We start from the raw sequence: 72,089 nt of genomic DNA, 5'->3' as shown, positions 1-72,089 counted from the left end.
TCTCTGCGGCATCTAACAACTCAGCTGAACTCTTCAAAATCTGCAAGGAGCTGGCCAACCCTGCTGCAGTCTCTACCCCTCCTGTGCCTCCCAGGCTCTCTGCAATGCCCTTGCCTCTCACCTTATCTAAATAAACTGGGCCATCCTGTCTACCCTCTCCTCCCCACCCCCTCTCTCTCTCCTTCCATGCACACTGACCCTCCTTCAGCCACCCCCACCCTTTTTTTCGTTCTTTCCTCTTTTCTCCCCTGATGTGGTTGCTAGACAAGTCTGATCTATGAAGGCCTCATCAAAACATTTTCATCCCTGTTCCTCTAAAACCTTCAAGGACCACATAGATACCCTTGCTCCGGCACTTGCCGATTTCTGCAACATCTCATTTGCCTCTAGAGACTTCCTCTCCCCCTGAAGCACTCTCTTGTGCATCCCCTTCTCAAGAAACCCACAGATGATCCTTTTTGTCCGGCTAACTATCGCTCAATATCCATTACTCATTTTCTGTGCAAATTCCTGGAAAAGCTGGCCATCTCGCAGCTTAACCTTCATTCTGACTCTGTTGGCTGTCTCCACGACCACCAGTCTGGCATTAGAGCTGCCAGAAACATGGAAACTGCTCTCCTGAACATCTTGGAAGATCTGCTCTCCAACCTTGTCTCTAACATTCCCTCTGTCCTCAACCTATTTGATCTCTCTTCTGCCTTCAACACGGTCTACCATACCATCCTGCTCAACCGTCTCCGTGACGACCTGGGTATCATTGATCAGGCTCTGGCCTGGCTGACCTCTTTCCTCTCTGATTGACTCTCCCAGGTCCAAATTGGGTCCTTCCTATCATCTCCAAAGGAAAGGATCCTGTTCAAAGCGCTAAGCATCACCCACAAATGCGTCCATCTCGCCGTCCCAGTGTACCTATCCCAGAGGATCCACCCAGTCTCCTCCACAAGACCCACTAGGTCACCCTATGCCAACATGCTCTCAGTACCCAGGGTAAAAAGAGCCATAGCAGGGGGCTCCAGCTTCCCGTACCTCGCTGCCTTACACTGGAACACCCTTCCTACCTCCCTGCGCTCTGAACCCTCACTGACTGCTTTTCGTAAAGCCATGAAAACTACCCTATTCATCTAACCAACACCATATGTCCAAGCCCTCATAAATATCATGTATGATGTATTAGGTTGTATGATACCACCGATAGCTGATCAAAGGTCACCGCCTCACTATAACCCAAGGCACAACCTGTACCCATTGTAACTAAGTCTCCTTACCAGTAACAGTGCCACAATGCCCCTGGGCTGCTTGTGCGCTATATAAATGTAATAAATAAATAAATAAATAAATAAATCTCCCTTTCTACTTGTGATGTTCCCCAGTGATCTAACCTCTCGCCCTGGCTTTTCAACCAATATCTGGAAACTCTTGCCCATCGCATTGCCATTTTCTGCTCCAATTTCCAGTGTTATGCTGATGACACTCAACTCATTTTCAGGATTCTCTCTGCCACCTCCTCTCCTTTTCTCATCTCTGACTGCCTAACTGCCATCCAGAATTGGTGTGACGCCACCAATCTTTGCCTGAATGCCAGCAAGCTGGAGATCCTTCTCATCGGCACCCCTTCACCCTCCTTTCCCCTCACTCTCTGGTCGGCCTCCCCCGGCCCTCCTCCTACCCCCAACTGCAAGGCGAAGACTCTCTGGGTCCTCTTTGAATCCACACTTTCCTTCTCTGCCCACATTTCTGATGTCTCTAAAAAGTCAAACTTCCTACTGCACCTCCTCAGAGGTACTCTGCCTTTCTTCTCCTTCCCCCAGAAGCTCACTGTCTCCCAAGTCCTGTTTCTCTCTAGGTTGGACTATTGTAACAGCCTCTTTCTAAATGTACCTGCCTCTAATCTCCGCCCTTTGCAACTAATCCAGAAAAGAACTGCAAGACTTGTCCTTGGCCTCAAGCCCTGGGATCGTATCTCTCAGCCCTGAAATCTCTCCACTGGCTGCCAGTAACCATACAGTCCCCCTTCTTTTTTCCGGCACTTATCAGACATGCCCTGTCTGCTGCCTTAAACCCAGCACTTGCCACTTGCTGGCTGCACTACCACTGTTTATTACCTTTTATTATTTATTTAATTATATTATTTATCTGTTTTTCCTTTGCTCTGCACTTTCCATCCCTGCCCCCTTCCATGCACTGGCCTCTCCCATGCACGTGCACGTTCTCAATGTCACTGGGCCTAGTAAGATCGTTGTTTTGTTTACCTTTGTTCCCCTCCCTTGCATTGTCATGGCCTGAAACACTTGTGTACGAGTGCGATATAAATAAAATATCAATATCAATATCAATATCCCCTCTACCCAAAAAATGAACAAAGCCAAATATGCTGTTCTGTGGGATGGTTCCCACTCAGAAAATGTTACAATCCCCTTTTAACTCATTATACCTTTCACAGAGAAGAAACACCAATTTGCATATCAATTTGGTCCCACTCAGGATTCTAACTGTACTGGAGGACTTCTGGGTTACTGGGAGACCAATCCAATGTCTCCATGACAAAATGAGTCCTTCAGCTCTGAGCTTCAACTCTAAGAGCTTGGCTGGAACTTATAGGGGTTACTTCACATCTTGTGTAGGATCTGGATTCCAATGCCATGGGCAGCAGAGCAACATTTGCCCACATCAATTCATTCATTTATTTATGTATTAACATTTATGGAGTGTGCAGCAGCCCAAAGGCAAATCCATGCACAATGTTCCCTGGTGATGGTTAGGGGACAGAGCATGCCTCTGCCTTGGATGGCTTCTGTTTTCACCTTTCTGGCAGATGACTTTTGGATAGAATGTAACACCAACAGAGGTCCAGCGAATTATTCTTGTTCTTCTGAGTGTCCAGAGATGATTAAAAGAATGAAAGGGTACCTCCTCCTTACAATGGCAAAATGTCACTGGGGATTGATCTAAAGCAAGCTTGCTGTAAGGGATCCAATTCAGGCTGTTTTAACAAGGGCTCTTTACCATCTGACATTATAGTCAGAGTGTTGTGTCCTCTAGGGAATTAGGGCATAAGAAGCTGCAGAGAGCCCTAGCAGAAACCAAGATTGTTGGGCCCCTCTCTCAGCCTACCTCTATCCTCTGGCTTCCCTTATCTGCTGACTTAAAAGAGACCCCATTGGTCAACACCCTGGTGTGAGTGTGGATTTCTTACACCAGTGCTTCTTTTAATTAACTGGTTCCAAAGAGACTCCTGGGGGTTGGTGCCTTACCCTGAATTATGATTTTAGTCTTCCTCTGCAGGATCAACTAGGCAGATACCTGGACATGGTTCCACGTGGCTATAGTGAAGACAGCCAGACCAGATGCTGATACACAACACCCCTGCAATACCTGCAATCCTGCTCACAGAGCTGATACTTGTATGCTACCAAATTGCTGTGGCTGGATGATTGTGTGTTCTTAGCAGTCACCATGCCACAACCAGGCATAGGTTATTTTCAAATATCTGCATGCCACCAAACTGACTAAGGTACGCAATTATTTTGCCTCAGAGGTGCAAAAGATGAAAAAGCCACCTCTTTCTGCTGTCACTTTGCGTTCTGGCAGCCATCATGAAAGCGCATGTGACCTTTAAACCTGCCCTGTGCCACTGCAGAGCGGGTGCTGCGGGTGTCTGTAGACTCTATACAAAGGCATACATTTGCACTTCCATTTTGACTTGGAGCATTATGAATGGGGGTCCGATTAGCAGAACTCTCTTACAGCAACAGAATTACATGCATCATTTTATTTACTGAAAATAAAAAAGCTATGGTTGTGATACCCACACAGATGGCAATATTTCAAAAAGGTTTACAAATGAGGTGCTCAATGTTGCTCTTGCGAGAGTCCATCACCAACCACGTAACAATCTAAAACAAACATGTTTCTCAAAAAGGTAAAATGAATACTTAACCTGATCCATTTCACCATTCAGTTTACAGTCATGCAGCATATAAGATTCTCAACATGTACTTCTATCCTCAACTAACTTCGACCCCTAGGTCCTAATATAGACAAAGGTGTGACACCACATCCAATTATTGAATACTCAAATACCCCAAACCTTTGAAATCTGATAGGTCCAAGAAATCTGAAACCAATAATACAAACAACCTCTACATAGTGTCCACATTGCAATGTGTGCCTATGCTAAAAAAAGCAACACCAAATTGAATTTAACACTACTTGGTCCTGTAACCTTAACAGGTTCTTTAGCATTCTAGAAATATATGTTCACCATGTATTTTGACTCCAAGAATGCAGTGCTGCATCTGGTCTGCAATGTGACCATAGTTGTGAGGAAATACTCACTTTCCTCATACCTGGCATCTTTAAACAAGTCAAAGTAATGCTGATCGCAATCTCATAATGCAAACCGCCAATATGCATGCCTACTGCGTCCATATCCAAAAGCGTTCACAATTACTGCACCAACACATTAGAGATGCAGATTCTCACACAACTCTTTCAGAAGGACTCGGCTGATGGGCTGTCTGATAAGACAAAGAATGAAAAGAATACAGAGATCTTCAAGAGAGGTTTGCTTCCCAAAGTATCCCTTTCGATCTCATCTTTTTTTTTGATTTTCATAGATGTTATTGAAGAATATAGTATTCAATAATAAAGTCATTGTATCCGAAACATAATGTATAAGCTATAGTTAGACAATAGAGATTCTTGATAACAGATAATAGAATGGACTATAAACATATTATGCTTATACATATTTTGAACAGTGTAACCTTATAAATAAGAAATAACCAAAAAGAAAATATAACCATATACTTTGCACAATTTAGCATAGAAACATTTCTGCATTAATATAGATTAAATAGGGGGGAGACAAACACTGGACGCACATAAGACAAACAAGAGATAGAAGGGAGAGGGGGGAACCATGGGTGTCTAAATAAAGAAGTAAGGCACTTTAGCATATAATAAAAATATTCATTAAGTATCAGGAGTAATATTCAGATTTTAAAAAATGCAAGGAGCATCTAAGCAGTCTGAGAGATTAAATACGGTCACATTCCATGTGTAGTTACATTGAAGTGATCCAGATAGAGAATGAAAAAAATAGCATTAAGGTATTTCCATACTTACCAAAACTTGAAAGTATAAGGACACATAAAAAACATATGCACATATTAGGCAGAGGCAGCGCCACATGACCAACAGTTATCATTGTTACATATCTTAGATGAAAGTAGTTTAGTAGGTGTAATGAATGCTCTATGTATAAAGAAGAAGAAATGCTGGGAGATATTTGCTGATATAGAGATATGTTTAATTCTAGAGAAAAGCAAAGACCATGTATGATCATCTAAAATGTAGCCAAGGTCGTCTTCCCATTAATGACGGATCCTACATATCTTAAGGGATGCAATAAGAATGTTGTAGAATTTTGAAGCTTTACAGGCCGATTCATGTAATTCCTCACAAAAGTGTTGCACGCGGCTGGCGCACAGCGTGCCCGTGCGAATGTCTGCGCCAGCCGCGTGCAATAAAATCAATTTCCGCGCACAGCGTATTCATGGATTCTCGCCTCTAAAAGCAGACGTGGCGCAGAGTGGCGCAGCGACCCTGCAGCAGCGCCAGTTACGCCCCCAAGAACGCCCTCGCGCAAGGAAAAGCCATCAAGATCGCAAAACCATCGCAAAGGGCTGTGCCAACCATGCACCAGTTACCGCACTGGCCAACAGCAAACGCAAAGTGGGGAACGAGTATTACGGGTTTCGGGAACACGCATGCGCGAGAAGTTTCACACGCGATCTGGCCTGGGGGAGCGTGTGCATGTATTTCAGGGGTGCGTGAGAAGTATTACACGCGAATGGCCTGGGTGCGTGTATTTCAGGGGTGTGCGAGAAGTTCCACACGCCATTGCCCTGGGCGCGTGTATTCCAGAGGTGCGCGAGAAGTTCCATGCGCGATTGGCCTGGGCGCGTGTATTTCAGAGGTGCACGAGAAGTTCCACACGCGATTGGCCTGGGCGCGTGTATCTCAGGGGTGCGCGAGAAGTTCCACACGCGATTTGCCTGGGCGCGTGTATCTCAGGGGTGCGCGAGAAGTTCCACACGCGATTGGCCTGGGCGCGTGTATCTCAGGGGTGCACAAGAAGTTCCACACGCGATTGGCCTGGGCGCGTGTATCTCAGGGGTGCGCGAGAAGTTCCACACGCGATTGGCCTGGGCGCGTGTATTTCAGGGGTGCGCGAGAAGTTCCACACGCGATCGGGCCTGGGGCAGCATGTGCGTGTATTTCAGAGGTGTGCGAGAAGTTCCACACGCGATTGGCCTGGGCGTGTATTTCAGGGGCTCGCCGGTGTTTTCACACGCGATCGTGCCTGGGGGAGCGGGGTACGTGTATTTCAGGGGCTCGCGGGTGTTTTTACACGCGATCGGGCCTGGGGGAGCGGGGTACGTGTATTTCAGGGGCTCGCGGGTGGTTTTACACGCGATCGGGCCTGGGGGAGCAGGGTACCACTCACCGTCTGCCTTGCGTGTAGAAGAACGCATAGCCAACACCCACCCACTGTGAAGTAATAGCGTGTGAACCCCAACGCCTGCAAAACACACGCACCGCACCCCACGAAAAGCAACGCCCGTGCGCGATACGTCACAGACACGCATACGCGCTAAGGGCCTTTGGTCCAATGGAATCGCGTATGCGTGCTGACGTGCTTACGCGCTAAGGGCCTTTCCTCGATTCACACGCTGACGTGCAGAATTTTCACATGCCGAATCACTCCGTATCAAGCTGGCCACGCGTAAGCACACGGAAGACCACGCTCCTGCCCAAAAGGCTGAATTACTGCCCCCCAGAGCCCCGAGCAGCCTCCCACGAGCCATCTGCTGCTGCCTGCCTGCCTGCTGCCACCGTGCCCTGCCATTTGGTCTAGTTGCTGTGTCCACCCCTGCTGGAACAGAACACTCCCGACTGGGATACCATCGCTCCACAGCCCAGCCCCAGGACCCAGTTGCCCACCCACGCCTGCCTCGGGGGTCGCCATGTCGAGGCAAACACCATCCGAGACCACTGGCGACCCCCAGCCAGAGGGGCAGAGGGCCACCAGCTTCAGTCAGAAGGAAGTTGGTGTCCTGGTGGAGCTTGTCCTGGGGCATTATGATGCCCTCTTCGGATCACCACGCGCCGACAAGGAAGGACGGGACAGGATCTGGGACGACTTTGTGGTTGCCATCAACGCGGAGGGGGAGGCATCCCGCAACATCAAGCAAGTCAAGAAGCGCTGGGAGGACTTCAGGTCCAGGACCCTCATAAAGGCCCGGCGCCTCGAGGAGGGGGGCTGGGGCAGCATGAGTACCATCCAGCTGAGGGTCCTAGAACACGTACGCCCAGCACTCCATGCCCAGATCCTTGAGAGGCAGACCTGTCTGGAGTCGAGCGGTAAGTGGCCAAGCATTGCTGTGTGAGACAGGGCATGTTGCAGCGTGCTGGTTGTCTGATACTTGCCTGTATGTGTGACATAGGCCATGTACGCGTGTGTGTGTGCAGGGACATCATGGTCATGCATGTGAGACCAGTAATGTGTGAAGCACACGGTTGGTGTATGTGTTTAAATGCAACATGGGGAGCCCTATGCGGAATGGACACATGAGAGCATGCCAGTCTCTGTTCCTGGACATGGGTGTGTGTGAGGGATGGGTGCTGATGCCATGTACATGTATGGTGTCCATGTCTGTGTTTCTGACCTGCGTGTCTGTGACTTGTGGATGCCATGGATGCATGACACATGTCTGTGACAATGTTCAGATTCACTGATCAGCCTAGTTATCCTTGCATCCACTGTGTCTGGGCTGTACAAGTCCAGATGGATGAAAGTACGTTGAAGTGTGTGCATGTGATAGCCATGACCCATGATGCATGTGAGTCCAAAAACAACATTGTATGCTTCAAGAGTCCCTTGGACATGTTTGCTTATGTCCATAGCATGCGCCATGTCTGTTACTGCATGTGTTTTGCCTGCAATGACACATGTGTTGTGGAGGGACATGATGGAAGTGATTTTTGACAGTGCCACTCATCTGCTATTGCTTCCTGTCTAGGGGACCATTGTACAGTACCCTGATGCTTGTGTTCTATGTCTCCCTCTACACAGCACAAAGTGAAGAAGAGGGCGGAGACGGCGCTGTGGAGCTAAGCGGCGGGGATGCCCCCAGGGCTGCAGCAGAAAGGGTGGGTGAGCCCCCACAGGGGCTTGCAACGGCGGAAGACGGTGTGGAGCCATCCAGGTTGGTGGTTTCCACAGAGGAGGAGGAGGCCGCTACTGAGCCGCACATGGGGCCTGGTGGGGGCATCCCTGCTGGTGCAAGTGGTGCAGTCCAGGGGCAGGGGCAGGAGGCAGCACAGGTCGCCGTGGAGGTGCCTGTGCATGTCACTGTCCCTGACACTGTGACTGCACCACCATGCACCAGCAGGGATGCCCCATCCCAGGCCCGTCCGCAGGTAGGGGGGATGTCCATGTCATCTGACTCCCCTCCACCTGCGGACGAGGGGACCCCTGGCCGTATGAAGAAGGTCCTGATTGGTGTCGCGTTGCGCACGGCTGTCATTCGTGATGAGGTGCGTGCTTCCCGGGGGGAGCATGCACGTCATCACAAAGAGCACCGTGCCAACGTGGCCCAGTTGGGAGCGGTCATGGTCGGGGGTCTCGTACATGTGTCGGGCACTCTGGCGACCCTCTCCTCCTCTGTGGAGGCTATGCACCAGTCGTACTCCATGCCGTCTCCCGGCCCAGATGCCACCAGGGCCCCCTGTGGACCTGCCCCGACCGATGCAGCCACCTCAGTGGGGATCCCATCCCTGCCACAGTCGGGAGTCGGAGGTCCAGCAGGGGTGGACACACCAGCAACTGGACCCTAGCAGATGGAGGATGTGACGGCATCATCGGGCAGGGCACGTGCATGACGGCGTCGGTGGTTTCCATCAGCCTGGATGCCGTCGTGCTGGCACAGGCAGTTGCGTTGGAGGCAGCGGCAGGCTCGACATGGGAGGCATCATTGCTCGGGGCCATCAACATCAGGGGTGCAGGCATCGGCCGGAGGGCAGGAGAACCCTGGAATGGAAGTGGCTTCCGTGTGGGAGAGGTTGGGCCAGCAGATAGGTGCAGAGCGGCAGCGGGCAGAGGAGGAACGGCTCACAATGGTCAGGGCGGACAACTCCATGCAGAGGGCGCTGAGGCGGGCTGAGTGTCTCGAGGGTCTTCGCAGGGAGTTGGAGCTGGACACTGCATTATCCCTGCGGGACCTCGGGGCCAGGGAACATGCCTGCCTCCAAGCCATTGAACAGGAGTTCGATGATGCCCTGGCCCATGACAACAACCAGTGAGCCGTCGGACTAGCCCGCTGCCCTTGTAAATAGTTATGTAGTTAGTGTTAGGTTTCCTTTGCTTTTTTATTTATTTTGGACCTTTCGGACAATGGGCCACATTTTTGTATATAGTATTGTTTTATTAGGTAGTATTTTTATGTAGGTTTCATTTCTTCAGTTGGGATCATGGACCCTGGTTTGTTTATCTGTATATAGTTGACTGTTGGATTTTTTAATTTATTTTGGGATTTACCCATGGAGCAATGGTTTTCGGTTTTGTTTTTACCTTGGATTTACTTTCTTGAACTGTCACTTTGGACACATTTGTCGTTTTTCATTATTTTACAGACATGCTGCTTTTGGTTTTTGATTTCCATTGTCATTTGTTTATTTTTAATTCCATTTATGCTGTTTTTAATACATTTTTTTCATCAAACTTCAATGTGTAGTATCATCTCATTGGTATCATGCATATCATGATATGGGTTTTGAGATTCACTGACACCCATTGGGTGTATGTGAGGGCCATGTGTTCATTTCCAAACTTGCTATTGGGGTTCTATCATGTCATTGCCATTTCTAAGTGGGTGGATGCAATACTCGAGTGGGTGTTTTGCATTTGGAGGCTGACCATAAGGGCCAGGGATCTAGATTGTGATGACATGTTGGCTGGGGGACATGTGTGGGGGCCTGCTGGCAGGTGCCCCGCAATGCTGGGGGGTGAGGGTGCAGGGGGACATGAGTGGGACATGAGTGGGGGCCTGCTGGCAGGTGCCCTGCAATGCTGGGGGTGGGGGTCCAAGGGGACATGAGTTGGTGATCAGTAGTGCAAGGAGACATGTGCCTTTGCTGGGGGGCATGCCATGTTGGGTGGGCTGCCTGCGGGACATGACCAGGGATGCAGGGTAGTCCCCTGTGGTGTGGGCTGCCTGCAGGGGCCGTGGAGGGTGTACAGGGGACACCTGGGAGGACCCACACTGCCAAATCACATGTAGGACTCCCCGGCACCCCTGAAATACACGTACCCTGCTGAAATCGCGTGTGAAAATTCTCACGCACCCCTGAAATACACGCGCACAGGCCAATCGCGTGTGGAACTTCTCGCGCACCTCTGAAATACACGCACACGCTCCCCCAGGCCCGATCGCGTGTGGAACTTCTTGCGCACCCCTGAAATACACGCGCACAGGCCAATCGCGTGTGAAACTTCTCGCGCACCTCTGGAATACACGTGCCCAGGCCAATTGCGTGTGGAACTTCTTGCGCACCTCTGGAATACACGTGCCCAGGCCAATTGCGTGTGGAACTTCTCGCGCACCTCTGAAATACACGCGCCCAGGCCAATCGCGTGTGGAACTTCTCGCGCACCCCTGAAATACACGCGCCCAGGCCAATCGTGTGTGGAACTTCTCGCGCACCCCTGAAATACACGCGCCCAGGCCAATCGCGTGTGAGAAACTTCTCGCGCACCTCTGGAATAAACGCACACGCTCCCCCAGGCCCGATCGCGTGTGAGACTTCTCGCGCACCTCTGTAATACACGCACACGCTCCCCAAGGCCCGATCGCGTGTGGGCCTTCTCGCGCGTGTAGAACTTTGGCGCACATTTTTTTCCTGCGCAGGGATGCTACCGCCTGCTTTCGTGTGGCGGACATGTATGGGCCTGTGCGCGTCTTTGGCCATGCGCTCTTTTTCCCTATTCGATTCCATGAATACGTGTTGTAGGCGAGCGTGTGGGCGTTCTGCGCTCTTGCCTCCCGTACTTCCCCGTGACGCCCACATTTTCACGAGTTGTTCCCCATTCTGCGTGGGACGCCCCGTGTTACGCCTACTTTTGTTATGTTCGATGACCTGTGTGCCAGCGTGCGCCAGCGTGCGCCGCGCACTTTTTCAGCGCACATCCCACATTTTGCGCGTGCACGGACTTCAATGAATTGATGTGCGATGTTTTCTGTGCGATAATCGCACTTGCACTGCGATTTTCGCTATTTCACTGCGAATCGCACGTTTTCGCACGCGTGCGCTGTTTTTTTGGCGCACATTAATTCCATGAATCGGCCTGTTAGTGTCTATAAGCATTTTAAACTGTAGTAGTCTAGAGGCCCCCAGAGTTAAAATATCATTGGAGGAGCTATGTAGTGCATCAAAGCAGGAGTTGACTAATTTATTGTAGAAATTGTAATCTGTGTTGGGAATGGAGAATTGATTTTTGAGCTGTTGAAAAGAAAGAATAGAGGACCTATTTGTGATTTGTTGTATAAATCTAATACCTTTTTCAACCAGGATTTTCTGTTTAGGGTTCTATTATTGATCAGGATCTTACTGTTATGCCATAAGAAAGGGGAGAGGATTTTTTGGGGAAATTTTGTATGAGGAAATAAAAAGAATTGAAGGGCGGATATTGTGGCTCTAATTGGGTCTGATATGGCCGACGAGGAATGATTAAATACATAAATAAGTTCAGTTATTTCTACAGGAAACACCAACTGTTTCTCTATAGTACACCATGTGGGAATATCTGATGTTATGGGACATGCAAACCAGCATCTAGATTGTTTTAAGAGAAAAGCAGCGTGGTATACTTTAAACCTAACACCTCCCTTTTCATAGGTCACCTTCAATTTGATCAAAGCAATCCTTTTGCTTTTGCCCGCCCCCCAGAGGAAATTAAGTAGGATAGAATAAATAGATTTAAAAAAGGAAGGGGATATTGGAACACATAGGAGTTGTAGATAGTATAAAATTATAGGTGACAGCATCATCTTAATCGTATCAAGTCGTCCCCACCATGAAAGATATAGGCGGGACCATCTAGATATTAGTTCTTTTAATCTGTCTAATAAAGATTGGGTATTGAGTTTTAAAAGTATCCTGGATAGTAGGAGCAAAACGCACACCCAGATACTTAATAGAGGAACTGCACCATTTAAATCCAAAGAAATCAATGCCATGTTTAAGACAGTAGGGATTGAGGGGCATGATTTCAGATTTGTCTTTGTTAAGTTTGTAACCTGAAACTGAGCTAAATTGTGATAGAGCATTGAGTAAATAAGGGAGGTGTATTTTAGGGTTCTTAATTAGGATGAGGATGTCATCTGCATATGCAGCTATTTTAATATGAGATGTGCTACAAGGTATACCGGGGATGTTTTTGTTCGATCTAATAAGTTCTAATAACGGTTCTAGTGAGAGGGTTTATAAAATAGGTGAGAAGGGGCACCCTTGTCTTGAACCTCAGTAAAGGGAAAAGAATGGGGAGGTTAGACCATTAATAAATATCGAAGATTTAGGGGAAGAGTAAAGTAATCTGACAAGTGAGATGAACTTTTCACCACAGCCGTGCCAGCGAAGAGACTGAAACATGAAGTCCCAATTGACCTGATCAAAGGCTTTTTCTGCATCTAGTGCTAAAACAGCGGAACCCAGTTTATCTTTTTTATTTTTGGCTGAAAGGTGGAGAGCACATCCAGGAGTAGTCTAGCATTGAAAGAAATGTTGCGCCTTTAACTTAGCCAACTTGATCAGGTTTTATTAGGGAAGGAAGAGAGGACTTTATCCTAGAATTTTTGTAAAAATGTTGCTTTCAACGTTTAGTGAGAAATGGGCCGATAACTACCAGGGAGAGAAGTATCCTTGTCGGGGTTGGGTATGAGTATGAGTAGGGCTTTTGAAAAGGAACCAGAGGAGGCTTTTTGGGAAATAAAGTAGGAGAATAAGTTTTGGAGTTTGGGAATAAGGCATTGAGATAAACTATCAAAAAGTGTCTCCGAAATTTCTGAAAGAGTGATCTCATTGTCCAAATGGGATAAATCCAATTGAGGGTACGAGGATCTGTTAATATTATCAAAAAAGGATGTAATTTTGTTATGAGGAATTGAGTTCTCCGGAGTGTATAGGTTAGCGTAAAATTTTCTAAAGCAAATAAGTATATCATTAGGATAATGAGATACAGTGCCAGATGAGTCTTTGATATGGGAAATTAAATGTTTTTCTTTTTTTAGTTTTTAGATAAGAAGCAAGTGCTTTACCAGCCTTATTGGATGTTTGATACAATTGTGTTTTATATTTGAGAATGGTTCCTGCTGCAAGATCAATGATCTCCTTATTAATTAGGAAGCGTGTGGCCGATACTTGCCGAAGATTAATAGGGTTGGAGTCACTGTAATAGTGTTGTTCAGCTATGGTAAGTTGAGAGTACAGGTCATCTCGATGCTTTTTGCGTTGAGCTTTCTTTTTCCCTGAATAAGTCATAATGTGCCTTCTTAGAGCCGCCTTAAAAGCATCCCAATTATTCACTGTCGATGTTTCACAATCTAGATTATCAGCATAAAACTGTTGGATAAACGATTCAACGGAAAGGATAAATTGGGGATCTTGTAAAAGAAAATTATTAAGTTTCCAACGAGATGATGGTTTATGCACATCTGAAAGACTAAAGGAGGTACAAACTGGAGCATGAACAGATATTATGATAGTTTCTATTTTAGAGTCAATAATAGAACCTGTAAGGGTTTTAGCGGAGAAAAGGTAATCAAGCCGGGAGAGGGTGTTATGTGGAGAAGAGTGGAAGGTATAGTCAATTTTAGGTGGGATGAGATAATCTCCAAGTATCAACAAGGCCGGTTTCAGATAAACAACCCAAAAAAGATTTGCGTGATTTGTTGTTTTTGAATAGGCAACTAGATTTTCTATCAAGAAAAGGATTAAGGACCTGATTTGTATCCCCGCAAATAATTAAATTGGTAAAATTATTTTGAAGTATCAATTGTTTAATGGAAACCCAAAAGTTGGGGTCAGGATTGGTGGGACCGTAAATGTTCAAAATGGTAACAAGTGTATATTCTATCCGTAGTTTGACCCAAACCCATCTCCCATCCATATGGTCAAGAACTTTGGAGGGGAATTTCTTGCTGATTAAAATAGCTACACCATTTTTCTTAGCAACAGCAGGACTGGAAATGATTTCCCTAACCCAGCGGGATTTCAGTTTTGATGCCTCTTTGCTGGAGAGATGTGTTTCTTGTATGCATGCTATGGAAGGGTTACATTTGTTGATATGAGATACAACCTTACATCTCTTGATGGGTTTATTACAACCTTTAATGTTCCATGTGACACATTTAAAGATCATTGTACCATTTCAAATGTTATGATAACGTTACCTGAAACCAAATAAATGTAGAACTTTAGTGCCAAAAAACAACGCATTGGGTCATAGATATTCATAGAGCGACACAAGAGGATGACACGTAGGGTAAAGGGTAGAGATGTAGGGGGTCTGATCATAAAAGACAGTAAAATAAGGAATTAGATAACAGAACAGTAATTAGTATCAGACTGGATAGGGGAGACAACAGGTGAGTGAAATAGCAGGAATGGGTGACGCCCGCTGAGTCGTTCAATAAGAAAAAGAAAGAAAAACGACTCAGGATAGAAGATGGGCGATGTGAGGACACCCATCCCACAAGTTATGGTAGAATGATAATCATGGCATTAGGTATATAATGGAAAGTCTTATGCGGGAGGAATCTAATTATGTAATGATCGAAGTAGAGGTGCTGGCTGGAGATGATGTGTCCATACTTTCGGATTTGATGGAACGTATAAAAGCTCTAAGGTCAGCGGGTTCATCAAACATGGTTGTACGACCTACATGTGTCACTTTGAATGAACCGGGTGGTATAGACCATACCGGATATTTAGCTGCTTTAAGGCTGGATGAAAGGATAGAAATATTTTCCTGCGCTGAGCCGTGCTTTTAGCAACATCTTGTGATATGTATATTCGATTGCCATTCCAAATGAGGGCTTTGGCCGCAGACAGGATGAGCTGAAATTAGGAATATTCCAGAAGATAAAAAATCAAACTTCTAGACGGTGCTTTAGGAGGGGTAGAGATGGATGAGTTACCAATTCTATGTGCTCGTTGAATGTTGAGTATTAAATCAGAAAGCAAGTGAAGCATGGCTGAAAGAAACTTCTGTAGAAAGGCAATGGTGTTGTTTCCTTCAGAGCCCTCCGGCAGGCCTTAGATGCGAAGGTTGTTGTGTCGACTTCGATTTTCTAAGTCTTCATTATGCCTTTGGAGGTCTTTGATAGACTTCTCAAGTAATGCCACTTTGGGAGAGACCTCTTCCACTAAACCAACTCTTCTTTCTACCTCATCCATTCTATTGTCGAAACCCTTCCATCTATCATCTAGTTGTTGTAATTTTTGATTTGTGGTCTCGATGAAGGGTTTGATTGATCTGATTTCTGACAATATGGCATTAATAGCAGGATCAGATATACCCAGCAGGGGTGGTGAGTCGCTTTTGGGTCTCTTAAGGTTAGAGGCTGAAATATTAGGCTCTTTTGCAGTTGTCATGTTTTTTTTATTGCCTGCCATATTATTGTTGATAAACAAAAGAGTATTTAGATATACTGAGTATTTGACTGGAACCTTATGAATTGAAAAGCACGACGGTGCTTATAATGTCTTCGGCATAAGCCACAAACTTGTAATTTTGTGGGGCAAAGGAAGGCCAGTGGAGAAGTCCATATACAATAGTAATGACAGCCCTGTAGTCGTATTATTTCTCAGTTCACAATGATTACATCCATATTATTCATGTAGTGTTGTTCTGATAGAAGATTAAAAGTGAACACTAAAGAATAACAAGGAGTAAACCAAGGATATAATTATAAAGAGCTATTAGCCAAACAACATTAGAAATGCATTCAACTCTTTATTCCTTTTTTTCCCTTCCTTTTCCCCTTCAAAGCAGTCTCCACATTTGTGATTAAAGGCAGAAAGTATCTGAAAAGATGATTTGCAGTATGAGGCCTTCAAATATATGCCATGGAAGCACCAAGCATGGAATAAAAAGAAAAGGAAAGGGCAAAAGACCCCCAAGTTGCATGATGAATAGCACTGTTAGCATTATATGCAGGATATCTTATTGTGAAAGAAAATAAAACAGCTTATTCTTAATATAATGAAGTGTCTGTAGAAATGTGCCAAAATACAGCTGTTTTCAAGGCGTTGTATACACATAAAGAATGTGGAAAAAGACTAATAAAAAAATATGCTTCTGTACCTTTAAAAGCTTTGAGTCCATTAAAGTCCTTAAGCAGGAAGTCCCTCCTTTTCTCCCTTTCTTCTTATTATTATTATTTATTTATGTTTTGTAATTTCCTCCTTTTTTGATAGGCAGAAAGGCGGCAGCACTGGGAGTCAAGGTCTCCCTCAGCCTGAGGCCTGTTTGTGCAAAAGCCCTGAAGGTATATATATTGAAAGTACCAGGGGTCTGCAACCTGTAGATCTCCTAATGGTTTAGACTACAACTCCCATGACTGCTCACCATTTGCTATGATGGATAGGGTGGATGGGAGTGTAGTTGAAAAGATCGAGAGAGCCAAAGTTTGCAGACCCTTCAAGGTTTCATTGAAGATTCTTACTGGCGATTGTCATTGAAGATTTTCAGCTACCAGTTCCGCAATCGAGTGACCAGTCAGAAAAATCTATTTGTAGCCTGCTGACAAAGATTTTCACCAAAGGATATGCAGGTAGTAAAGGCAAGTGATTATGGTGGAAAACATAGACTATACTGCAGTATTACACATGGGGTTCATCCAAATAAATATGCATAGACCAGATTAGGACAATACAATATGTGAATAGCTAAGCCTTTTCTCCATTATATTGAAATCCCTTCAAGATGATGGTATGGTAATCACTCAGGAGGGCTGTAGAAAAGGGTACATTTTGCTGGTCTAGGGATTGCCCATCGAATTAGACTTTGTAGTCCATTGGTACCTCAAGTCTCAAGAGAATATAAAAGTCGGAATGACTGTGGCATTAACACCCGATCCGGCGGGCAGGATCCGGTGTTAAGGCCATTAGCACCCCAGGTTACCAAAGCGGCAACTTGGTAAGCTAAAAGAAAAAGGATTTTCCTTCCTACAACGGGATACATGCGGCGACCCGTTGTACAAAGGAAAATCCTTTACCAACGTGGTGACCATGGAAAGGGAAGGCGGCGCTCCGTACAGAGCCCCTCTTCCCTTTCCATGGAGGCCGTTCTGCGCAGAGAGGAAGGTAAGGTTCCTAGCCACCTGATTGGCTGGCTTCCCAACCCCCGCCCGGGTGCTAATTACTCTTATATGCATGGTAGTTTTCTCAATATTGGACAATTTGTTGTATAGATTTGTAATCAGCAGATAGTTTGATGTGATTATTTATGAAGAATTGCCATGAACATGCTGAAGCTGATCCTCTTTATCAGCTTTGATAAGCAAGCTGATCACAGACTCGTGGGTGCTAATACGTGCAGTCAGCTAACGCCACAGAGTCCATGCAAGTACAGTACAATGCTCATTTCACAGAATGGGTGTGCTTGAAAGTTTCGCCCAGTTCCCTCATAATGAAATCTAGGAGATAAGGAATAAGGAAGATACTAGAGGACATTATCTACCCTTTCACCCCCCCTCACACTTCCCTGACCCCCCCATCTTTTTAATCAGAGGTGGAAGGCTAGTTGGTTAGTTGGTTATTTTAGGAATTTGGTGTTTAGATCTTCGTATACTTGGTATTGTACTTAGTGTAGCATGTGTATTTGTACATTTGATCATTGCGTATTTTAACCTAGATTTCAACTAGGATTTTAACTGTTTGTTTGTTTGTAGATAAGGGCTTTTAATTATAGGCACAGTAAAGTATAAATATAAATGCAAAATAGTAAAATATTTTTAATATCTTGTAAACAAATGAATGTGGTTTTTAGGATGTGTTTTTAGATCAATTGTTTAATAATTGTGTATTAAGTGTATTTTGTAAAGTTCTTTTAGCGCTAAATAAATAAAATAATAATAGTAATAAAATATACACTGGCCAGGGGAGTTCTGGCCTATAGGGAACCCTGGCGATTTCCCTGTAGGACTCTGCACCATGGCCCTCTTTCGTGTGGTAAAATATTTTATTTCCAAATGTTCTCATAGGAAATGGGTTGGGCTTGCTGAAAATGTGTAACCTGGGGCCACTTTTAAAATGATTTCCAGGACCTCTTTCGGCTCTCAGTCCATCGGTGAGACTGCCCCTATATCTAAGTATATCCAGAGTGCCTCCTCTTTAGTGGCGTTTGACACTGTAGAGGTGAAGCATCAGGTTAGCAACCTGCATCCTGGAAAATTGCATGGGGTACAGGTGTTTTAGATTTCCTGGCTGCGTATATGGAAACACTGAGGACAATGGTGCATTGATTGTGGCGTTCACCGTTCACTGCATCGGAATCGTTTTTAACACCACCCTAGAGATAGACTGGCGCATGTAAACGGTGCCAGAACTGTGATTTGTTAAGCTACTGATATAATGTTCAAAGTATACCTATCATTTTATTATTGGATTATTCGACATTTGATAAATGGCATGGTATCTTTGTTATTTTGTATTCACTTGTTATGTACAGATGGGGTTTATTTGAAACAAAACAACACACATATGAAACATAGCTGCCATTTGTTGTCTCCCTGTAGATATGACTTCTTAATCGGGTCTTTATGTTTGAGCTAACTGAGTCAGCCTTTCTGGATCCAACAGTTAGCAAAGGCACAACTACCATCCGTTGGCAGCGTATTTTGGTGAGGTCTCTGGCATCAGCCATGTCCACGCACTTCCGGACTCCTACCCAGTGATTAATTTGTAAGAAAATAAGTTCCAGGACCCAAATAGTTTCTAGCACGCCTGTCACAATGCGGGAGGGCATTTCCCCACCATTGCTGCCACCACCCACAGCTACTCTCAACAGTGTTGCCACATTTGGGGGTAGACTACAGCTCACACCTGCTCATTGGGGTTGATGGATGCTCTGGATATTATTACTTAATAATCAATCTGAGTCTGAGACAATAAGTGCCGGGGCTCGGAAATAAGTGCCACACCCCCACAAATTAAGCACTGCTCCTACCTGTCATGACACTCACTGCTAAGGGCCTCCTGCCGGGGACTACGGATTTTACGCCATCAGCCAGACATTTGGTGGCTGGGAAAACACTTTTGTCTTGGTTCGATTTGTTTCATTTGCTCTGGCAATTCATAGATTGATGTTTTTCTGATAAGCACCTGCCTTTGTATAAGACTGCACTCAACTATCAATCATGAAAATAACAATGTTTGAGGTCTATCTGTTGGACCCTGTGGACTAGATTCACAAAACTTAAATAAGCGCAAGTAAAGAGATCCGCTAGCACGAATGGATCTCCACGAGGGTATCTGATTGGCACTCATACAGATCCCCTTTTTGCCCTCTTGGTGCATTTGCGTAAATAAGGGGGTGTTTCTGATAATCTAAAAGAGCACAGCAAATCTAGAAATGGGAAGCACTTTTGAATAGGAAGAAATGATGGTCATCCCCCTGTGTCTAATGGGAACAGGCTCAGTGGGAGGCACAAATATTGGCAGGGTCATTTCTGACTGTGTCAGGATTTTTTCTTGAAATGTGACAGCCGCAGTTTAAGCCGCGGCTCCCCCACCTAGATTTCTGACCCCCAAATGGAAATGCTTTTTTTTTTTGTCCTTTCACAGAGACAGGCCCCCTAAGGACCTCCTCTCTGTGAAATGTGTTCCCAGCAAACACTTAGCACACTATTCATGGAAATGTGCACAGAAATCCTGCAAGGGCCGTGCGCTGAGAAGGACACTGCACGAACCTGCACACAGAATAAAAATTATGCGCCCTGCATATTCATGGAATTCACTGTGCAAAGTAACCGTAATAGCAAGTCGCGGCCGGAATGCCCCCGACACACCTGCATGCAAAGCATAAACAGGCAGAACAGCTACCTTTGTGCACTCTCCCAGGCGCCAATACATGCACCCTTCAAACAGTATGTGGGGTCCCCTGTAAGCAGGCCTGCATCTCGGGAACCCTGCGCAGAGGCTCCTGTAACAGTGGCAGGAACTCTGACAACGTCCGTATGAAAAACCGTAGCTCAGTCTTAACTGGGAAAATCTGTGTGCCAACCCCCGCAAAGCGTTCCTGCACCCCAATACACAGTTTACATGCACCCCTAAGTTAGATCAGAGCCCCAGTAGCGTACACAAACCCTTAAATCCGACATGCAAACCTACCTCTGTGCTGCAAATTCTATGCGCAAGTGTACTTATGCCTGCCTTCGGGTGGCGTATTGATCGAGGGATTTGCGTAACAATTTCTCTGCCTAGAGGCTGTGGAGGTTGTTCTGTTAATACGTGTTGTTTGGTGCAAATGTGGGGGTGCGAGGGACTGCCTGCAGGAACTCCCTCGTAACGCCCACTTTTTCCCATGTTCTTCCCCATTTTCTGTTTTATGCCCCCTTCGCAACCCTCTGCGCAAGTCACTCTCACGCTCTGCATGGTCTCTCGCGCAAGGCATTCGACACCTCTCACAGACGTTCCAGGCCTACGTGAACTCCACACAAGTCCCAACAAAGTCCTGTGCAGTCGGTTCCATGAAATGAGGAACGCGGATTTGCACGCAGTTTGGCAGACAAGTCCCCTATTTCCCATGCAAATAATTCCATGAATCGACCAATGGTGCTCTACTAATTAATGCGATTGGGCTGGACAGTGCATCTTTGAGCCACTGCCCAGCCCCTCCTGAAATGCACAGGTCACCTTGGAGAATAAGGTGACCTGTGTATTTCAGCAATGATCACACATGAAAAAAGCACATCCTCTGTGCACATTTTTCACAATCTGGCCCAGTGTCTCAATCATTCAAGTAATGAAAACAGCTTGATGATGCAGGCAGAATAACCATCACCTCCTGGATGCCATAGCCTAGCTGGAAAATGATTAAATGACTGTAACATCCCTCTGAAGGTCACAATGCATTACTATACGCGTCATCTCGATATGTTTGATAGTGGATTCCAATTGCAGGAGTCTTTTGCAGACCAGGGGATCAGAACTACTTGTATGCTGAGGCTAACTGGTGTTCCCCACGTGCTTTTTTCTCTTAATGTGACTGTGAATGAGGGACAGGCAGCCAGAAGTGGAACTTAAGTAAAACCTTTATTCAGGATACAGGAATTCAAAAAGGAACAAAAAGTTCAAGAATGCTTCTTCTTTTTCTTGGAATATGGATGTGGCTTCTCGACCTTGCAGCTAGTCCTCGTAAGCCTACAGCGTCTCAGGCACAGCTCTCTCTCTCTCGAAGTCCTAGAAGAGAATGGCAAAGAGACACCTAGTCCATCATTTGTTTTTACCTTATATAGGGGTTGGGGTCTAGGTAGCCAATCAGCACAGACTTGGCTTGGTTCTCTATAAATATCCCCGTAAGCCCCGCCTCCTTTCTCTTGGTTTGAAGGAGGGTTGCCTGCCCGGCCCGCCAACTCCGGGTTCCCGCAAGGAACCCCTGTCTTGAAGAGGTCTGGCACCCTTGAAGGTCTCTGTGACGCTTTCTGAAGGTGAGTGTTGGCGGTGAACTAGGAAGCGGGTCTCTGCCTTCCATGTCACTGGGTACGGCCTCGACCGTGTTGTGAAAGGAACCGCGTGGGAAGCCGGCTTCTGCCTGTGAAGGCGTTCGGCTTGCCACGGTCCATGCTGCACTCGGAGCAGAACCCCGCCCCGGAAAGCCAGCGGTTGTCCGGGAAGGACGGCCCAATCGCCTCCGTTCTGGTTTTTCTGTTCGCTGGAACAAACTCTTTCCACGTATCCTATACTCATGTAAGCGGTGTCAGCCGTAGTCCTTTCGTCCACGTCTCTCTTAATGCTGTCTTCCGGGGTTCCAAGACTGTTAATTATCTGGACTGTGCTCTCCCAACCTCGTAGCTTGGCTGGTTGGTACCCCCTCTCAGGTGGTCTTCCTTCGACTGGGTACTCTCTCTCATGTGGTCCCTCCTCTCGCCTCTTCCCTTTCATGCCGTCCACATCCCTCCGATCACAGTGACTGACAACACAATTTACATAGGATCAGCCTAAAAGGAGAGTGTTAGCAGCTTTAAAGAGATAGATTGCGGTGCTGGTTCTGGAAGCTGGGTGTGATGTCGGACCTGGGAAGTGTCATGTAATTAGGGATCATTGTGGCGGCTGGAACGGGGAGGGGGGGTGAAGGCCATTACCACCTCTGCCTTGGGTTACCAAAGCAGTAAACCGGGAGCAAAAAAAAAAAAGATTTTCTCTCCTACAACGAGACGCACGTGGCATCCTGCTGTAGAGAAGGTAAAGCTTTTTCCAAGATGGTCGCCATGGAAAGGGAAAGCAGGGCTCCATACATAGCCCCTCTTCCCTTTCATGGCAGCCTGCAGGAGGCAAAGGGATGTTGCGGCAGCAACTGCCACCACAGACATATGGTAAGTAGAGTCATGGGGGGATACAAAAAAGAATGAGACGGAGGGTGGGGGGATGATGGCGGGGGGAGACAGCCGTTAGGCAGCTTGGAACGCAGGCTTGTACTTGTGGTTCAAGCCTGCGTTCCTAGCCATCTGATTGGCTGGCTTCCCCCTCCCGGGTGCTAATGAGAAAGATTCCCAGCTTCATTTGTGACCAGACGTTTCCTGATGCAGCGTATTCTGTTGAGGGCACAATACATACTAATTAGCAGAGCATGTCCTGTTGAGGATTGGTCAGGGTCACCTCAATGTTGCCTCAGAGTGGGGTCACCTTCACATGCTGTCAGACCAAAAATAATATGAAAGGCCATGGACCTATACCCTTTGGCAAGCCACCCAAGAAAGAGACAGACCATCAAGGTCTAGTCCTGGAAAAGCAACTGGAGGGACCTTTGCGTCCGATGGAATTGGATGACTCAATTACTGGGCTCTTAATAGTTAGTTAACATACTGTCCTTTATTGGCCCTCTACTTGTGATAAGGCCACCCCATTCTAAATAGATGCAAAAGGAGGAAGAGAGGGAGTCCCTGTCAATACCAGTGCAGTTAATTCTCCCGTATAGATGTCTTAACGCTATTCCAGCAAAAACAAAGAGGTGATGGCTGGAAGGTTTAGACTGAATCTTAACCACTGGCATTGCTCGGGGCAGCCCGCCAGACAATCGTTCTTCGCCTGCCAAGCCATTACAGAAGGGGAAAGACCATATGCAAATCAGGCTTGGCCCCACCCCAAAAGGGGAAGTCCAGCCTGAACTGCTAGGTCACATCCCTTCTGCACAAGACCACAAGCATCCCCAAACATGTTTCACCCTGTTGGGGCTCATAAGTGAGGAGTAGCTTGGGTCTCTAGGCCCAGCAGGCACGGGACCCACGTTTCTGGACCGCCCGACCTGTAATGAGGACCATTGACTTTCAAGTGCCTAAATAAGGCAGCACCCCCTTACCTTATTGAGAGAATTGTAAGAAAAACCTCTACCCGCCCCTCCAGAACCTCGACTGCAATCTGCCTCAACATTCCTAGATTTAAACTTATTAAATCGGGAGGAATTAGTTCCTGTGAAAGCTGCCCAATTCTGGAATTGCACTACCCATAGATCTCAGAATTGACCGATCCCTCTCCAGCTTCAGGCGTAAAACCTTGAATTGGTTGTGCTCTAAATGACATCTGATCTGCCCTCCAGCACCCAGCCCAGATACCTCTTACAGAACTGTAGTCACTAATGTCCCGGGAGGATAGCACAGCGGCAGGGTGCGCGTCTTGGAAGCAAGACGACACAAAGCAACAACAGGTTCGATCTCCGGGTCCGCGCTTAGAAACCTCTGAGTGTTTAAGCGCGTTATAAATACGTAACTAAGACAAAGAAGAAAAAAAAAAAAAAAAAAAAAAAACACAACTAAGAAAAACTAACAATTCCTGTAACAGCGCCTCGATGCCTGCGGGCTGTGTGAGCGCTTTATAAATGTAAAATAAATAAATAAATAAAAAAAAATAAAAAAAATAAATAAATAAATAAATGTATAGTAACCTAATCGGTTTCTATAACTAAGATGCAAACGGACTTCAGCCTACACCTATGTATATAATGTGTCTATGCCCCACTCTTTGTACATATTCATAATTCACTGTTTATGCAACTACTATGTAAAATGACTTAACTGTATTTATATTGATACGTAACATGCCTCTGTCTGTAACCAAGCTTTAAAACTATTTATGCATTCTTTGTGCCCAGTTACCCCCGGGTCAGGGCGCCATACAAATAAAAAAACAAACAAACATAGAGCCATTTGTGACTGTTGAAATGGCATGTATGAGTAGGAGGAGGGGCTAAGGATGAGGCTATGGGGATGGTTTGAAGTGGACAGATAAGGGGTGTTGGGGTTTTGGGTAGCAAAGGGGGTGGGAAGGGTTAGGGAATAATTTTCAAAACGGGGTGAAGATTAAGTGGAGAGGAGAAGAGGTGTGGAAGGAGCAGTGATAGGGGTGAGAGGGAAGGTGGTGTCACGAGTTTCATCAGGCCCTGCTTATCAAAGCTTAATGTACACCCAGGAGGCAGACAGAGTTCACTCCTGGGGCTGTGGCAGGCTCTGCAGCAGATAAGGTCTATAGCTGAAGCAAGGCTCCAGGCAGAGGTGGCTCTGTGCTGTATGCCAAATGAATCGACTACCCCATATAATATGACAGCGTTACCATTGAACAGCAACATTGTTTGTGGCCAACTCTCTGAATATCTAGCCACCAATTCTTATTATCCTTGTGTAAGTGACTATTAGATGTCATCATACTTCCCTACACAGTTTTATCACACAGTACTGTCAGTAAAACAGCAAGAAATTACACGTGTAATTTAGTATTTATTCTCATACATAGAAACACATGAAGACACCTCTAATGCTTTAGCATTTATGTATGTTTATACAGATAATATATGATCATTACAAATGGTATATTCAAACAAAAAAGTAATACCTAGTATTAACCATAGTGCAGATGAATATAGCCCTTGCATCCTACTCTTCTCCCTTTAGAATCTGAAAGCCTACATCCAATTAACGATATATAAATCCATGTAAAATGTGGCACAGTAAAACTAAGGATGCAATGTGCTAAATAGTTATACATGTACTCATATAGAAAACAATGCACACAAGTGAAGCCATTAGACTGGAATATGGAATGTGGAATTAGGAATAAAGAATGTTTGGGTTTGAAAGAGAGGGGTTGAGAAGGACAAAGAGGCTGGGAAGGTGAGGGGCTGGACAGAGCAACCAGGACTGAGCAACTTAGAGCTCAAGATCTCTGCCTCTTTCTCAAATACTTCTTTTGTGCTGCGATTGTGTTTTACTCTAAGAAATAGACCGAATGGCCCATTTGTCTGCAAATGCCTTGGCTGGTAACTTTGGAAGGGAAGCAAGGCGTTTTGATCTCCAAGTTGAGGCACAAAGGCTACCTAAAAAGAACTATTAAAAAAGCAGTTCGACATGCCTTTAATAATAACCCTATTGGAACCAACCTACAGAAACAAAGACAACACACTTGTGTGTTAACACGTTCACTTATTTGTCATATAAAATCAAAAGAGTTATAGCAAAGAACTGGAAAGTTTTTGACAAACCTGAGAATAGATCGAAAAGACTTATCGGTGCACTTAAAAGAAGTCAAAACATATGTGACTTGGTAATGACAAATGACATGAGAAGCAGACAGACAAGTCAACCAAGCATTACTGTGGCATGGGGTCGGCCTCCAGTGAGAGGTCACTTTCCATGCAGGAAATGTGGGGTATGTTGACTCACAAAAAAATCACAGAGATTGACCTTGGCCTACCCACCAGATAGATGTTATATTATAATTGTTCTTTTATAACACACTTAATACCAGAGAATGGTTTCTAAGCGTGTGACCAGGATTCAAACCTGTGCTGCACTGCGTTGCCTTGGTTCCAAGACAAACGTGTTGCCCCTGAGCTATCTCTCTCACCAGGGATACAAAAGGGATTTATGAATTGTGATTTTCCCGGATATTGTATACATGGTAGCGTGTCCTTGTTGGAAGAGGTACCTAGGAAAAATTGTTTGCAAAGTAAAAACCTGCATCATGGAGCACAGGAGCTGTTCGAAAAACAAGAGTAGAAGGAGCTCCATGGGTAAAACACGTCATGACCTTGAAACATAGCTTCACCTGGGAAGTCATTTAACAGGTTAAGTATTATAGTGTAAGAAATGAGAACAATAACCTGTTCATGTGTGAACAGGAACTCATCTTCCTTACAAAGAGTTGGAAGATGGGCTTGAATGAAGGTATAGAATGGCATAATATACCCTAATTTTAGTTTTGGCAGATGTGTGATGGTTGTGGTTATTTTTGGCCACTGTCCCCTCAGACAGTAGTGATACATTTATATTCAGAAATTGTAGACGGCTCAACTAAAACTACACAATGTAATGTCACTACTACAAGATGGCCGCCCCATTAGTGTTAAAACTACAGGTATACATGAAGACGAAAGCTACCCACCATATGATCTTGTGGGATCAATTTAATATATAACCTGATGTTTGACTTAAATCCCATCGATTTCTAATCAACTCAGAACATTTTAATGCACAGAGTAAGTGGTGATCAATCTTCCGATCAGGCCTCTTGGACTAACAGGACTTGGAACCGAATGATGCAGTCTAGTTGTTGAAATCGTAGGGAAATGCATACATGAACATGTGGTTCAAGAGTAGTTAGGTCAGGGTACACAAGACAGCTGTGAGTGCATGAGAGGACAGACGATTGCCATATGGTAAGTAAGGTAGGGTTTGGAAGTGACAGTCGCGTTATTGAGAAGACAAGCAGCTTTAGCCCTTCATTAACTTAGTTGGTATAACTGTGGGACTAGAACCAAGACCAGCCCACCTGGCACAGGTTGAGGTCGTGAGCATGGAGGGTGAAAAATAAGGAGGCAGTGAAAAAGCACTGTAGCCTGAGGGAGCAGTGGGATGGACTTAGGAAAAGCAACATTCGAAGTGCAGAGAAAGCCAATGCAGCAGGGAAACCCCCAGGACTGATCAGAGAGCAAGGAGGCAGGAGTGGGTGAGAAATCTGGGATGTGTCATAAGGCCAAATGACTTCCATGTGGAACTCCCAGTTGAGCAAGGGATAGATCCCTATCCAGACAACTCTGGTCCCTCCTTTGGCACCAGCAAAGAAGGTTGAAGACTCTGTCTGTCTGGGAGTGAGGAATCCCAGGTTTTGAAGATATCCCCACATTTCATCTTGGATGACAATTTTAGGCTGAGCCCTGGTGCCAGCAGATGGCATGGTCAAGGGGCCCCTGCTCCCGCTTTCCCTCTCTCTCTCTCTCTGGCCACCCTCCTTGGGTCCTCTTCCTTCACTTTCTTGAGGCAAAAAACCTTTGTGTCATCTTGTGTCATCTTCAACTCCACTCTCTCCCTATCTCCTCACATCAGAGACCTTTCCAAGAAGGCTCACTACCAGCTGCACCTCATCAGAGGTATTCTTCCTTTTCTCACTTCACCCAGAAGCTCACTCTCTCCAGAGCAACAGCCTCTTTCTCAATCTGTCTTCCTCTACTCTCTGCCCTCTGCAATTAATCCATAACAGGACTGCAAGACTTATCCTTCGCCTTGAGCGCAGGGATTGGATCTATCCAGCCCTGTAATCTTTCCACTGGCTCACTGTGACTGCAAGGATCAAGTTCAAGACCCTGTACATCATCCACAAGTCTTTCTGAGGCTGGAGCCATTCGCTCAGCTATCTCCAACTCTCTGAGGGTCAGACACTTCCCCAGACAAAGAGTGGGGGGTAGATCTCTCTCCTCTGCAGGTACCTCACTGTGGAATGTTCTTCCTGCCCCACTCAAACTTGATCTGGGCCACCTGAAGTTGCAGAAGCAGCTCAAGACCTCCCCTTTCTCCTCTGCTTTCTCTCTCTCTCCCCTGCTTACCTACCTGTCTGCTGTGCCTATTGGTTGCTTGGCTACACCTTGGGTGTCACTGGGTAGCAGTCTCCCTAGTACTGCCTCGAGGCCTACCACACACTTAGGGGCTGTAGCTGTAACCTCTTCAGTCCCCTGCCTACTTGCTCTTACCCAGTGCCGCACTGCCCTGGCTGCACATGCTCAAAGCATTGCTGCCCTGATTGCACTTCCCCCTTCCCACTCCCTGACACTGCCCTCTCTCCCTTCCCCCTGCACTTTGTGTTGTTGCACTTGCACAATCTGAATGGCAAAAGGCTAAGATCGTTTGTCTCGTCCTCCCTCTCTCTTCCCTCCCTTGTCTTGTCACGCCTAGGAACACTTGTTTGCAGGCGCGTTAATAATGACAGTTCATATGGACAGAGGATGATAAGGATATTGCATAGAAGCACTTCTAGCAAGTGCACGGGAGAGAGAGGGGACAGAGTTGTTTACTGGATGATTTGTCCGTACATTCTGATAGCCAGGGAAGAAAGGGCACACAGTCAAGCACTAAAGCAGATGTAAGAAAAACAAGATAAAAGCCATAGAGGATATGGGTAGCCTTATAAAATGCACTCCTCAGTATGTTGCCACAAACGAAACAAAAATAATGCTGATGTTCAGGTCCAAAATGGTGAAATTGTAGCAAAATACAGGGGGTTATTGTGGTGAGGGGGAAGGACTAGGGAAGAATGAGGAGGGCACAAAAGATGGGGTGATGCGGGAAGAAGGGGGGCTGAGGGAGGGCCTCAGGGATTGGGATCGAGGAAGCACATCAATGGAGAGGAGTAGAAAGCGAGATAAGCACAGAGGGGGAAAAGCGGCACTGGAAACTAAAGAGGTTTTCCCCCACTCCTTCACAGCACTATAAATGGCAGGTGCTAGTTGTTCACCTATAACAATGTTTTGAAAAAGTGTTGCTCAAAAACACTATCAGAGGAACATTGTTTGAAAAACTGTGATACCTACACCTAGCATATTTGGGGAGTATGTTGGCTGTCACTGGGTCTATGCCAGTGCCACTAGACCATATAAAGTCTCATAAAGGTCTAAAGTTCTATGATGTCTTCTTCTGGGCCCATCAGTCTGCTTTCATATTGCCTTTCATCTTTGCGCCCCTCTTCCTTGTGCTTCCACTTGTCAACCTCTTCCAACCTGGGCTTGCCCAAGGCTGATTAGCATGGGTGATTGGAGTCCTCCTTGTTTAAAAAAAAAAAAAAGGGGAATACTTATCACTCGCAAGGTATCAAAATTGCTGGGAAACTGAATAAGTATGAAACATGGAGGTTTTTAATTTGAAGACTTGATGCTAGATAATAAAACAAAAGTTTTTGTAACAAAACTGTATGTTTAAATAAAAATAAAAAAAAAGTTCATTAAACTTAGCTCCATTGTCCAATGTTCCTTCCCTCTGCAAGCCTTCCACATGCCTCTAGCTACTACAGAGAAGCTTTTGGGGGGGGGGGACAGAGAAGAAACATAAGTTGGCGATAGGGTGTCACTTTGAGCCAGCAGTAATGGGATGGGGGCATGAGGGGGAATCTGAATCTGTGGCATCGGGTGCCAGAGTTGGTGGTTGGATGATATGCGTTTGCTATCTCGTTCTAGAAAATGTGAATGACCATAAAGTGTGTTTTGGTTCTAGTCTGCGCTTGCATACCTGGCTATGTGTGCACTGGCACCAACATGCCCTCCTGTGGACCTCAGACTGTGAGCACTTTCAATCTGTGTACAGCAGGAGGAGGGCGAAAGGTGAAATGTGCAAATTGTGAATCCACGTACTCACGCATCCACCCATTCAGTGATCCATTCAGCCACTCAGTCATCCAACCACCTACTAATTCGCTCACTCACCCATCCAGTGCCCCACATGTCCACTCACTTGCCTATCCACCAATCCAGTGGATCGCCCTTCCATCTAACCTCTCACTCATCCATCCATCTACCCAACCTCTGAACCTGATACTGATGCACTACGCAAAAGAGAAAACTATTGGCTTTGATAATGCCGCTTTGCCCACTAATGGTGGCACCCGTCGGGACGCCCTCCTTGCCTCCTTCCTCTCCTCTAAGGTCATCATTAATGTTTACTTTAATGGGACCATCTTGGTCCAAGGCCCTCAGGCCAACCTGCACCTTTTTGATAGACGCTTCCCGCGCCTCATCAAATTCCTTTCTTCTCCTACTGTTCCCCCTCCCCTTTCCGTGGCTACCTTGCCTTCTCCCTCCTTCTCTGCCCCTTCTCGGGCTCCTTCTACACCTCTGCAGGGCGTACCTCTGATCTGTACCCCTCCCTGAAAGTCCTTCAAGGAGGGCAACCTTTTCCACATTGCCACTCTTAACTCTCGCTGTCTTCTTGAAGAACTTGACCTCAATGTCCTCGGTCTCTCTGAGGCATGGTTCATGGACAACTCTGTCACCAGCTTTGACACGCTCCTACCTGACGGCTGCAAGATTCTCTCTGCGCCCAGGCCCAACCGCTCTGGTGGAGGCACAGCCCTTCTCTTCCCTGAGTGGATTCCTGTCTCTGTCACTCATATGCAGGCTTACTCTGCTTTTGAATGCCTCGTCTGCAAGCTCTCTCTCTCCTCTAGCCATTCCCTTACTGTGGCTACTATCTATTGGCCACCTGGTCATATTTCTTCCTTCCTCTTTGAGTGGGCATATCTCTCCTCCTCACTCCTGGCCTCAACCACTCAACTCCACATTCTTGGAGACTTCAACATCCACCTGGATGCCTCCTGTCTGGACTCTTTTGTGACCTCTGCGACTCTCTCTCACTCATCATTCTCCCCTCTTGCCTGGCTCATTCTGCAGGGCACACTCTCGATGTTCTGATCTCCTCAGACCTTCCCCTCTCTGTCCCTCTCTCCATTCCTCTCTCCTGGAGTGATCACTTTCTCCTATCCTCCCACCTCACCCTCCCTACCCCTCAGGCCAAGCCACCTCCATCACTGCCACCCACCTTCTCGGTCATCCGACCAATGAAGCACGTGTCAGTTGAGGCTTTCGCCTCCACCTTCTCGCCCCCCCCCTTTGGCTGACTCTCGCCCTGACACAGCCCTCTCTACGCTCCACTCTTCTATATGAGATACTCTTGATATCCTTGCGCCTGTCATGAGAATCCGCCTGAAGCCCAAAGCCAAGTGTAACTCTTGGTATGACTCATACCTCTTCACCCTAAAACATAAGTGCAGGGTGGCCGAGAGGATATGGCGTGCTTCATGTACATCCTCCGACACACTGGCCTGCCGCCTATTGCAAAGGCAATACCGGCTCTTCCTCCTCACCAAGAAGAGAGCTCATATCCAAGCCTGCATCTCTGCGTCATCTAACAACTTGGCTGAACTCTTTAAAATCTGCAAGGAACTGGACAATCCTGCCGCAGTCTCTACCTCTCCTGTCCCTTCCAAGGCCCTCTGCATGCCACTGACTTCTCACTTCATTTCTAAAACTGAGGATATCAAGTCCTCACTCTCCTCCTATCGCCTCCCTCCCTCTATTCCCTGCTCTTCCTCAGGCCCTTCTGCTGCCACCCCCATCCCTCCTTCTCTGCCTTTCCCCTTTTCTCTGCAGACAAGGTTTCTAGACAAGTCTGATCTATGAAAGTCTCATAAAAACAGGTTCACCCCTGTTCCTCCAAAACTATCAAGGACCACATTGAATCCCTGGCTCCTGCCCTGGCTGATTTCTGCAATCACTCCTTCGCCACGGGAGTCTTCCCATCCCCCCTGAAGCACTGCCTTGTGCACCCCCTTCTTAAGAAACCCTCTGCCGACCCCTGCTGCCCGGCTAACTATTGCCCAATCTCCATCACTCCCTTCCTGGGCAAGCTCCTGGAGAAACTGGCCATCTCCCAGCTTAATCTCCACACCAAATCTGTTGGTTGTCTTCATGACCATCAGTCTGGCTTCAGAGCTGCCAGAAGAACAGAAACTGCCCTCCTAAACATCCGTGAAGACCTGCTCTCCAACCTTAACTCTAACACCCCGTGCGTCCTCATCTTGCTTGATCTCTCTTCTGCCTTTGACACTGTCAACCATGCCATCCTGCTCAACCATCTCCATGATAACCTGGGTATCACTGGTCAGGATCTGGCATGGCTGACTTCTTTCCTTTCTAACTGACCCTCCCAGGTCCAACTTGGGTCCTTCCTCTCTGATATCTTTTTCCTGACCTGTGGTGTCCCCCAGGGGTCTAACCGCTCTCTCTGGCTGTTCAACCAATACCTGGCACTCCTTGCCCACCGCATCGCCGCTCTTTGCCCCAACTTTCAGTGCTATGCGGATGATGCACAGCCAATTTTCAGGCTCCCCTCAGCCTCCTCCTCTCCTTCCCTCATCTCTGACTGTCTGTCTGCCATCCAGGAGTGGTGTGTCGTCAATGACCTCTGCCTTAATGCCAGTAAGACTGAGATTCTATTCATCAGCACACCCACTCCCTCCTTCCCTGCAGCTCTCTGGCCGGCCTCTCTTGGCCCTCTTCCTGCTCTTACCTGTAAGGCTAAAAACCTCGAAGTCATCTTCGACTACACACTCTCCTTTTCTCCTCCCATCTCTGACGTCTCTAAGAAGTCACACTACCAGATGCACCTCCTCAGAGGTATTCTTCCTTTCCTCTCCTTCCCCCAGAAGCTCACTGTCTCCAGAGCCCTGGTTCTCTCTAGGCTTGACTACTGTAACAGCCTCTATCTAAATCTGCCTGCCTCTACACTCCGCCCTCTGCAACTTATCCAGAACAGGACTGCGAGACTTGTCCTTGGCCTCAAGCCCAGGGATCGTATCTCTCCAGGACTGAAATCTCTGCACTGGCTCCCAGTGGCTGTGAGGATTAAGTCTAAAACCCTCTGCATTGACACAAGGCCTTCCGTTGCCTGGGGCCACAATACCTTCAACTCTCTCTTTCTAAATATCTTCTTTCTCGAGCTCTTCGCTCATCCTCATCCAACTCCCTCAGGGTCAGTCGCTTTTCCAAGCAACAAATCGGTGGTAGATCTCTCTCGTCAGCAGGGGCCTCCCTCTGGAACAGCCTTCCTGCCTCCCTGAAACTTGAGGAGAACCATCTCCGGTTCCGGAAGCACCTCAAAACCTTCCTCTTTGCCTCTGCTTTCTCTCCCCCTATCCCCTGCTGAATTCCGTACAGAAACTGCACTGGTTACCACCAGTTGCCCACCTGAACTGCCTCCTTGGCAATCCCTGCACCTGGGGACTGTTTTCTGTATCCCTACAGTCCCCCTACCAGCACTTATGTCTGCACTTACCTTGCACTTGCCACCAGCTGGCCGTTTTTTATTTATCTTTATTCTACTATCCCATGTACTGCACTTTCCCCTCTCCCTTCCCCCTCACACTTTTTCCCTTTCCCCCTCCCCATGCACTTGTGCGATCTAAATGACACCTGTCCTAGTAGGATCGTTGTCTGTCTTCCCTTGTTCCCCTTCCCTGAAACACTTGTGTATAGGCACGTTATAAATGACATATCATATCATATCATACCATATCATATATCATATCATGCATACTCCTCAATGGAAGCACCAACATGATACTAAGATGGGGCTTCCAGGCTTCAAATTGAAGTAGAATTATTAAATTAATTAAATTTTGGATAGCCTCACCCATTTCTGCCTACATCCATTCAATACACATCGGGCCTCATTACGGCTTTGGAGGTAGCCATCCATGGCGCTATTAGCAGCATGGCTGCCTCCAAAATCGGGTCTGGGTCCGGGTTCCCTGAATGGGGAATTACCAGGCCATTCTGAGTTTGGAGGGCCCGGTAATTCCTCCTACTGGGAACCCAGGCCCGGACCTTCCCCATTCCCATTTGAGCCCCCATAGGGCTCAATGGGAATGGGAGCGGGAGCTAACAACGGGCCGATTCTGACCGGCCCGTTGTTAGCTCCCTGGTCCCCTCACGGGACCCAGTAACGACGCTTGGTTTTAATAGGTTTTACCAGGCGTCCTTACTAGGTCCCGAGAGGGGACCTCGTAATTTAGCAGAATGGGTTTAACAGGTCTGCCTCCATTAGCGGAGCCCGTTAACCCATTCCGCAAAAGTCGTAATGAGGTCGATTGTGTATAGGCGCATTATAAATACCTAATCAATCAATCAATAGCAATTTGGGACATTGACTATGCAGACGTACAAAAAGCCCTAATTTGAATAGCATGCAAACTACCACAATAACATCAACATCACACAAAAGCTTGCCGATCATCCACGGCATCCACTCGGTCAGGATTAAGTATTCGCAGCAGGGCGTGGCCATGGGTGTTTCCATGGATTTCATGCTTAGGCAGGGGCGTTGCTAGGGGGGGGCTAAGGGGGCTATAGCCCCTGATCTTTTGGTTGTAGCCCCGGATAGAATCTCAGGAGCTACAGCCAAAAGACTAGCTAGCCCCCAGTCCCAACAGTTCCGTCATTAGCTTAGCCCCGGGTCTTTTCCAGACCTAGCAACTCCCCTGTGCTTAGGTATCTAAACCAGTAACGAGTGTCAGTAATGAGCGATGCCAACCGATTGCTGATAGGTTGCCGCCTGGCCCAAAGGCACAGGGTGAGAGATTAGTTTAATACAGAGCCCTCTCTAATGAGTTCCGAATTATTCAACTTGAGAGAAAATAGGTAAGAACCGGATGAATAATGGTTCAACCAACAAGCCACACTGGATGAGAGCAGATTGCATTCATCCATCCAAACCAAGTAGGAGGGATAGAAGATCGATGGGGGAGATGGAGATCCTCCATGCAGACAGTGGCATGTTCTGAACCTGACAAAATAGCCATGAACATCATTTAAGCGGTGGAGGGAGGGGTGAGTTTGGGGTATGTGTGATGAGTTTCGTGAAAGTGGTTTACATGGGGGACCATACTCATTGCTCTAATTATTTTGAGCACTTTAATCTCAATACGTGTTCCCTATGTATTGTGTACATTATGCAAAAAGCAAACACATTCAAAGCATTTTCATATTAATATGTGCTATTCTTTATTTTAACAAAAAACCTTACACATGTAATGGGGTCCCTTGTACATATGTATGTGTGCATGTGTGCAAAGGGTCTTTATTTTGTGAAATGCATATGTTTGGATGGTAGCTTCAGGACCTGCATTCATGATGTGGCGAGCACCAGGAGTTTGATGGCCAGTTATGGCAGCAGGAACGCAGATCAGAACTCATGTTCTACTTCTAGTGAGGAAAAGGGCTTTGCTCGGATCATGGCATCAGCCCATGGTATTCTAAAAAGGCCTTGTCCTGAGCTTGGTGTTCAACAAATCCTGATTGTGCCCTGATTAAGGAAATTGGGCGGGGGAGCGGATGGCATTCTATAATTTCGGGTTGGGCACCATACCTCTTCTGCATCCCATATCTCATGTCTGCGTCTAATGTTTGATGATTAGGAGGCTGAAGAGTTCTTCTTTTCAAGTATCTCTAAAATCAGACGCAGCGAAACGTTCTAGCAGAATGCACTGTGCATGAAACAGACCAGTGCATGAAAAGGGTATGCTCGGAGATCAGGATGCAGGGAACACATTTGTCTGGCTGTTTCTTTTTTAAATCTATCTTCGTATTGTAATTGCACCTGCTTGGCCTGCTGTGCTACATCTAGATGCCATACTGGGAACTCAGATACACTTTATTTGAATAGGCCTGACACGAGAGGCGGGGAGCTCTGATGAGGGGGCCTCTACGTTTCCGAGTATGGGAGATGTTTTGGGACATAAGTGGGAAGAGATTGCAGAATTTTGCTTCCAAATGAGATGGGCTGTGGTTAAAGGCTCCAGCGATCTTCCTGACTGCCTTGGGCCAAGGCAGGACTTTGCTCTGAAATGCAAGGCCTGTGGATAGATTCTGAGGGGAGAGGGTCACACATCTCCATTCCGAGTCGACTTATTGTTATTAATCCAGGTGTGAATGGTACTCAGTCAAGGATGGCATCCCCCACTCTCTTCCCCCATGCACGCCAGCAAGGCGTCAGTGGTATACATCTCCACTTCTGTCCAGACCTACTCGCAGTTTAGACCAGAAGACTAGAAGCTCTTATCATTGGCATTTCATGAAGATGGAAGCCAGCTAGTCCATATCTTCTATCTGAGCCAATCCAGGACACTCATTGGTTGGCCGTGTAGAAGACTACCAGCCAACTACTGGATCAGTCCCTGACCCTGAAATATTCTCAGCACGTCCAGAAGAACACATTCCTGGCCTTAGACTGGACTGAAAGGTGATCGGTTACCCATCCCAAGAGATCGCCCTTCAATGCACCCTGAAAGATAGGATATTTGTAGAACAAGATTAGAAATATTGGCCAAGTGGCCTTAAATGTGTATTTGGGCACAATTCTAAAGTTTTCACTTGATGATTTTTTCCAATTATGCCTCCAGTGAAAATGCAAGGAAACATTCCCATCAAAGAACGATCTGAAGGATTTGTTGAAAGCAAACTAAGTGGTCAACTCTGATTAAGCGTATTCGCTTTACTTGCTAAAAAAAAAAAGAATCCTCCAAAATGATTTAGCAGAATGTATTAGCAATAAACTAAATGAAAACTCTTGTAGAAACCACAAAGCCTTCTACTGGGAACTTTATATACTACACACTCTACTGACAACATCTCTTTTTTTTATATTTCACACATTTTTGCCAATTTAACTGGCATTTAATGCAAGATTTAAGGAAATGTGCAAAAGCTAAATTGACCAATTTCACACAGATATAGCATCAAGGGACTTTGTTGGTCATGGCGAGTATTGGCCCTGGGCCCTTTAATCTCGGCGAAGAGAAGTGATAAAGGAACCAGTTGCAGTGTTGCGACTTCGTTTCTGTGTGAGTGGCATGTGAAGAGCGAAATCCAATCCCACTCAACATCTGGCTGAATTGGGCATTTCTGTGTAAATGAAGCCTCCTGGTGTTTTTGTTTCTTCAGCAGGTCAACTTCAGTATGCACCGCCTGGGCACTACTCATATGGAATTGCCCCTTGTACTACAAGCCCCCCAGCACTTTACTCAGGGGTCTGGTGCTCTGAGTGCACTTGTCCCTGTACCCTCTCTCCTGCCCTTCTTGTTTGCGCACTTGCAGGGTCAGCTCTTGTGACTGTCTTTTTTTAATATAATGGTTTTGTAGCTTGAGGCCTAGTAAAATCGCTGTCTTGTCCTCCCAGTGTTCCCACTCCTTTGCCTTGTTGCGCCTTGAAACACTTGTGTATAGGCACATAATGAATAACAAATCAATCAATCAATCAATCAATAAATGAAAACTGTGATTGAAATCCCACCCCCAGTTAAATATTTACTTCTAGTTTTCCCATCTACAGTCCCTGGCCGTGTGTGGCTCAGGGGAGTGAATCGATGGGCTTTGCATGCTTTGTTTTTTTGAGTATGATTTGTACATTCCTTGGCTCACCATTACACTGTGAAAGGCTTGAATATCTAACCACAGCTAAGCCATAGACAATCTTTGTGTCCTTAAGAACATTGTGCACAATCCTAGGGATTTGGTAACCATAACATAAATAAATGAGGAAACCAAAAACATTTTTCTTTCTTGATTTTCAGGGAGCTGTTTCAAAATTGGCAAATTTCGGATGGCTGACATACAACCCCTTCCCAAATGTTGTTTTGGGGGTGTAGGGAAGGAATTAAGTAGAAGGGATTTGCCGCCTGTGTTTTCTTGGTCATGTCTTCAACACGCCCAAGCTCACCATACAGTGAGTAAATTCCATACATACCACCTGGGGCAGTGAATACCTCTTCCCCAGCTATCTCTACGTTCAGGGCTGCTACCCAAAGAATACAGTTTAGTGCCACGAGAAATTTGGTCCAGATCTACACATAGATCCTCCACCTTTTCCTTCTAATGCCTTCTTGAGCATCTTATCTATCCCTCAACCTCATCCCAACTTTCAACCTGACTTTGCTCTGCTCTACCACTACTGAATGTTCTATCATACTTCTCCTTTGGATCTCTGGCAGGCAAAAGTGCTTCAATGCCATGAGCTATCGCGGGAGCCGCTATACAAATGCAAGATAACATAACATGTGTACATGTGTTGCTTCAAATGTGTGATGTACACATATGTAACGTATACTGAATATGCAAAACTAGCCCTTTTCCCTGTAAATGTCAGGGTGGACATGAGACTGACAACATTTTGCCAAACATCAAGACAGTGGCAAAATGCCTTTAAATGCACAACACACACTTAAATACTCACACCACCTTGCAACCACATTAAACATGCTTGCCTGCCAGGCAGACAGGCAGACAGTGTCAAAGTGACTTTTTGAGCCTCATGTTAGTGACAGATTGTCTGATGGGCCCAAGTGGTATTTTATCTCGAGCTTACATGAGAGTGACCAGAAGAGCGATCTCCTTTATTGGACTCTAGTTCCTCAGCAGACAGGAGGGTGATCGTGGTCTGACTGAATGGATATGATATGATAGGTTATTTATAACACACTTAATGCCCAGAGGTTTCTAAGTTTGGACCCGGGGATCGAACCTGTGTTGCTCCGGGTGGTCTTGCTTCCAAGGTGAGTTGCCACTGACCTATCCTCTCGAGACGAGGAGGTGAAAACTATAGTCCATTTCCCATTTCTACTTCCCATTTCCACAAAACCTCAAAATCAGTAGGACATTTGATAGTTGCCAGAGCTGAGCACTATCTTAAACCTGTTCACGCTGGTGCCTGCAATGTCCATTGTTCAGGCTCATGGTAGATTATTTCAGAGAAAGCAATGCCCTGGTATCCTGCAGATCTGCCTGAATACTTGTGTGGTTGGGTTTGGCATTGTGTGAGATTACGTCCTTCATGGGCCTGCATCAACAATCCTTTTCTGCTCTTCTCTTAAGGAGCTGCAGATGTGTTTGGTCAGCTCGGGGACTACAGGAGTCCTATGCCAGTTTTGTTTACCAGAGATCTACTGTGGTTGAAGTGTTTGGTTGGTGGATTGGCAGTCGAAACAATTAAACTAAATCGATCAAATGTAAGAGGATGACATTTTTTTAAAGCATATGTTGGTGGATATTTGTGGGAGAGAGTATGATATGTTTATTTTCCAAGGTGAGTTTGATTTGCTAGAAGTTTGCTCTGGAAACAAATACAAATGGTTGGGTGTAAGGGGTGAAGTAAGTGTGGAAAGGTGATGCACCTCTCGTGATACTGCTGGAAGGTGTACAGAAAAGGCCAATTGAAGGTCCACGGGTCCAGGTGGCCATATTGAGTGGTACAGATGCAGAGAAACCTCACCAATGCGAAACAGGAGGAAAAAGACATCAGGCCTGAAGATGAGCAGATGCCATTAAAACCATACATATGAAGGGGAGAGCAGATGGAGACGCATGATGTTCATAATAACTAATTCCACACACTTCTTTATCCGATCTCATTTGCTCATGGTATTCCCTCTTTTTCATGAGTTCTCTCTGTGAAGTGAATGAAACACAGCTGAACAGGGAACAGATGGAGTGGTATCAGAGCAGCTGGTGCTCATGGACTCTTTTACCCAACCCTAATCCCTATCCCTCTAGTACGCTCAGGTGCAACATACTGAATGCTAGAGCAAGAAAGAACATGTACTGCACACTGTCTTCAGGAAAGCTGAGAGGAAAGATCATACACGGGTGGCGGCCAGAGAAGGGGCACACAGCGACCAGAACCTGGGAATGTGGGGCAAACATAAGGAAAAAGAAACTAAAACTGACAGGCCGATTCATGGAATAATTAGCGCGGCGCAAGTGGCCAAAAACGTGCGATTCGCAGTGAAATAGCGAAAATCGCAGTGCAAGTGTGAAATTCGCACGAAAAGCAGCGCACATCGATTCATGGAAGGCAGTGCGCGAGAAAACCATCGGATGTGCGCTAAAAAAGTGTGCGGCGCACGTTGCCGCACAGGCCATCTAACGGCGTGCTCCAGGTCACAGCAAAAATCGCACAGGCCACAGCGAAAATCGCACATAGCGCGGCGCACACAACAAAAGTAGGCGGAACACGGGGCGTAACACTCGGAATGGGGAACAACTTGCCAAAATGTGGGCTTCACGGGGGAAGTACAGGGTGCAAGTGCGCGGAACGCCCACACGCTCGCCTACAACATGTATTCATGGAATCGAATAGGGCAAAACAGCGCACGGTCAAACCAGCGCACAGGCACAAACACGACCGCCACAAGAAAGCAGGCGGTAGCGTCTCTGTGCCTGTAATAAATGTGCGCCAAAAGGTGCGCCAACAAATAGCACCTATATACAGCTATGATGAATGCCCTATACTGTGGCCCTCCAGGACAAATGACGTGCAAAGGGGTACCCACAAACACGGACACTCGCTGACTGAAAAATAACATGTGCGTGTATTTTGGGGTGCGCGGGAAGTTTCACACGCGATTTGGCTGGGTACATGGATTCCAGGGGTGCACAGGAAGTTTCACACACGATTTCGCTGGGTACGTGGATTTCAGGGGTGCGCGGGAAGTTCCACACGCGATTTGGCCGGGTACGTGGATTTCAGGGGTGCGCAGGAAGTTTCACACGCGATTTGGCTGGGTACGTGGATTTCAGGGGTGCGCGGGAAGTTCCACACGCGATTTGGCCGGGTACGTGCGCGGGAATTTCCACACGCGATTTGGCTGGGTACGTGGATTTCAGGGGTGCGCGGGAAGTTTCACACGCGATTTGGCAGGGTACATGGATTTCAGGGGTGTGCGGGAAGTTCCACACGCGATTTGGCTGGGTGCTTCCAGGTATTTCCTGTACACCCTCCACGGCCCCTGCAGGCAGCCGACACCACAGGGGACTACCCTTCACATGTCACCCAGCACCCCCACCCCCCAGCACTGTGGGGCACCCTCCACCAGGCCCCCACTCATGTCTCCCACCCACCCCCACCCCCCAGCACTGTGGGGCACCCTCCACCAGCCCCCCACTCATGCCTCCCACCCACCCCACCCCCCAGCACTGTGGGGCACCCTCCACCAGGCCCCCACTCATGTCCCCCTGCACCCCCACCCCCCAGCACTGTGGGACACCTGTCACCAGGCCCCTACTCATGTCTCCCACCCCCGACCCCCCCAGCACTGAGGGGCACCCTCCACCAGGCCCCCACTCATGTCTCCCACCCCCCACCCCCCAGCACTGTGGGGCACCTGACAGCAGGTCCCCACTCATGTCTCCCTGCACCCGCACCCCCCAGCACTGAGGGGCACCCTCCACCAGGCCCCCACTCATGTCTCCCTGCACCCCCACCCCCCAGCATTGTGGGGCACCTGCCAGCAGGCCCCCACTCATGTCTCCCACCCCCCACCCCCCCAGCACTGAGGGGCACCCTCCACCAGGCCCCCACTCATGTCTCCCACCCACCCCCACCCCCCAGCACTGTGGGGCATCTGCCACCAGGCCCCCACTCATGTCCCCCAGCACCCCCACCCCCCAGCACTGAGGGGCACCCTCCACCAGGCCCCCACTCATGTCTCCCTACACCCCCACCCCCCAGCAGTGCAGGGGCAGCCTCCACCAGGCCCCCACTCATGTCCCCTATCACCCCCACCCAGCAGCCACCAGGGGCAGCTCCACCAGGCCCCCACTCATGTCTCCCACCCCCCACCCCCCCAGCACTGAGGGGCACCCTCCACCAGGCCCCCACTCATGTCTCCCAGCCAACCCACCCCCCAGCACTGTGGGGCTCCCTTCACCAGGCCCCCACTCATGTCCCCCTGCACCCCCACCCCCCAGCACTTTGGGGCACCTGCCACCAGGCCCCCACTCATGTCTCTCACCCCCACCCCCCCAGCACTGAGGGGCACCCTCCTCTAGGCCCCCACTCATGTCTCCCACCCACCCCACCCCCCAGCACTGTGGGGCACATGCCATCAGGCCCCCACTCATGTCTCCCACCCCCCACACCCCCCCCCAGCACTGTGGGGCACCTGCCAGCAGGCCCCCACTCATGTCTCCCACCCCCCCAGCACTGAGGGGCACCCTCCACCAGGCCCCCACTCATGTCTCTCACCCACCCCCACCCCCCAGCACTGTGGGGCACCTGCCTCCAGGCCCACACTCATGTCCCCCAGCACCCCCACCCCTGAGCACTGCGGGGCAGCCTCCACCAGGCCCCCACTCATGTCTCCCTGCACCCCCACCCCCCAGCAGTGCAGGGGCAGCCTCCACCAGGCCCCCACTCATGTCCCCTATCACCCCCACCCCCAAGCCACCAGGGGCAGCTCCACCAGGCCCCCACTCATGTCCCCTATCACCACCACCCCCCAGCAGTGCAGGAGGAGCCTCCACCAGGCCCCCACTCATGTCTCCCACCACCCCCACCCCCCAGCCACCATGGGCAGCCTCCACCAGGTCCCCACCCATGTCTACCACCACCCCCACCCCCCAGCAGTGCAGGGGCAGCCTCCACCAGGCCCCACTCATGTCCCCTATCACCCCTACCCCCCAGCCACCAGGGGCAGCTCCACCAGGCCCCCACTCATGTCCCCTATCACCCCCACTCCCCAGCCACCATGGGCAGCCTCCACCAGGCCCCCACTCATGTCTCCCACCACCCCCAACCCCCAGCCACCAGGGGCAGCCTCCACCAGGCCCCCACTCATGTCCCCTATCACCCCCACCCCCCAGCAGTGCAGGGGCAGCCTCCACCAGGTCTCCACTCATGTCCCCTATCACCCCCACCCCTCAGCCACCAGGGGCAGGTCCACCAGGCCCCCACTCATGTCCCCTATCACCCCCACCCAGCAGCCACCAGGGTCAGCTCCACCAGGCCCCCACTCATGTCTCCCACCCCCCACCCCCCCAGCACTGAGGGGCACCCTCCACCAGGCCCCCACTCATGTCTCCCAGCCAACCCACCCCCCAGCACTGTCGGGCTCCCTTCACCAGGCCCCCACTCATGTCCCCCTGCACACCCACCCCCCAGCACTTTGGGGCACCTGCCACCAGGCCCCCACTCATGTCTCCCACCCCCACCCCCCCAGCACTGAGGGGCACCCTCCTCCAGGCCCCCACTCATGTCTCCCACCCACCCCACCCCCCAGCACTGTGGGGCACCTGCCAGCAGGCCCCCACTCATGTCTCCCACCCCCCACCCCCCCAGCACTGTGGGGCACCTGCCAGCAGGCCCCCACTCATGTCTCCCACCCCCCCAGCACTGAGGGGCACCCTCCACCAGGCCCCCACTCATGTCTCTCACCCACCCCCACCCCCCAGCACTGTGGGGCACCTGCCTCCAGGCCCACACTCATGTCCCCCAGCACCCCCACCCCTGAGCACTGAGGGGCAGCCTCCACCAGGCCCCCACTCATGTCTCCCTGCACCCCCACCCCCCAGCAGTGCAGGGGCAGCCTCCACCAGGCCCCCACTCATGTCCCCTATCACCACCACCCCCCAGCAGTGCAGGAGGAGCCTCCACCAGGCCCCCACACATGTCTCCCACCACCCCCACCCCCCAGCCACCATGGGCAGCCTCCACCAGGTCCCCACCCATGTCTACCACCACCCCCACCCCCCAGCAGTGCAGGGGCAGCCTCCACCAGGCCCCCACTCATGTCCCCTATCACCCCTACCCCCCAGCCACCAGGGGCAGCTCCACCAGGCCCCCACTCATGTCCCCTATCACCCCCACTCCCCAGCCACCATGGGCAGCCTCCACCAGGCCCCCACTCATGTCTCCCACCACCCCCAACCCCCAGCCACCAGGGGCAGCCTCCACCAGGCCCCCACTCATGTCCCCTATCACCCCCACCCCCCAGGCAGTGCAGGGGCAGCCTCCACCAGGTCTCCACTCATGTCCCCTATCACCCCCACCCCTCAGCCACCAGGGGTAGGTCCACCAGGCCCCCACTCATGTCTCCCTGCACCCCCACCCCCAGCAGTGCAGGGGCACCCTCCACCAGGCCCCCACTCATGTCCCCTATCACCCCCACCCCCAGCCACCATGGGCAGCCTCCACCAGGCCCCCACTCATGTCTAACACCACCCCCACCCCCCAGCCACCAGGGGCAGTCTCCACTAGGCCCCCACTCATGTCCCCTATCACCCCACCCCCCAGCACTGTTGGGCACCCTTCACCAGGCCCCCACTCATGTCTCCCACCCCCCACCCCCCAGCACTGAGGGGCACCCTCCACCAGGCCCCCACTCATGTCTCCCACCCACCCCACCCCCCAGCACTTTGGGGCACCCTCCACCAGGCCCCCACTCATGTCCCCCTGCACCCCCACCCCCCAGCACTGGGGGCACCTGCCACCAGGCCCCCACTCATGTCTCCAACCCTCCACCCCCCCAGCACTGAGGGGCACCCTCCACCAGGCCCCCACTCATGTCTCCCACCCACCCCACCCCCAGCACTGTGGGGCACCTGCCAGCAGGCCCCCACTCATGTCTCCCTGCACCCCCACCCCCCAGCACTGAGGGGCACCCTCCACCAGGCCCCCACTCATGTCTCCCACCACCCCCACCCCCCAGCAGTGCAGGGGCAGCCTCCACCAGGCCCCCACTCATGTCCCCTATCACCCCCACCCCCCAGCCACCATGGGCAGCCTCCACCAGGCCCCCACTCATGTCACCCACCACCCCCACCCCTCAGCCACCAGGGGCAGCCTTCACCAGGCCCCCACTCATGTCCCCTATCACCCCCACCCCCCAGCAGTGCAGGGGCAGCCTCCACCAGGCCCCCACTCATGTCCCCTATCACCCCCACCCCCCAGCCACCAGGGGCAGCTCCACCAGGCCCCCACTCATGTCTCCCTGCACCCCCGCCCCCAGCACTGTGGGGCACCCTCCACCAGGCCCCCACTCATGTCTCCCAACACCCACCCCCCCAGCACTGAGGAGCACCCTCCACCAGGCCCCCACTCATGTCTCCCACCCACCCCACCCCCCAGCACTGAGGGGCACCCTCCACCAGGCCCCCACTCATGTCTCCCTGCACCCCCACCCCCCAGCACTGAGGGGCACCCTCCACCAGGCCCCCACTCATGTCCCCCTGCACCCAGGTCCTCACAATCCCCAATCATGTGCGTTATGGTCAGCCTCCACAGCCAAAAGGCCCTACCAAGTAACCCATTCACCCACATGGAAAAGGAAATTACATGTTACACCCCCAATGTTCATAAAGCAAATGAACCCATGTCCGTCACACACAATCGTTGCAATTGAATGGGAAAACACCCAACATGACATGCATGAAACCAATGAGATGATACCACACAGTGAAGTATGAAAACAAAATTGTATTAAAAAAAATTGAATGCAAATGAAATGAAACAAACTACAATGGCAATAAAAAAAAGATAAGCTGCATGTCCGTCAAAAAAAATTAAAACTACAAATCCCAATTCAAAAAAACGTCCAAAGTCACATTAAAAATAAAATCAATCCAAGAGAGAAAAATAAATGCAAAGACCATTGCTCCATGGTGAATTAATAAAAACTAAAAAAATAAAACAATCCAATGAAGAACTATGTACAAAACATCCAAGGGTCCATGTGCCCAACTGAACAAAGGATACCTACAAAAAACCCTAACTAAAATGCAACTATATACAAAAAGTGGAGCAATGTCCGTCGACTCCAAATCATAAGAAGAAACAAAGGAAACCTAAAACTAAAGAACTATATACAAAGGCGGCGGGCAAGTCCAGCGGCTCACTCCGTGGTGTTCCGGGCCAGGGCATCATCAAACTCCTCTTCGATGTCCCGGAGGCGGTCCTGTTCCATGGCCCCGAGGGTCCGCAGGGACGATGCCATCTCCTCCTCCAACCCCCTGCGGATTGCCTCGAGGCACTCGCCCCGCCTCAGGGCCCTCCGCATGGAGTTCTCTGCCCTGACCTTCGTGAGCCGCGCCTCTTCCACCCGCCGCCGCTCCGCACCTATCTGCTGGCCCAACCGCAGCCACACAGAAGACACTTCCCGTCCTGGGTCCTCCTGCCCTCCGGCCGATGCCTGCCACTCCGATGTTGATGGCCCCGAGCCATGATGCCTCCCACGTTGACTCTGCTGCTGCCTCCGACGCAACCGCTTCTGCCAGCACAACTGCATCCAGGCTGATGGAATCCACCGACGCCGTCGTGCACGTGCCCTGCCTGATGATGCCGGCACATCCTCCATCTGCTGGGGTACAGTTGCTGTGGTGTCCACCCCTGCTGGACCTCCGACTCCCGACTGTGGCAGGGATGGTATCCCCACCGAGCTCGCTGCATTGTTCAGGGCAGGTCCACAGCGGGCCCTGGTGGCATCTGGGCCGGAAGACGGCAAGGAGAACGACCGGCGTATAGCCTCCACAGAGGAGGAGAGGGCCGCCAGATTGGCCGACACATGCAGGAAACCCCCGAACATGGAAGATCCCAATTGGGCCACGTCGGCACGGTGCTCTTTGTGATGACGTGCGTGCTCCTCCCGGGAAGCACGCACGTCATCACGAATTGCACCCGCGCGCATCGTGACCCCAATCAGGACCTTCTCCATACGGCCACTGGTCCCCTCGTCCGCAGGTGGAGGGGAGTCAGGTGACATGGACATCCCCTCTACCTGCGGACGGGCCTGGGACGGGGCATCCCTGCTGGTGCATGGTGGTGCACTCACAGGGTCAGGGACAGCGACATGCACAGGCCCCTCCACAGTGACCTGTGCTGCCTCCTGCCCCTGCCTCTGGACTGCACCACTTGCACCAGCAGGGATGCCCCCACCAGGCCCCATGTGCGCCTCAGTGGCGGCCTCCTCCTCCTCTGTGGAAACCACCAACCTGGATAGCTCCTCACCGTCTTCCGCCGTAGCAGGCCCCTGTGGGGGCTCACCCACCCCTTCCGCTGCAGCCGTGGGGGCATCCCCGCCACCTTGCTCCACAGCGCCGCCTCCGCCCTCTTCTTCACTAGCCGCTGCGTAGAGGGAGACATAGAAAACAAGCATCAGGGTACTGTACAATGGTCCCCTAGACAGGAAGCAATAGCAGATGAGTACCACTGTCAAAGTACACTTCCATCATGTCCCTCCACAACACATGGGTCAGTCCAGGCAAAACACACACAGTAACAGGCATGGTGCATGCCATGGACATTTCCATACATGTCCAATGGACTCTTGAAACATACAATGATATAAAACTCACATGCATCATGGGTCATGCCTATCACATGCACACACTTCACCTCAGTCACATCCATCTGGCCTCATACAACCCAAACACAGCGGATACAAGGATAACTAGGCTGCATCAGTGAATCTGTGCATTGTCACAGACATGTGTCATGCATCCATGGCATTCACAAGTCACAGACACGCAGGTCAGGCACACAGACATGGCTACCATATATGTACCTGGCATCAGCACCCATCCCTCACCCCCACCCATGTCCAGGAACAGAGACTGGCATGCTCTCATGTGTAAAATCTGCATAGGGCTCCCCATGTCGCATTTAAACACATGCAACAACCATGTGGTTCACACATCACTGGTCTCACATGCATTACCATGATGTCCCTGCACACATACATGCGTACATGGCCTATGTCACACATACAGGCAAGTATCAGACAACCAGCACACCGCAACATGCCCTGTCTCACACAGCAATGCTTGGCCACTTACCGCTCAACTCCAGACGGGTCTCCCTCTCAAGGATCTGGGCGTGGAGCGCTGGGCGTATGCGTTCCAGGAACCTCATCTGCATGGAACTCATGCGGCCCCGGCCCCCCTCCACGAGGCGCCGGGCCTTCACGAGGGTCCTGGACCTCAAGTCCTCCCAGCGCTTCTTGATCTTCTGGACGTTGCGGGTTGCCACCCCCTCCGCGTTGATGGCAACCACACAGTCGGCCCAGATCCTCTCCCGTCCTTCCTTGCTGGCACGGGACGATCTGAAGAGGGCATCATACTGCCCCAGGACATGCTCCACCAGGACACCAACTTCGGTGGCAGTGAAGCTGGTGCCCCTCTGCCCCTCTGGCCTGGGGTTGCCACTGGTGCCAGATGTCGAAGTGCCCGACATGGCAACCCCAGAGGCAGGAGTGGGTGGGAAACTGGGTCCTGGGGCTGGGCTGTGGAGCGATGTTATCCCAGTCGGGAGTCTTCTGTTCCAACAGGGGTGGACACAGCAACTGGACCCCTGCAGATGGCTGATGTGCAGGCACCAAATGGCAGGGCACGGTGGCAGCAGGCAAGCAGGCAGGCAGGCAGCAGCAGATGGCACGTGGGAGGCTGCTCGGGGCACTGGGGGGCAGTAATTCAGCCTTCTGGGCAGGAGCGTGGTCTTCCGTGTGTTTTCGCGTGGCCAGCTTGATACGGAGTGATTTGGCACGTGAAAATCCTGCACGTCAGTGTGAAATTCGAGGAAAGGCCCTCAGCGCGTAAGCGCGTCAGCACGCATACACGATTCTATTGGACCAAAGGCCCTCAGCGCGTAAGCGCGTCTGTGACGTGACCCGCACGGGTGTTTCCCTCATAGCACGTGATGACGGAGCACACGTGGAAAGACTGCACGTCAGAGTGTCATCGCGTGTAATTGGACAAAAGTGCGCGTACACGCGATTGGCCTATGTACGTGTATTTCAGGGGTGCGCGGGCACTTACACACGCGAGTACATCAGCGCACGTGTATTCCGGGGTGCGTGGGAATTTCCACACGCTATTGGCCTGGGTACGTGGATTTCAGGGGTGCGCGGGAAGTTTCACACGCTCGCCTACAACACGCGCAAAGAAACACATACGCCAGCAGGAAGCAGGCATACGTTGACCCGCGACGCATAAAATTGCACACAAAAAACTAACAAGCTCAGACGCCAGGATGAATATACCGTTCCTAGCAGCAGTGGCCGTAGGCTACCAAAGGAGGAGGAGGAGGATAGTCAGGGCCAGAATTTTCACACCCAGAACCAGCCTTTTTGGGATGCCTGATGACCAGGTGTATGGGAGGTACAGGTTTCCACCACACATAATACTGGACCTGGTGAGTGAGTGGGAGGATGACCTCACATCACCCACCCTGTGCTCCCAAGCACTCAGCCCCCTGGAGACGGTCCTCAATGTACTGCACTTCTTAGCCACTGGATCATTTCAGCGGACAAGTGCCATAGTGGGTGGGGTGTCACAGGCCACGCAGTCACGCTGCCTACACCAGGTCTTGAACATCATCACTGCACGCCCATCAGTCCGCAGGCACATATACCTGCCCAGAACACCTGCAGAAAGGCATGCTGCCGCCCTGGATTTTTACGGTGTGGCACGATTCCCCAAAGTGCTAGGTGCCATCGACTGCACCCATGTGGCTCTACGTCCCCCCAGGGCATCTGAGCACATCTATAGGAACCACAAGCACTGGCATTCCATCAACGTGCAGGTAGTATGTAATGCCAAGGGAATCATCACCTCAGTATATGCCAACTATCCCGGGTCCACCCACGACAGCTTCATTTACCGAATGTCCACCCTAAACCGGGACCTAGAAGCTGGGCGGCATGGCGATACATGGCTGCTTGGTGAGTATGAATGCCACTGCACATGCATGCATGTCAGATACTGAGCAAGGTCACAACCCCACCAATGATACCCATCACCACCTCCACAGGGGACAGTGCCTACCCTCTCAGCCCCCACATGATGACGCCAATTCGGAACCCCACCACGCCACCCGAGGTAAGATATAACACAGCCCACATTGTAACCCAGGGCATAGTGGAGCGTACATTCGGAGCGCTTAAGTCACGCTTTCGCTCCCTTGACCGTTCTGGCGGGCAGCTGTTATACGCTCCCCCAGTAGTGTGCAGGATCGTAGTGCCAGCATGTGTCCTGCACAACGTTGCAACACGCCGGGGCCTGGCCGTGGACATGGTGGTGCCCCCACATCCCCAACCACATGCACGCCCGCTGCGCATGGGAGGGGAAAGGGCACGGGGGAGGCAGCCCGTACACAGCTAGTGGCTAATTACTTCACATAGAAATCACACCCCTGTGGAGTGCACACTGACCTGGCACATACCATCTGACAATCAATGATGACTCAACCTGACAATGATCCTGAATGTCTGGAGAATCAACCGTCAAAACCATATCAGCCTGAGATTGTTCACCTGGAAGTGTTACAATGTGTGCATCCCTACCTACACAGATACCACCAATGCAGTTTCGTGAAAAAACACATTCATGCAGCTAAAATGAATACCCACTCGCAAAATGCAACATGAGGACATTGCCATGTCACCCAACCCATCCCCAGCACCGCCACACGACACACCATGCCATGTCATGCTATGTGAGGGCAAACAAAGTAATCCCCACAACATGACACAAGTGTCACAAAGTACAGTGTCCCTAATTGAAACTCGCGACACCTGAAATGCTCACAGTAATGCAGGACCAACAACACACTTGAGCAGGTATTTAGCAATAACACTTATCAGCTACTGACCCTCAAAAATACCATTAACATGACATTAAGAATGTAAGAAATTAGTAGTCTCACCACCTGGAAATGCCTGCACTCCCACCACTTCCAACTGTACAGTGTTGCCGCCATGTAGAGTTGTAGCTGCACTGCTGCCAACATGGACTCCATCTCCAAAGTAGAGGGCCTTGTGTAGACATGAGGAAAGGACCTGCAAATTAGGAGGTAGACATGGATGATGAGTTACACATCTATGCAACATGCAGTGAACAACACAACAGCAATATGCACTAGGAATGTATACACAGTATTGACTAGACTACCCACAGTAGTACCGTCACCGTGTAAGTCAATGTCACTTGGTGACACCCTTTGCAAGCCCATGGAAACGGGAAGCAGGAGGGGTGTGTGTCTCACAAACCCAAGCATCTAACCTAAAATCAGGACAAGCCTGCACTTGCCCAGCCACAATACAGCGGATGCCCACGGGAGCCACACAAGGCAACACACTGTTAAAAAAAATATGAAAAAAAAAATCAAAAATGGCCATGAATGGACAATGGGGGTGGGGGAGGCCACCCAGGAGGTCCGAGGTCAGGATGCACACCAGAACCCACCTGTGTGGATTCTGGGAAAAAAAAACACCTCCATGGGCTCGTGGCCGACACGGCTACCCTATTGTGAGAGAATCACTGTGGACACTCTCCTCAGACTCTGCAGCTGCATCAGGAGGTGGTGGCACTATGGGAGGCAGCCCACGCAAAGCCCTAGTCTGCTCCTCCATGGCAGCAAGCATGCGAGTGTGGAAGGTCTGGTTCTGGAGGATAATCGTGCGGAAGTCCCCATGCAACAACTCACGGGATGACCGGACCTCCGCCCGAGTTGCCTGCATCTCAGCTGAGAGCGTATGTGTGAGACGCTCCAGCTGCTCTTCTGTCCTTCTGTGTGTTGAAGCCTCAAGCTCAACAAGGGTCATCCTGATCTGACTGAGATCCACCCTCAGGGCTTCCCTGTGGCCCTGGGACTCTATGGAAAGGGCATCCTGCAGAGTCGCCAGTGCCGCCAGCCTGTCCCTGTTGTACGCCAACATGTCCTCCCTGTGTGACTGGCAGATGGAGTCTGTTGCCTGCTGCAGTCGCTCCATCAGCCTTTCTGGGGGGACAATGGAAGTGGCCACCCTATCCATGGCCTGAGCCATCATCTCTGATGATGCTGCCTGTTGGGTAGCCATACCGTATATGGATTGCTCCCATGCGGTATTGCCAGGTGGCGTACGGCCACCACGTCGGCGGGCACCACACCTGTCTGGGGCAAGGCGAACTGCGCCTTGCTGTGCCGGCACTGCCTGAGGCTGCAGGACTGCATTCCCCCTCTGATCTGCTGGCCCAGGAACAGGATCAGATGTTGCGGAGTGTGACCCTGCATCCGTAACCACCAAAGGCGGACCTGCCAACACTGACATCCCCATTGAGGGTACTACCCCTGGTGCAGGTGGGTCGGACAGAAGAGAATCCCTCCCAGGAACACTCACCTGCGATGCCACTTAGGTCTCATCATCCGAATCGACACCTGAATACAGCTCGGGGGAGGTGCACCCAGAGACACCCCTTGAGAGCACGACCTGCAGCAGTTGTGGGTTTTCACCCACCACCACACCACGTCCTTCACTGGTGGTCGGTCGGGTCTGGAACCCCTCCTGGGTCTGCACCATCTCCACAACCCCAGCTGTATCAAGTGCGTCATCCCCTGCAAAGACATGAAAGAAAAGAAATGGAAACAGGCATTAGCACTATGGCACACAATTAGGGCTGAGAAGCAACAGAACCAGTACTTGATTGACACATGTCCCACATGACTAAAACCCTCCCATGCATGCACCCTCACTGCGTATGAAGGGGAGGCAAATGGCACACATTGATGACACCAAGATGGAAGATCAACACATTTGATGCATGCTGCCTAGCAGTGGCATCACACATTGGCCTGTGATTGCCAGGTGAAATACACATGCCATCACACAGATGGCATGTACCATTGCCATTGAGTGAAGATGGAGAGGAGGGCAGCACTTATTCATTCAGTCCAGTTCCCCCATGTAATAGCTTTTCTAATTCAAACAGGTCTGATTTTTCACCTGGAGCTGCCAGTCCAAAATGGTCCGATTGCACAGGGACATGTCTAAACAAATGATATCCAGGTAACAAAGTCACTCCACTTTACCATAGCCATGTCAGACATGTGACTAGAGGACTGAGAAATGCCTAGTAAAAGTGGTGGAATGCAAACAATCTGCCTGAATGAACAGAGAAAAATAAGCAACAATGTTGTGGCAAGGTGACACTTCAAGGGCAACTGGCGTGCTGTTGGGCTAGATGTCTACTGTTGGCAGAAGGGATACTGCTATGGCCAAATGCTGCTGCGCAGAATGTATTGGATGAAGCACATGGGTGACCCAAACAACTCAGGCGCACACACCCTCACCTGGCACACAAACAGAAGCCCTCCCACGCCTTGGATCTGTTCCTCCGTGACGTAGGTCCCAGCGACTGACTCATGTGGAGTGAGTTCCATGTCTTCTACTGGAGACCCACCTCCAGTCACTAGAGTTGCGGCATGACTTGAGGCCAGCTTATTCTTTGCCCTGCGCTTTAGGTCATTTCAGCGCTTATAGCAATCATTGGCTGTACGCCTCACGATTCCAAGGGCACTTACGATGTCCGCAACGGTCTGCCAGTGTGCCTGGCGTTGTACAAGTGTGGTCTTGGATCCTGCAACAATGACCATTTCGTTATCATGTGCGGACACATACTCGACAAGTGCATTCAGTTCGGCATCCGTGAGCTGGGCTTCCTCGACGGGCCGGACTGTGTAGCCGTGTCTGTGCCGGACGAGCACTCTTCCTCTTCCGCTTGGAAGGTGGTGGGGATCCTGAGTGTCCTACGCTGCTCTGGACACTAGGGGCAGGAGCCCTGGTGGACTCTGTATCAGGAGTGTGGGATTGCACACTCAGCATGGGAGTTGGTGCAGGCATTGGCTCAAGTGTAATGGTGTCCGGGGGAATGTCAGCAGGATGGACTAGGACCGACACTGTCCTGGCTGGGTGTGTGAGAGCTGGGGTGGATGGAGCCACAGCTGCCCCTGCAGCCTCTCCACCCTGCCTACTTGGGGCAGCAGATGACCTTGCTGCCCCTGATCCACGTGGCCTGATGACATCAACGTGCACCAGCGCACGTGTCATAGGCCTGCTGACCTGGAAGTCAGCCATGGAGTCAGCCAGGTCTGGGGTCTCAATGGGCTGGTCCAACAAGGGCTGAGCATGGATGGTGTCAGCCACATCACCCTCAACCAAGGGGGACGGGGGGGGATTATGGGTGCCCTTGACTGGTCCTCCACACATGGGGGGACAGGGTCACCCTGCAAGTAATGACCACGTCCCCTACCGGATCCACCACGGCCACCACTTGTGGCTCGTCCACCTTTGCCACCCTTACGGATTCCTCGCCTCCCAACCATGGCACTGATGTTAATGTGCGTATGGGAGTGGCTGTAAACTATTGTCCTGGGCAATTGGGGGTCAAAGGGGTTTGGTACCAGATGGTAATCGTACCCTAGTGCTCTAGCAAGGCTGAATGTGACCCCTGGAGAAAGATGACGGGTCACGCAACGCACAGGAAGCCCAAAAAAGGGAGATAACGTGCACGCAACCCCTCCTAGACCACGTGTGCGGAAAAATAAACCTGCACTATGCTGTGGCACCCAGTAACACAAGAATGAACGTATGCATGTCACACGCAGCCTAGAATGACCTCTGAAGGGGTAGGCTACACACGGGGCAAGCACCGATGTTAGATACGTGCGTGACTCACCCTCTGCCAGGAAAAAGAGCGTGAAAAAGAAGCGCGTGTGCGCGTTGGCAACACCCCCTCCAAAAGAAGAATTGTATGCTGTCTGTGGAGACAGGACAACAGTAGAAGGGAACGTTGTTTGAGGGAACAGGCCCAGGAAAACCAGAAAAAGAGAAAAAAGAGAAAAAGCTGTCAGAGGTAACAGGAAGTACGAACTTGAAACGCCGTGAAGTAAATCGCGTGTGAAACGACAAGAAGTACAGATTTCACCCACTCGCTCTCCATGAAAAGCACGTACAAGGAAATGGTGTTCTACACGTACCTTTTATGCAGGCCCACACGTCCAGCGTCACTTCCGCATGTACGCGCTAGGGCCATTTCCACTAATTACACGCTTTGTCACTTCCGCGTGTACGCGCTAAGGCCATTTCCACCAATTACACGCTTTGACACTCGGACGTGTCTTTCATTTTTTTAACACGCAACATTTCAAACGTGTGCCATATTCAACGTGCACGTGACTTCATAGACGCACATACGCTGGTGGCCTTTGGGCCAATGAATGTACAGACGTGCTGTATTTTCACGTGCATCACTCCGTATCAAGCTGGCCACGCATTCACACACGGAAGACCACACTCCTGCCCAGAAGGCCGAATGACTGCCCCCCAGAGCCCTGAGCACGCTCCCACCTGCCATCTGCTGCTGCCTGACTGCCTGCTGCCCACGTGCCCTGCCATTTGCTGCCTGCACATCAGCCAGGGGTGCTGTTGCTGTGACCACCCCTGCTGGAACTGAAGACTCCCGACTGCTTTTCCATCACCCCACAGCCCAGCCCCAGGAATCAGTTGCCCACCGACTCCTGCCTCTGGGGTTGCCATGTCGGGCACTGCAACATCTGGCACCAGTGGCAACCCCCGGCCAAGGAGGCAGAGGGGCACCAGCTTCACTGCCACTGAAGTTGGTGTCCTGGTGGAGCATGTCCTGGGGCAGTATGATGCCCTCTTCGGAAGGTTGCGCGCCGACAAGGAAGGACGGACTCGGATCTGGATGGACATCGTGACTGCCATCAACGCGGAGGAGGTGGCAGTCCGCGACTACGAACGTGTCAGGAAGCGCTGGGAGGACTTCAGGTCCAGGACCCTCAACAAGGCCCGGCGCCTCCTGAAGGCAGCGGATGCTAAGGGGCGCCGGGGCCACTTGTCGGAAGATCAGATGAGGGTCCTGGAACGCATATCCCCAGCGCTCCACGTCCAGGTCCTTGAGAGGCAGACCCGTCTGGAGTCGAGCGGTAAGTGTACATGCATACTGATTGTAAGCTGTGCATGTGGTGGTGTGCCAGGAGTGTGCAGGTTGAACATGTATTTTTATGTGGGCAAGTAGGGGGGGGTGTACAGGGCCATGAGGGTGACACATGCGAGGGGTCTCATGTGTGACACATGGATGGTGCTTGTGTGTGTGGGCTTGCATGGCACAGGATGTGGAGGAATGATTGTCAGGTGTGACATGGATGTCGATCGGAACACTGCGACAGTTGGCGGAGGTGTACACATGCATGCAAGTTTGGTGGTGTGTGTGCATGTGTAGTGTACTCCCTATGTTGCATGTGATGTGTGGATGACCTTTGGCTGCTCATCCTGTTGTATGTGAATGGATGGTGCTGGCTGTTGGAATATGGCTGTGGTATGGCTCATGTGTGCAAGTTGAAATGACATGTGTGTTGGGGATTGTGATGCCATGTCTGAGGTTTACCAATGCCACTCATGTATAACTGTCATGTGTGTATGAGTCCATTGTACAGTGCCCTGATGCCTGTGTTTTCTTTCTCCCTGTCTGCAGCGTCAACTGATGAAGAGGGTGGAGAAGGTGCTGTGGAGCACAGCGGCAGGGGTCGCACCACCAGCCGGAGACGCAAGGCCCGGATCCCCTCCCAGGTTCTGATCTCGTCGGGGAGTGAGGAGTCCGGTGCCGTGTCCCAGGCCGCAGCTGCCGAGGGGAGGTCCAAGAGGCAGAGGTTGGAGTTGGACTCCTCGGCAGCAGAAGGGGCAGCTGGGACCCCACAGGGCCCAACGGAGGAAGATGGCACGGAGTCATCCAGGTTGGTGGGGGGTTTGGAGGAGGAGGAGTCCGTGCAAGCGACAGAGGCGGGGTCTGGAGGTGGGGATTCCACTGGTGCTAGTGGTGCAGTGCAGGATCAGGGACAGGAGGCAGCACAGGCCGCCGCGGAGGTGCCTGTGTGCAATCCTGTCCCTGCTCCTGTCCCTGCATCATCTTGCACCAGCGGGGATGCCTACCTCCAGACCCGTTCTCAGGGAGGGGATTGGCTTACAACACCTGGCCTTCCTCTCCCTGCGGATGTGGCTATCCTGCACCAGGTTGAGCCTGTCCAGGGTGGGGTGGCATTGCGTCAATGGGCCATGCGAGCTGACCTGCAGTCTTTTCATGATGAGTCTGCACGTCTTCTCGCATGGCTCGTTGACCGCGTTGACCCACTGGGACAGCTCACCAGGGCTGGATTCCTCCGTTTCCTGGACCTTGTTCCGACCCCCTCCTCCACAGAACCCCCTATGCCCCAGTCGTCCGCCATGCCATGTTCCCACCCATGTGTCACCTGGGTGCCCTGTGGAGCTGCCTCTGACCGTGCGGCCAGGCTGGTGGACAACAGATCCCTGCCACAGTCGGGAGTCAGACGTCCAGCAGGGGTGGCCACATCAACGACTGCACCCCAGCTGGAGGAGGATGTGCAGGCACCATCGGACAGGGCACATGGACAGCAGCAGCTGCAGCAGCAGGAGGCTGTAGGTGGGTGCCACGATAGCTCGGGGCCTTCAACATCGGAGGGGCAGGCATCGGCCGGAGGGCAGGAGGACCCTGGACGGGAAGTGTCTTCCGTGTGGCAGCGGTTGGGCCACGCCATAGATGCGGAGCGGCGGCGGGCGGAAGAGGCGCGGCTCACGATGGTCAGGGCGGAGAACTCCATGCGGAGGACCCTGAGGCGGGCCGAGTGTCTCGAGCCAATCCGCAGGGAGTTGGAGGTGAACATGTCGGCGTCCCTGCGGACCCTCGGGGCCATGGAACAGGACTGCCTCCGGGACATAGACGAGGAGTTCGATGGTGCCCCGGCCCGGAACACCACTGAGTGAGCCGCTGGACTGGCCCGCCGCCATTGTATATAGTTATTTAGTGATAGGTTTCCTTTATTGTTTATTTTTATTTGGAGTCGACGGACACTGCTCCACCTTTTGTATATAGTTCCATTTTAGATTTTTTTGTAGGTTTCATTTCTTCTGTTGGGATGATGGACCCTGAATACTTTGTACATAGTTGGACTTTGCATTTGGATATTTTTTTTACTATGAATATTTTTTTCCATGGAGCAATGGTTTTCTATTTCTTTTTTCCCTTCATTTACTTTTTATGGACTGGAACTTTGGAAGACATTTTTTTGGATTATCATTTATTGATTTTAATTTGAAAAGGGACAGCCAGCTTAATTTTCTATTTTTTTTTACTTGTGTATTTTGTTTAGTTTTGATTGCCATTACTGTTGTTTTTAATACATTATTTTGATTTTTTCATTCTTCAATGTGTGGTTTCATCTCATTGTTTTCATGCATGTCATGATATGGGTTTTCAGGTTCACTTGCAACCATTGTGTGTGTGTGAGACACATGTGTTCATTTACATTGTTTCCATTGGAGTAGTATCATGGGCGCATGTAATACTTGGTTGTGTCTTTGGGCTGTGGTGGCTGGCCATGAGGCCCATGCTTGAGGATTGTCAGGGCCTGTGGGCAGGGGGACATGTGTGGGGGTCTGGTGGAGGCTGCCCCTGCACTGCTGGGGGTGGGGTGGGTGGGAGACATGAGTGGGGGCCTGGTGGAGGGTGCCCCTCAGTGCTAGGGGGGTGGGGGTGCAGGGAGACATGAGTGGGGGCCTGGTGGAGGGTGCCCCACAGTGCTGGGGGTGGGGGTGCAGGGAGACATGAGTGGGGGCCTGGTGGAGCTGCCCCTGGTGGCTGGGGGGTGGGGGTGATAGGGGACATGAGTGGGGGCCTGGTGGAGGCTGCCCCTGCAATGCTGGGGGGTGGGGGTGATAGGGGACATGAGTGGGGGCCTGGTGGAGGCTGCCCCTGGTGGCTGGGGGGTGGGGGTGGTGGGAGTCATGAGTGGGGGCCTGGTGGAGGCTGCCCATGGTGGCTGGGGGGTGGGGGTGATAGGGGACATGAGTGGGGGCCTGGTGGAGGCTGCCCCTGCACTGCTGGGGGGTGGGGGTGGTGGGAGACATGGGTGGGGGCCTGGTGGAGGCTGCCCATGGTGGCTGGGGGGTGGGAGTGATAGGGGACATGAGTGGGGGCCTGGTGGAGGCTCCTCCTGCACTGCTGGGGGGTGGGGGTGATAGGGGACATGAGTGGGGGCCTGGTGGAGCTGCCCCTGGTGACTGGGGGGTGGGGGTGATAGGGGACATGTGTGGGGGCCTGGTGGAGGCTGCCCCTGCACTGCTGGGGGGTGTGGGCGATAGGGGACATGAGTGGGGGCCTCTTGGAGGCTGCCCCTGGTGGCTGGGGGTTGTGGGTGATAGGGGACATGAGTGGGGGCCTGGTGGAGGCTGCCCCTGGTGGCTGGGGGGTGGGGGTGATAGGGAACATGAGTGGGGGCCTGGTGGAGGCTGCCCCTGGTGGCTGGGGGGTGGGGGTGGTGGGAGACATGAGTGGGGCCTGGTGGAGGCTGCCCCTGCACTGCTGGGGGGTGGGGGTGGTGGTAGACATGGGTGGGGGCCTCTTGGAGGCTGCCCCTGGTGGCTGGGGGGTGGGGGTGCAGGGGGACATGTGTGGGGGCCTGGTAGAGGCTGCCCCTGCACTGCTGGGGGCTGGGGGTGATAGGGGACATGAGTGGGGGCCTGGTGGAGGCTGCCCCTGCACTGCTGGGGGGTGTGGGTGATAGGGGACATGAGTGGCGGCCTGGTGGAGGCTGCGCCTACACTGCTGGGGGGTGGGGGTGATAGGGAACTTGAGTGTGGGCCTGCTGGAGGCTGCCCCTGCACTGCTGGGGCGTTGTGGGTGATAGGGGACATGAGTGGGGGCCTAGTGGAGGCTGCCCCTGCACTGCTGGGGGGTGGGGGTGATAGGGAACATGAGTGGGGGCCGGGTGGAGCTGCCCCTGGTGGCTGGGGGGTGGGGGTGATAGGGGACATGAGTGGGGGCCTGGTGGAGGCTGCCCCTGCACTGCTGGGTGGTGTGGGCGATAGGGGACATGAGTGGGGGCCTGTTGGAGGCTGCCCCTGCTGGCTGGGGGGTGGGGGTGATAGGGAACATGAGTGGGGGCCTGGTGGAGGCTGCCTCTGGTGGCTGGGGGGTGGGGGTGGTGGGAGACATGAGTGGGGGCCTGGTGGAGGCTGCCCCTGCACTGCTGGGGGGTGGTGGTAGACATGGGTGGGGGCCTCTTGGAGGCTGCCCCTGGTGGCTGGGGGGTGGGGGTGGTGGGAGTCATGAGTGGGGGCCTGGTGGAGGCTGCCCCTGCACTGCTGGGGGGGTGGGGGTGGTGGGAGACATGGGTGGGGGCCTGGTGGAGGCTGCCCATGGTGGCTGGGGGGTGGGAGTGATAGGGGACATGAGTGGGGGCCTGGTGGAGGCTCCTCCTGCACTGCTGGGGGGTGGGGGTGATAGGGGACATGAGTGGGGGCCTAGTGGAGCTGCCCCTGGTGACTGGGGGGTGGGGGTGATAGGGGACATGTGTGGGGGCCTGGTGGAGGCTGCCCCTGCACTGCTGGGGGGTGTGGGCGATAGGGGACATGAGTGGGGGCCTCTTGGAGGCTGCCCCTGGTGGCTGGGGGTTGTGGGTGATAGGGGACATGAGTGGGGGCCTGGTGGAGGCTGCCCCTGGTGGCTGGGGGGTGGGGGCGATAGGGAACATGAGTGGGGGCCTGGTGGAGGCTGCCCCTGGTGGCTGGGGGGTGGGGGTGGTGGGAGACATGAGTGGGGCCTGGTGGAGGCTGCCCCTGCACTGCTGGGGGGTGGGGGTGGTGGTAGACATGGGTGGGGGCCTCTTGGAGGCTGCCCCTGGTGGCTGGGGGGTGGGGGTGCAGGGGGACATGTGTGGGGGCCTGGTAGAGGCTGCCCCTGCACTGCTGGGGGCTGGGGGTGATAGGGGACATGAGTGGGGGCCTGGTGGAGGCTGCCCCTGCACTGCTGGGGGGTGTGGGTGATAGGGGACATGAGTGGGGGCCTGGTGGAGGCTGCGCCTGCACTGCTGGGGGGTGGGGGTGATAGGGAACTTGAGTGTGGGCCTGCTGGAGGCTGCCCCTGCACTGCTGGGGCGTTGTGGGTGATAGGGGACATGAGTGGGGGCCTAGTGGAGGCTGCCCCTGCACTGCTGGGGGGTGGGGGTGATAGGGAACATGAGTGGGGGCCGGGTGGAGCTGCCCCTGGTGGCTGGGGGGTGGGGGTGATAGGGGACATGAGTGGGGGCCTGGTGGAGGCTGCCCCTGCACTGCTGGGTGGTGTGGGTGATAGGGGACATGAGTGGGGGCCTGTTGGAGGCTGCCCCTGCTGGCTGGGGGGTGGGGGTGATAGGGAACATGAGTGGGGGCCTGGTGGAGGCTGCCTCTGGTGGCTGGGGGGTGGGGGTGGTGGGAGACATGAGTGGGGGCCTGGTGGAGGCTGCCCCTGCACTGCTGGGGGGTGGTGGTAGACATGGGTGGGGGCCTCCTGGAGGCTGCCCCTGGTGGCTGGGGGGTGGGGGTGGTGGGAGTCATGAGTGGGGGCCTGGTGGAGGCTGCCCATGGTGGATGGGGGGTGGGGGTGATAGGGGACATGAGTGGGGGCCTGGTGGAGGCTGCCCCTGCACTGCTGGGGGGTGGGGGTGGTGGGAGACATGGGTGGGGGCCTGGTGGAGGCTGCCCATGGTGGCTGGGGGGTGGGAGTGATAGGGGACATGAGTGGGGGCCTGGTGGAGGCTCCTCCTGCACTGCTGGGGGGTGGGGGTGATAGGGGACATGAGTGGGGGCCTGGTGGAGCTGCCCCTGGTGACTGGGGGGTGGGGGTGATAGGGGACATGTGTGGGGGCCTGGTGGAGGCTGCCCCTGCACTGCTGGGGGGGGGGGTGTGGGTGATAGGGGACATGAGTGGGGGCCTCTTGGAGGCTGCCCCTGGTGGCTGGGGGTTGTGGGTGATAGGGGACATGAGTGGGGGCCTGGTGGAGGCTGCCCCTGGTGGCTGGGGGTGGGGGTGATAGGGAACATGAGTGGGGGCCTGGTGGAGGCTGCCCCTGGTGGCTGGGGGGTGGGGGTGGTGGGAGACATGAGTGGGGCCTGGTGAAGGCTGCCCCTGCACTGCTGGGGGGTGGGGGTGGTGGTAGACATGGGTGGGGGCCTCTTGGAGGCTGCCCCTGGTGGCTGGGGGGTGGGGGTGCAGGGGGACATGTGTGGGTGCCTGGTAGAGGCTGCCCCTGCACTGCTGGGGGGTGGGGGTGATAGGGGACATGAGTGGGGGCCTGGTGGAGGCTGCCCCTGCACTGCTGGGGGGTGTGGGTGATAGGGGACATGAGTGGGGGCCTGGTGGAGGCTGCGCCTGCACTGCTGGGGGGTGGGGGTGATAGGGAACTTGAGTGTGGGCCTGCTGGAGGCTGCCCCTGCACTGCTGGGGCGTTGTGGGTGATAGGGGACATGAGTGGGGGCCTAGTGGAGGCTGCCCCTGCACTGCTGGGGGGTGGGGGTGATAGGGAACATGAGTGGGGGCCTGGTGGAGCTGCCCCTGGTGGCTGGGGGGTGGGGGTGATAGGGGACATGAGTGGGGGCCTGGTGGAGGCTGCCCCTGCACTGCTGGGCGGTGTGGGTGATAGGGGACATGAGTGGGGGCCTGTTGGAGGCTGCCCCTGCTGGCTGGGGGGTGGGGGTGATAGGGAACATGAGTGGGGGCCTGGTGGAGGCTGCCTCTGGTGGCTGGGGGGTGGGGGTGGTGGGAGACATGAGTGGGGGCCTGGTGGAGGCTGCCCCTGCACTGCTGGGGGGTGGGGGTGGTGGTAGACATGGGTGGGGGCCTCTTGGAGGCTGCCCTGGTGGCTGGGGGGTGGGGGTACTGGGGGACATGTGTGGGGGCCTGGTGGAGGCTGCCCCTGCACTGCTGGGGGGTGGGGGTGATAGGGGACATGAGTGGGGGCCTGGTGGAGGCTGCCCCTGCACTGCCGGGGGGTGTGGGTGATAGGGGACATGAGTGGGGGCCTGGTGGAGGCTGCCCCTGCACTGCTGGGGGGTGTGGGTGATAGGGGACATGAGTGGGGGCCTGGTGGAGGCTGCCCCTGCACTGCTGGGGGGTTGGGGTGATAGGGAAGATGAGTGGGGGCCTGGTGGAGGCTGCCCCTGCACTGCTGGGGGGTGTGGGTGATAGGGGACATGAGTGGGGGCCTGGTGGAGGCTGCCCCTGCACTGCGGGGGGTGGGGGTGGTGGGAGACATGATTGGGGGCCTGGTGGAGGCTGCCCCTGCACTGCTGGGGGGTGGGGGCGATAGGGAACATGAGTGGGGGCCTGGTGGAGGCTGCCTCTGGTGGCTGGGGGGTGGGGGTGGTGGGAGACATGAGTGGGGGCCTGGTGGAGGCTGCCCCTGCACTGCTGGGGGGTGGGGGTGGTGGTAGACATGGGTGGGGGCCTCTTGGAGGCTGCCCCTGGTGGCTGGGGGGTGGGGGTACTGGGGGACATGTGTGGGGGCCTGGTGGAGGCTGCCCCTGCACTGCTGGGGGGTGGGGGTGATAGGGGACATGAGTGGGGGCCTGGTGGAGGCTGCCCCTGCACTGCTGGGGGGTGTGGGTGATAGGGGACATGAGTGGGGGCCTGGTGGAGGCTGCCCCTGCACTGCTGGGGGGTGTGGGTGATAGGGGACATGAGTGGGGGCCTGGTGGAGGCTGCCCCTGCACTGCTGGGGGGTTGGGGTGATAGGGAAGATGAGTGGGGGCCTGGTGGAGGCTGCCCCTGCACTGCTGGGGGGTGGGAGTGATAGGGGACATGAGTGGGGGCCTGGTGGAGGCTGCCCCTGCACTGCTGGGGGGTGGGAGTGATAGGGGACATGGGTGGGGGCCTGGTGGAGGCTGCCCCTGCACTGCTGGGGGGTGGGGGTGATAGGGGACATGAGTGGGGGCCTGGTGGAGGCTGCCCCTGGTGGCTGGGGGGTGGGGGTGATAGGGGACATGAGTGGGGGCCTGGTGGAGGCTGCCCCTGCACTGCTGGGGGGTGGGGGTGGTGGGAGACATGAGTGGGAGCCTGGTGGAGGCTGCCCATGGTGGCAGGGGTGGTGATAGGGGACATGAGTGGGGGCCTGGTGGAGGCTGCCCCTGCACTGCTGGGGGGTGTGGGTGATAGGGGACATGAGTGGGGGCCTGGTGGAGGCTGCCCCTGCACTGCGGGGGGTGGGGGTGGTGGGAGACATGATTGGGGGCCTGGTGGAGGCTGCCCCTGCACTGCTGGGGGGTGGGGGCGATAGGGGACATGAGTGGGGGCCTGGTGGAGGCTGCCCCTGGTGGCCGGGGGTTGGGGGTGATAGGGGACATGAGTGGGGGCCTGGTGGAGGCTGCCCCTGCACTGCTGGGGGGTGGGGGTGATGGGAGACATGAGTGGGGGCCTGGTGGAGGGTGCCCATGGTGGCTGGGGGGTGGGGGTGATAGGGGACATGAGTGGGGCCTGGTGGAGGCTGCCCCTGCACTGCTGGGGGTGGGGGTGGTGGTAGACATGGGTGGGGGCCTGGTGGAGGTTGCCCATGGTGGCTGGGGGGTGGGGGTGGTGGGAGACATGAGTGGGGGCCTGGTGGAGGCTCCTCCTGCACTGCTGGGGGGTGGGGGTGATAGGGGACATGAGTGGGGCCTGGTGGAGGCTGCCCCTGCACTGCTGGGGGTGGGGGTGGTGGTAGACATGGGTGGGGGCCTGGTGGAGGTTGCCCATGGTGGCTGGGGGGTGGGGGTGGTGGGAGACATGAGTGGGGGCCTGGTGGAGGCTCCTCCTGCACTGCTGGGGGGTGGGGGTGATAGGGGACATGAGGGGGGCCTGGTGGAGGCTGCCCCTGCACTGCTGGGGGGTGGGGGTGGTGGGAGACATGAGTGGGGGCCTAGTGGAGGCTGCCCCTGCACTGCTGGGTGGTGTGGGTGATAGGGGACATGAGTGGGAGCCTGGTGGAGGCTGCCCCTGGTGGCTGGGGGGTGGGGGTGATAGGGAACATGAGTGGGGGCCTGGTGGAAGCTGCCCCTGGTGGCTGGGGGTTGGGGGTGGTGGGAGACATGAGTGGGGGCCTGGTGGAGGCTGCCCCTGAACTGCTGGGGGGTTGGGGTGGTGGTAGACATGGGTGGGGGCCTCTTGGAGGCTGCCCCTGGTGGCTGGGGGGTGGGGGTGCAGGGGGACATGTGTGGGGGCCTGGTGGAGGGTGTCCCTGCACTGCTGGGGGGTGGGGGTGCAGGGGTACATGTGTGGGTGCCTGGTAGAGGGTGCCCCATGACTGCTGGGGGGTGGGGGTGCAAGGGGACATGAGTGGGGGCCTGGTGGAGGCTGCCCCTGGTGGCTGGGGGGTGGGGTGGGTGGGAGACATGAGTGAGGGCCTGGTGGAGGGTGTCCCATGACTGCTGGGGGGTGGGGGTGCAAGGGGACATGAGTGGGGGCCTGGTGGAGGGTGGCCCACAGTGCTGGGGGGTGGGGGTGGGTGGGAGACATGAATGGGGGCCTGGTGGAGGGTGGCCCACAGTGCTGGGGGGTGGGGGTGCTGGGGGACATGAGCAGGTGTGCACGGTAGTCCCCTGTTTTGTGGGCTGCCTGCAGGGGCCGTGGAGGGTGTACAGGGAACACCTGTGAGGACCCACCCAGCCTAATCGCGTGTGTAACTTCCCGCGCACCCCTGTAATACACGTACCCAGCCAAATCGTGTGTGATAATTCCCTCGCACCCCTGTAATACACGTACCCAGCCAAATCGCGTGTGATAATTCCTGCACACCCCTGTAATACACGTACCCAGCCAAATCGCGTGTGATAATTCCCGCGTACCCCTGTAATACACCTACCCTGGCTAATCGCGTGTAAAACTTCACACGTACCCCTGTAATACACGTACCCTGGCTAATCGCGTGTAAAACTTCCCGCGTACCCCTGTAATACACGTACCCAGCCAAATCGTGTGTGATAAATCCCGCGCACCCCTGTAATACACCTACCCAGCCAAATCGTGTGTGATAATTTCCGCGCACCCCTGTAATACACGTACCCAGCCAAATCGCCTGTGATAATTCCCGCACACCCCTGTAATACACGTACCCATCCAAATCGCGTGTGATAATTCCTGCGTACCCCTGTAATACATGTACCCTGGCTAATCGCGTGTAAAACTTCACACGTACCCCTGTAATACACGTACCCTGGCTAATCGCATGTAAAACTTCCCGCGTACCCCTGTAATACACGTACCCAGCCAAATCGCGTGTGATAATTCCCGCGCACCCCTGTAATACACGTACCCAGCCAAATCGTGTGTGATAATTCCCGCGCACCCCTGTTATACACGTACCCTGGCTAATCGCGTGTAAAACTTCACACGTACCCTTGTAATACACGTACCCTGGCTAATCGCGTGTAAAACTTCCCGCGTACCCCTGTAATACACGTACCCAGCCAAATCGTGTGTGATAATTCCCGCGCACCCCTGTAATACACCTACCCAGCCAAATCGTGTGTGATAATTTCCGCGCACCCCTGTAATACACGTACCCAGCCAAATCGCCTGTGATAATTCCCGCACACCCCTGTAATACACGTACCCATCCAAATCGCGTGTGATAATTCCTGCGTACCCCTGTAATACATGTACCCTGGCTAATCGCGTGTAAAACTTCACACGTACCCCTGTAATACACGTACCCTGGCTAATCGCGTGTAAAACTTCCCGCGTACCCCTGTAATACACGTACCCAGCCAAATCGCGTGTGATAATTCCCGCGCACCCCTGTAATACACGTACCCAGCCAAATCGCGTGTGATAATTCCCGCGCACCCCTGTTATACACGTACCCTGGCTAATCGTGTGTAAAACTTCACACGTACCATTGTAATACACGTACCCAGCCAAATCGCGTGTGATAATTCCCGCGCACCCCTGTTATACACGTACCCTGGCTAATCGTGTGTAAAACTTCACACGTACCCCTGTAATACACGTACCCAGCCAAATCGCGTGTGATAATTCCCGCGCACCCCTGTAATACACGTACCAGCCAAATCGCGTGTGATAATTCCCACGCACCCCTGTAATACACGTACCCAGCCAAATCGCGTGTGATAATTCCCACGCACCCCTGTAATACACGTACCCAGCCAAATCGCGTGTGATAATTCCCGCGTACCCCTGTAATACACGTACCCTGGATAATCGCGTGTAAAACTTCACGCGTACCCCTGTAATACACGTACCCTGGCTAATCGTGTGTAAAACTTCCCGCGTACCCCTGTAATACACGTACCCTGGCTAATCGCGTGTCAAACTTCCCGCGTACCCCTGATATAAACGTTACCCGCTTTGCGTTCCTTGTTTGGCAGCCCTGTAAACTGGTCCAGGGTTAGCGCAGCCCTTTGCGATGATTTAGCGATTTTGATGGCTTTTCCTTGCGCGAGGGCGTTCTTGGGGGCGTTACTGGCGCTGCTGCTGGGTCGCTGCGATACTCTGCGCCACGGCTGGTTTGGGAGCCTAAAATCCATGAATACGCTGTGCGCGGAAATCGGTTTTAGCGCACGCGCCTGGCGCAGACAATCGCACGCGGACACTCTGCGCCAGCCGCTTGCGACACTTTTCTGCGAAATTCTATGAATTACCCTGTGAGACTCTTCATTTAAGAAAATTACTTGCAGATTGCCTTCTAGTGACCCATAGCAATAACAACTGATGGGAAAGAAACCTAAGGGTAACACATAATCATGAAATTTAGATGAAGCTATATAATCAAGCAGTCCCCGGCAACCAGTAGAATGAGAAGGCAAAACTAATTGCACATATGGGGTAATACAATCATTACAAGGGAATGACTACAGCAAATACTGTGACCACATTTAGGCTAGTCATTAGGAGCACTTATCAGACATCTCTGACATTGAAGGGTGTGAGCAATGCACTGATAGGGAAGAAAGTAAGGCTATTAATCAGAATGAAAAGTGCTCATCACACCATGGAAAGGGCCTAACAAAATGATTTAAGTCCAAAGAAAAGAGTAGAAGGTGTAACGATAAGCAGCCTATGTAAAGAACCATCAATATATAATTTGTACAATGCCCCAACGTTTCCCCAACATTGATGTTGGCTCCTAAAAGGTAGAAAGGCCATTGAACCTGCTTGACATAAAAATACCACTTGGTTGCCTCAAAATAGCAGCAGATCTTCCTAAAATACTAACCAATTAGAAGGTGTGATAGGTCTTAAATTACTAGGGGGGCCAAACTGCACCATCTATGCCATTTGAGGAGGAGTGAATGATAGAGTTAGGAAGCTTAACGTCTTTTTATGGTCTGAAGGAGATCTTCCCGAGTAGAGGAGCAACTGCCTGACCATTTCAAATTAACTCTGAGAGGTTGTAAATGGTGGGGTGGGGGTTTCCATGGAAAGGAAAGTTCCAGAATCAGAGATGGCAAGCCTCTTAGACCTCCAATGTAGTAGAAGGCCTAGAACTGTGTGGAGTCATCAAAGCAGTGTCACTGAGAACCAGGGTGATAGACATAGATCAAAGGTGGTAGATGCATTGGAGAGCTTCATGACAAGCAGTGTGTATATCAAAATCTGTAGCATCACAGAAGGGTGGGGAGGCCATGATAGCGGGCATGCATGTATATAGCAAATCTATTACAAAACATCCTTTTGATCTGGATGTGTTAATTCTTTCATTTAAGATGTAGAGGCATAGATGCACCCAGGCTAGCATCAAGGGAAGAGGGGAGACCACCCTGTTTTATTGTGTATTGGGAACTTCCTTTAATGAGAAAATATCATGTTTTTTTGAAGTCCAATATACTGAGGAATATTGTGAATATGATCTTGATTATGTGATTAGACCTTAGCAGACCGTCCTCCAATTCAAGATGGCATGTTGTCAATTCTTACCAAAACTCGCGGACACATAGGCAGCAGCATTCTGTCAGATTAAAGGTGATTCACAATAAAATATGAATTTCTGTAATTAAAGAGCAAAAGCCGAGCCTCTGGACATGGCAAAGGCAAATCATGAATGAAAAGGCTATAGAGATATGCCTGGTTTTCTTCAAAATAACAGTAGGTGGATGAATAATGTGGGGTCCCTCAAAAGGAATGAGGCTAGAAGACAGTGAGGGGGTGGATTGAAAAGATTTGCTCTTCGTGAGGTGTTGGATTGAAAGTGATGGGGAAGGATTGGGAAAGGGAGAGCAAAAAAGGGAAAGGGAATTAAAAAGGCAAGCATTGAGTTATTAGAAGATCGAGGACCAAACAGTGTCAATCTTCCAGTTTCCAGGTTGAGTATCAGGAAGCCAGGTTCCAAATTCCACAGCGGATCATGTGCCCCACATAATCAACAAGCCCCTGACAGCATGGATGCACTCTCCTGCATCGGTCACCTCCAGGGAACATGGTAATGGGATACCATACACAAGCCAGCGTACAATTATGCTAGTATTACTTTCTCTTTTGCTTAAGGCTGCAAGGACAATTTTCCAAAGTTATTAGTCCTCCTGCAAAAAACCAAATCTGCCATCTTTTTTGTGTGAATGTGAGAGGTAATCATCCTGTTACGGCTATGTTGATGGAGTCCCATGTCAAATCAGTGAAAATGATGGCCTATGACTCAGGAGAGTAGGGTAATGTCAATAGCAAACTATTGGCATTGTTGGAAAAAGCATGTCTTAGAAGATTGTAATATGTTCTTTAGCCCTAATATTCACCCTCCATTTGGTGAGGAACAAGCTGCACAGATCTCAGGATATACACATGGTCATTACAACATAACATATCAACATACACCTTTTTTAAAGAAACCCACACCTCATCTGGGAGACCCTAAGATAATCGCCCAACAGGATGTGAAAAGAGGTGTTCAGTTAACTCAGAAACTGAAACAAGATCACAATACAAATATAAATGAAATACATGAAGCAAGGAGCGAAATGTAAGAAAACTGTGTTTTACATACATCACATGAATTGGGCAAGTAGTGAGCAACCTCCCTCATGGCATCAAAGGTGAGTTTTTACACGTGATTAAGACCTGGGTCTCATAAAAAAACAACAGAATGTCCCTTTGGTTTAAACCAGTCAGTTACTTTGTAGATTATTTCAAGGAAAGAATAGAGGTTTGTGTTCTCCCTAAGAAATATTACGTTCAATAGTCTGATTAAATGAATGATTTGTGATACCCTTATATCATACCTTTATCAGGTCATATGCATATGGTTTGAATGTATATGGCAGATGTGGATGGTGAAGCAATAATGCGTGCATGAGAAGTGAGCAGTGTACTGTGATATAAAATTAATGTATGTTTAAGGATAGGTGACAGATCTAGGAAAGATATGTTCTCAGTGATTTAATTATGCCTTGGATTGTTAGTATCCTCGTGATCAGATACATTTAGATCAATGTGTAATGATTATGTTTGTATTAAAAATGTAAATAAGTGAAAGGTAATCCATACCTTTATATTTGCGATGGGGTTCAATTTTACTCAATTTTACTCAACACAAGGAGCGGTGTGACTTGTAGCTGAGTTCACAACTTATTAAATGGTGACAATGGGTGTCAGATCAACTGGTTGAAATATGTGGAATCTGAATTTGAAATGTTGTCTCATTTGATGGTATTCGAACACTGAGGATCTAAAACTTAACAAAAAGTCAATTCTAAAATCACAGGTGTTCTAAGAGGTGCATGAGTACATTCATGACAACCAGGAATGAACAAAGTGTACACTTTAAAAAAGAAGACTATGAAAAAACATAGAACTGTTCTTCAGCATGATACACCCGGGTGCGTGGCCAAGAGCTGCATGCAGAGGACATGAAACCTCAGAGCTCCACTCCTCGCCATCTAAACATCCTGATAGACCTTGCTCATTAGCCACAGGTGCTCCACCAATATCCAGAGTTGTGGATGGAGTAAACCATGAGTGGCCCTGGAGATCTGGTTCAGCTTGATTGTTTTCATGCCGTTGGGCTGGGGTTCTGACACGAGATCCCCAGAGGTGCCATCTTGGATTTTGGAGCAGGATCGCCACTGGTACTTAGTGTCTGATGTCATTGCCCGAACTGAGTGCAGTGTTGGCAGTGAGAACAGAAGGTAAATCGAGTTGGTGACTGGATGCCAGATGAGGACTCCTCTCACCGCCCCCCCCCAAATAGAGCAAATACAGACACCCACAGTGTAGCAAGGACACTAGGCGAATTAATGCATTACTATTTAAAAACAATAACTCAAAGTATTTATTTTATTTCTCAACCGATAAGCACCAACAGGAGTGGTCAAATGTAAAAAAAGAAGACAATCAGCTTAACAATTTGGGAAATAAATTAAAAACATAACCAGTATATATATGGGACAAAGTATTAGTAAACAAATTGGTATGCACATGGAGCACCCCTCAATTTGACGGCTAATTTGAGGTAGAGGATATAAGCCCTACTGTGGCTAATTTGAAAGGATGTAGTGCTTGGATCCACTTTCACAATATCAAATTGAAGGTTAAGGAGCATTGACCTCTCCTGCACCCATTTCCAGTCAAGCAAATGCCCACAGTGAAGCAAGCATTTCCAGTGAAGCAAGTCCTCACAGCAAAGCAAGAGAAGGACAGCAATGGATGACCACAAGATTGATGACTAAAGATTTGGATAAAGAAAACAAAACATTTTTCGATTAGTATTGACTTATGAACTAATTTAGCTACAATAATATTGAATTATCGTCTCTAGAACTGGAATAGAGAAAACTATGGTATAATCAAAGAGGAAACCCAATATTTAAACGTTTATGTTGCCAATTGTCCATGTATTCTTACTTGCTATTTTCTGTTATATACTTCAGTCCTACCCAGCATTAATAAGAAGGAATAAAAATATACCAACCTTTTCCAGGGATCCAAAAAATGGCTGCATTGTTTTAAGAATTGATTAACAGTTCTTGTTATACATTTATGAACCTGTAGTTAAAATGATAAAAACTGTCATAAAGCAAAAATAAGATGGTGATAATGGAAATGTTTCAAACAAGTAGGACTTGTAGCTCCAAGAAAAACATGTACTAAACAAAGAACAATTTGTGGAATGATTTGCGGGATTCTGATTTTGATCATTCTCCTTATGACATTGGCACTTACAGATATTATAAGCAGTGAGAAAGTCGGAAATAAAACCTCGGCTACAAGTCCCATTATTCCCATTTTCCAGATTAAAATACCGTTTTTTAAAAACTTTTTTTTGATTTTTCAGTACAACAAAGTAAACGAAAACAAATTCTGCACAACAAGGACCCTCCCCCAGCCCCCATGTCACAATCCTAGTGCAGGACACAGTCTCACATGTGCTCAGAGTAATCGACTGTCGACAGCAGTTGTGACAGACGTCAAGTTGGTGTGACTTGATCAGTGAGATGAACTAGGAGAGGCGTTACCGTCTGATGAGGAGATTAAGTAATTGACGTAGGGTCCCAAATATCTGGTGGCCTACTGTGCAGAGGCAGTGTCT

The sequence above is a fragment of the Ambystoma mexicanum genome, chromosome 3p, assembly GCF_040938575.1.
Source record: "Ambystoma mexicanum isolate Mex_15411 chromosome 3p, UKY_AmexF1_1, whole genome shotgun sequence".
Classification (NCBI taxonomy): Eukaryota; Metazoa; Chordata; class Amphibia; order Caudata; family Ambystomatidae; genus Ambystoma; species Ambystoma mexicanum.
Note: the sequence above shows the minus strand (reverse complement) of the source record.